The sequence below is a fragment of the Aplidium turbinatum genome, chromosome 9, assembly GCF_918807975.1.
Source record: "Aplidium turbinatum chromosome 9, kaAplTurb1.1, whole genome shotgun sequence".
Taxonomy (NCBI): domain Eukaryota; kingdom Metazoa; phylum Chordata; class Ascidiacea; order Aplousobranchia; family Polyclinidae; genus Aplidium; species Aplidium turbinatum.
Genome location: NC_137480.1, coordinates 15935120 through 16006765, shown reverse-complemented (window position 1 = coordinate 16006765; position 71646 = coordinate 15935120). Strand labels below are relative to the sequence as shown.

Sequence of the window (71646 nt, the reverse complement as noted above, 5' to 3'; positions counted from 1 at the left end):
TGTTTACAAGATCATATGCAAGAAATGCAGGGAAAGCTACGAAGTCAACATGATCCGCCCACTCCACTCCTGTCTGAGAAAACACCTTAGCTCAGACAAAAGTTCAGTCTTTGGTCACCAACAACAGTGCTTTGCCTATTTTGAATTTACAATCATGGCCAGAAAAAACAGTGCTGTACAGTTATGGCTCAAAGAGGCCATTTTCATAAGTAGACACTAGACAGACCCTAAAAATCAACAACCGTGCCGAAAGGGAAGAACTACATTACCTAATTTAAGTAATCTATTAATTAATCGATTCAACAAAATTTTACAGCATTAACGGCAAACAACACAGAAACTCCAACAGCCAACAGTCTCAAGCCAAACAAAAGAGCTGCATAACAGAACGACCCATTGACTTCAACACCATTTGTCATAGAACTTGACTAGGAAACTGTGCTCCGAAAACTAGTGCATTTTGCTATTATCACAGCAAACCATTCCAAAAATGAAGAATTTTGGTCAAAAAGTAAGCATTTTAAAACGATTAAAGCAATTTTTTGATAACGCATGCATCTTTATTGCTTGAAATCAGTTTTTACTCATTTTTGGCTTTTTGCGTATATATACTCAGGCCTTAAAACTCGTGTTTTTTTCCGGCAGCCATCGTGGCCTACCGAGAGCTCCTTCTCGGCGGCCAAATCTGCGTGCTTGGAGGCCAAAATACAAATAATTGTTTCAACTGCATTACCGAATACCGCTTTTCATAAAACCTGACCACTTATTCCGTTATGATGTCACCACTGAGGGTGTGAAGTCACTAACCCACAGCGTTCTCAACTATGAAGACAGGTGCTTCCCCTCGGATGTCAACTAATCTAGTTCTTCTTTTTAACAACGATTCAATGTCCGACAACATTGAATCGACGTAAAAACAACAATATTGCCAGCGGATGTAAATTAGCACTTCGGATTATCACTTTGTTAAAATTAACGTCGGGAGTTGCGCTGATGATCGCAGCTGGATATATTCAATACAATAGCAAATGTTCCCGTGCAATACAACAGTGGTGATTATGACGCGCTGACCTAATTCTGCGTCACTCTTTGATACTACATATTTTCAGCATTTAATCCACGATCATTCTATTGCGAAATTAAATAATGGGCTACAAGAAACCGGCGGCCAAACTTGGCCGACTGAAGAGGTGGCACCGGCGGTCATTTAAGCACTATTTAGCGGCCATGGCCGCGATGGCCGCCGGCTGCTTTAAGGCTTGTATACTTACAGTCCTCTAGACCAGTGGTTCTCAACGGGGGCGGTACCGCCCCCCCAGGGGGGCGTTTTGACTTTGCAGGGGGGCGGTATGATTATTTCGGATTAAGGGGGGCGTTTTGATTATTAGGGGCTTTCTGGTTTAACCTATCTACCGCCCAGCGTAACGATTTCTTCAAAGAGCTCATATCTTCGTGGTAGCATTTCCTACCTCATAGCCTACCTGGTGGAAAAGGGATTCAGCTGTGTTGTTCTGCTACATATCAATCAGCGAAACCCACTTGACATAAGTTATCCATAAAAGGTGATCTTCGAATGTTTCTCACTGGCTTTACACAGGATGGGAAGAAACTGGCACTTTCTCACCAAGCCCAAAGTTCAAACTGACTACCAGTAGGCCTGTAGCCTACTGTTTTCATGCTCGCAAATATATATTTGCTTTTCATCAAATATAGTTACTAGTCTCTAAAACCCTTACAGCCTGTTTCACCTTAAAAGGGGGGTCATCAAAAGGTCCTTATAATAGAAATAGAATTCTATTTCAATAAGGACCTTCTGATGATCCCCTTTTTAGGGTAAAACAGGCTGTAAGGGTTTTAGAGACTGGTAACTAGCCTATATTTGATGTAATTCGCTCTGCTTGGCTTTTTGCTGACATGGAGCACTTTTTGTAGTATTAATACTATTTATTGTTTTATATTTGCTTTTCGTAATTAATCGTTTTTGTTGGGGGGCGGTAAAATTTTGCCAGTTCATGAAGGGGGCGTTGGGCCAAAAAAGGTTGAGAAACACTGCTCTAGACCAAGGGTCTTAAACTCAAATTGCTCTGAGGGCCAAATGAACACTTGTAAATAGACTCGAGGGCCACACCACACAATAAGTCAATTGTCTCTTCGTTAGCTCAGTGGTTACGCGCTCCATTCAGTGGTTCGGCTCTCGGGGTGTGCACTTGAGCAACACATTTCAGAACTGCTCTCCATTCAGTGGCACTTAATGGATGGAATAATTCCCGACAACAACACTTCAACAATCGAAAAACTTTACTCTGCCAATCTCAGCAACTGGCCCTGCGTCAAAAGCCTCTACAAGTATGCGAAACTACCAGGAATAACCTATCAAGGCTTTGTTAGTCTGAGGGTAAAGATTCAAAACAAACCAATAAACAAAATAACACAGTGAAAACGCAATAAAAAAATACTGTACAGTAGTAAAAACACACCAAGAACGTTAGATCGCAAGAAAAATTAGTAAGAACAAAGAGATAGAAAAACACTGTACTAACGCAAAAAAACGAAAAAAAACAGAAAACACGTAAACGAAACGACGGACTTGGAGAGCTAAAATCTTGCAATCAACTTTTAAAAACCCTTGCTCTAGACAATGCAACACGATTTTTGCAAACTCTTTAAAGCTTCTTATCACTGATGCGTGAAAATGGGGCTTCTAACTTAGAATTTTTTATTAGAAAACTATCGTATGTATATGTTACAACTCCTGTACCTGGAAAAAGGCAGCGCACCAGACTACGGACACTTCAGTTTGGTTGCCGGTGCTGGTTTAGGATCGGCCGCCTTGGTTAGTGACGTCACAAAACTCTGTGACGTCATGCAAAAAAACGCAACTACTTGTAAGAAGGGTGCAAAAACGCGGAATAGAAGTAAAAGCGGAAAGCCTATTGATTTTTAAATATTTGTAGGCATTATTATTGATCTAGCGCTAACTTAAACTATTACTATTTTGTACCAATTCTCAGCAATTGAATTTTTACAATAAAAATACTTGCTTTATTATGTTATCTACAAAACGAGCAATCGTGGTTCAATATGATTGAGTCTGATGTCGTGGTTTGATCGTGGTTTGTGGTTTGAGTCTGATTGCAAATAAATAATAATAATATGAGTATAAGCCGCCCACAGTTTCATGTGATCGATGAATACTGCCTCCACCAAATATGCTGTAGCTTTCTCATTTCTCCTTGGATTCTAACAATTTTACTATCGTTGGATGGCATTATGATTCATCTACTCGAATAGATTAATTGCCAGTCTAAAGTAGGCATTACATTTATGTAGCGCTAACTAAAACTTTACTATTTTGTACCAATTCTCAGCAATTCATTTTTAACAATAAAAATACCAAACCAACACAAATTAAAAGAGTATGTCTTGGTTTATTCATATGTTAACTTTCACATTTATATCTAATCCACAAAACGAGCAATCGTTGTTCAAACGTAACCGCTCGACGAAGCTTTTTATCAAAACAATGCAAACACAAAGCGATCAGTTTCGAGTGTTCAATACAAGCCGCCCACAGTTTGATGCGATCGGTGAATAGTGCCTCCACCAAATATGCTGTAGCTTTCTCATTTCTGCTCGGATTTTAACAATATTCCTATCGTTGGATGGCATTATGCTTCATCTACCCGAATGGATTAATTGCCAATCTAAAGTAGGCATTATATTTATGTAGCGCTAACTTAAACTTTACTATTTTGTACCAATTCTCAGCAATTCAATTTTTACAATAAAAATACCAAACCAACACAAATTAAAAGAGTATGTCTTGTTTTATTAACCTAACAACTTTCACGTTTATATGTTATCTACAAAACGAGAAATCGTTGTTCAAACGTAACCGCTCGACGAAGCTTTTTTCCAATGCATTTTTCAAGGCGATTCGATCGTGGTTCAGTATAAGCCGCCCACAGTTTCATGTGATCGATGAATACTGCCTCCACCAAATATGCTGTAGCTTTCTCATTTCTGCTCGGATTCTAACAATTTTACTATCGTTGGATGGCATTATGCTTCATCTACTCGAATGGATTAATTGCCAATCTAAAGTAGGCATTACATTTATGTAGCGCTAACTTAAACTTTACTATTTTGTACCAATTCTCAGCAATTCATTTTTTACAATAAAAATACCAAACCAACACAAATTAAAAGAGTATGTTTTGGTTTATTCATATGTTAACTTTCACATTTATATCTAATCCACAAAACGAGCAATCGTTGTTCAAACGTAACCGCTCGACGAAGCTTTTTTCCAATGCATTTTTCAAGGCGATTCGATCGTGGTTCAGTATAAGCCGCCCACAGTTTCATGTGATCGATGAATACTGCCTCCACCAAATATGCTGTAGCTTTCTCATTTCTGCTCAGATTTTAACAATATTCCTATCGTTGGAAAGCATGATGCCTCACCTACCCGAATGGATTAATTGCCAGTCTAAAGTAGGCATTACATTTATGTAGCGCTAACTTAAACTTTACTATTTTGTACCAATTCTCAGCAATTCATTTTTTACAATAAAAATATCAAACCAACACAAATTAAAAGAGTATGTCTTGGTTTATTCAAATGTTAACTTTCACATTTATATCTAATCCACAAAACGAACAATCGTTGTTCAAACGTAACCGCTCGACGAAGCTTTTTTCCAATGCATTTTCAAGGCGATTCGATCGTGGTTCAGTATAAGCCGCCCACAGTTTCATGTGATCGATCAATACTGCCTCCACCAAATATGCTGTAGCTTTCTCATTTCTGCTCGGATTTTGACAATATTCCTATCGTTGGAAAGCATGATGCCTCACCTACCCGAATGGAATAATTGCCAGTCTAAAGTAGGCATTACATTTATGTAGCGCTAACTTAAACTTTACTATTTTGTACCAATTCTCAGCAATTCATTTTTTACAATAAAAATACCAAACCAACACAAATTAAAAGAGTAGCCTATGTCTTGCTTTATTCAAATGTTAACTTTCACATTTATATCTAATCCACAAAACGAGAAATCGTTGTTCAAACGTAGCCGCTCGATGAAGCTTTTTTGACAATTTTACTGACGTTGGAAAGCACGATACTGCATCTACCCGAATCAATTGGTTGCATGTCCATTGTCCAAGGCAGTAGCGTATTTAGGGGGGAGGATAAAGGGCGATGGCCTCCCCCTAATGATCAGGTAAAAAAATAAAATACAAATTTTGCAAAAAAAAAAAAGTTGTAGCGCAATAATTGCTTGGATGATTCATCCTAGCGCGGGGGGCGGGGTATACTTTTTGCAATGTAATTTATCAACAGTTTTTCTTCCTTTTCTTGACAATTGCATGGCACAAATTCACGCTAGATTCAATGAGCACTGCTCAGCTTTTAAAGTCAGCACATTTCTGCCTTCATTGATTCATGAAGATGAGGACTGCACTGGATAGATGCTACTTCAGATGTTTCTCATCAAGAACAAATCATTCCGTAAAATGGGTTGACATTGGCCATCAAGGGTGACTTTATACCAAACCAAAAAAAGGTTACTGGTTAACTTGAGCAACTTAAAATATTTCTGCAATATTTTGGTCATTTGCATAGGTTTGTAAATATCCTCTTTTGTGTGTTTTCAGAATTTTTTAAGAAAAATGTGAATTCAGTTGTTCACTCTGGAGGATCCAATATGGCCGCCAAATAACACCAAAAAATAACTTTGCAAACTTTTACCTGGCACGCCAGTGTCTGACCATACTGGGTATGCCAAGCATTGACAGAAAGTAGGTCTTAGCTCTAGGTTCAGTATTAATTATGTAATTTGGCTGCTGAGCATTTGCTTCTTTCACCTAGATGGCTATAGTCACCCCTTGACATGTAGAAAATATGGTGTGACTTTGGCCACTTTTGTATGATGTTAATCCACTTTTTGTCGTTTATTACAGGATTTTAGTTGTGTTAGTGATCCATTTTCATCAATTTTGGCTTGATGGAGTGCAGATTAATATTTCAAAAATTGACATGCCTATAGGAAATACAAACGGAAACCAGGTGCCAGGCCATATATTAGTGGTACATTTTCGTTCGATTAACTTGATATTTGATACGTAATCACGAGTGCTGATTGTTGAAAGTATTTTAAAAACTCTGAAAGGGGCCAGTGACACCCCTTTTTGGGGTTGGCAATGAGCATGTCTTGAAAAAAGATTACTGCTTATAGTTTTTTTAAAACACTGGAGTGAAAACCACTTATAGTTTTTTTTTTTTTTCTAACTCTACGCAAGGACCAAATGACTTCAAACTTGGTAACATGTAAGGGCTCTTGATAGCCCTCAATATGGGTTAATTAAAGTTTTCTCCCAGAACCATTGTAAAATTAAAGTAAGCGGTGTCTCATAACTGGACCAAAGTCACCCCATTCTACTTCTCGTATTAAGACAGGCGATGTTAAACTGCTTCAAGACGTAAAATTTGATGCTGTTAAGACTACTGATTTCTGCATCATTAACGGGTTTCTATTGTTTAATCTTGAAAAGTGGTGCTGCTGCGTTTGGCTAAATGTGTAGCCTACTATTTTTGCTTGACCAACTGAATCTTGACTTCAAAAACTGCGTAGGCCAAGCACATTGATCCAACATGTCTGGAATAATTAAAAATGTTCAAGCAAGATTCAATTAAAAGGAATTAGTAAACACTTTTTGCCTATTGCCTGCATATGGATATTGGTTTGGTTTGGTTTTGAATCTTTATCCTCGGACTGACAAAGCCTTGATAGGTTATTCCTGGTACTTGTTCGCATACTTGTAGAGGCACTTGACGCAGGGCCGGTTACCGAGATTGGCAGAGTGAAGTTTTCCGATTGTTGAAGTCTTGTTGCCGAGAAATTATTCCATTCACTAGGTGCCGCTGAATGGAGAGCAGTCCTGAAATGCGTTGCTCAAACGCACACCCCGAGAGTTGAACCAGCGCCGTGTGATCTTGAGCCCGGCGCGTAACCACTGAGCTATCGGGGCTGTTTGGAGTTCATGGTGTTGTCCAAATGTTATATCACTTTTGGAGTAATTGATGTTATAATAGTAAAGTTTAAATTAGCGTTAGATAAATGTACTGTATACCTTGGACCAGTGGCGTATTTAGAAATTTTGTTAGGGGGAGGCCAAGACATTGTGTCAGTCAGCCGCGCAGCGGCTGAATCGGCGGCTGGAGTCCAATGGGGGTCTGGGGGTAGTACACACGGGGTAGTCAACGGTAGTACACAGAAAGCTCAAACTTGATGAAAATGGCAGTTAATTGGTTTGAATTTATTCTACTTGGGTTGAAATTAGACTTGTTTGAGCCTTTAAATAGGGGTGGGGTATATCAAAATGTCATATGATGCGTCAGAACGGGGGGAGGGGGTTAGCTGAAACTGTCAGATAAGGGGAGAGAGGGTCCAAAATCAAGAGCGAATCCGCAGAAGTAAGTTACTGTTCCGATCAATGAACCAACAAAAGATATGAAACACTTCAGAACATAAACAATAAGTTAGTCCTCCCGACCTCGAATACCTTTTGAACATTCTCTGCGATTCGCAATGACAATTTACAGTTTAATGCGATGGCTGTGCTTGGCAAATATATCAATGACTGCATCATGCTCGAGTACAATATCCTTATTTAAATACATCTGAGCTAGACCATCCAAACGTGGCTCGGTCATGGTCGTGCGGTAATAATTTTTCAGGTACTTTAGTGAACTGAAACATCGCTCATTGGAGGCAGTTGTAACTGGAAGCGTAGCAAAGATTCGAAGTAATAATTTATGGATAATTGGATAAGTGCCGAGTTGTTCAGCCGCTTGATACGCATCCACAAGAGTCGCAGGTCGTTTATCCACAGAAACTGCAAGCCAATTCGCTCTCCATCTTCGCAATTCAATAGTAGCTGCAAAGCAATTGCTTGGTTCAACATCCAGCATTCCATGGTAGAAGTCGAAAATCTCGTCGATTGTGCAGTCCTCATCTTCATGAATCAATGAAGGCAGAAATGTGCTGACTTTAAAAGCTGAGCAGTGCTCATTGAATCTATCGTGAATTTGTGCCATGCAATTGTCAAGAAAAGGAAGAAAAACTGTTGATAAATTACACTGCAAAAAGTATACCCCGCCCCCCGCGCTAGGATGAATCATCCAAGCAATTATTGCGCTACAACTTTTTTTTTTGCAAAATTTGTATTTTATTTTTTTACCTGATCATTAGGGGGAGGCCATCGCCCTTTATCCTCCCCCCTAAATACGCTACTGCCTTGGACAATGGACATGCAACCAATTGATTCGGGTAGATGCAGTATCGTGCTTTCCAACGTCAGTAAAATTGTCAAAAAAGCTTCATCGAGCGGCTACGTTTGAACAACGATTTCTCGTTTTGTGGATTAGATATAAATGTGAAAGTTAACATTTGAATAAAGCAAGACATAGGCTACTCATTTAATTTGTGTTGGTTTGGTATTTTTATTGTAAAAAATGAATTGCTGAGAATTGGTACAAAATAGTAAAGTTTAAGTTAGCGCTACATAAATATAGTGCCTACTTTAGATTGGCAATTAATCCATTCGGGTAGATGAAGCATAATGCCATCCAACGATAGGAAAATTGTCAAAATCCGAGCAGAAATGAGAAAGCTACAGCATATTTGGTGGAGGCACTATCATCGATCGCATCAAACTGTGGGCGGCTTGTAATGAACACTCGAAACTGATCGCTTTGTGTTTGCATTGTTTTGGTAAAAAGCTTCGTCGAGCGGTTACGTTTGAACAACGATTTCTCGTTTTTTAGATAACATATAAACGTGAAAGTTGTTAGGTGAATAAAGCAAGACATACTCTTTTAATTTGTGTTGATTTGGTATTTTTATTGTAAAAAATGAATTGCTAAGAATTGGTACAAAATAGTAAAGTTTAAGTTGCGCTACATAAATGTAATGCCTACTTTAGACTGGCAATTAATCCATTCGGGTAGGTGAGGCATCATGCTTTCCAACGATAGGAATATTGTCAAAATCCGAGCAGAAATGAGAAAGCTACAGCATATTTGGTGGAGGCAGTATTGATCGATCACATGAAACTGTGGGCGGCTTATACTGAACCACGATCGAATCGCCTTGAAAATGCATTGGAAAAAAGCTTCGTCGAGCGGTTACGTTTGAACAACGATTGTTCGTTTTGTGGATTAGATATAAATGTGAAAGTTAACATATGAATAAACCAAGACATACTCTTTTAATTTGTGTTGGTTTGGTATTTTTATTGTAAAAAATGAATTGCTGAGAATTGGTACAAAATAGTAAAGTTTAAGTTAGCGCTACATAAATGTAATGCCTACTTTAGACTGGCAATTAATCCATTCGGGTAGGTGAGGCATCATGCTTTCCAACGATAGGAATATTGTTAAAATCCGAGCAGAAATGAGAAAGCTACAGCATATTTGGTGGAGGCAGTATTCATCGATCACATGAAACTGTGGGCGGCTTATACTGAACCACGATCGAATCGCCTTGAAAATGCATTGGAAAAAAGCTTCGTCGAGCGGTTACGTTTGAACAACGATTGCTCGTTTTGTGGATTAGATATAAATGTGAAAGTTAAAATATGAATAAACCAAGACATACTCTTTTAATTTGTGTTGGTTTGGTATTTTTATTGTAAAAAATGAATTGCTGAGAATTGGTACAAAATAGTAAAGTTTAAGTTAGCGCTACATAAATGTAATGCCTACTTTAGATTGGCAATTAATCTATTCGAGTAGATGAAGCATAATGCCATCCAACGATAGTAAAATTGTTAGAATCCGAGCAGAAATGAGAAAGCTACAGCATATTTGGTGGAGGCAGTATTCATCGATCACAGCAAACTGTGGGCGGTTTATACAGAACCACGATCGAATCGCCTTGAAAAATGCATTGGAAAAAAGCTTCGTCGAGCGGTTACGTTTGAACAACGATTTCTCGTTTTGTAGATAACATATAAACGTGAAAGTTGTTAGGTTAATAAAACAAGACATACTCTTTTAATTTGTGTTGGTTTGGTATTTTTATTGTAAAAATTGAATTGCTGAGAATTGGTACAAAATAGTAAAGTTTAAGTTAGCGCTACATAAATATAATGCCTACTTTAGATTGGCAATTAATCCATTCGGGTAGATGAAGCATAATGCCATCCAACGATAGGAAAATTGTTAAAATCCGAGCAGAAATGAGAAAGCTACAGCATATTTGGTGGAGGCACTATTCACCGATCGCATCAAACTGTGGGCGGCTTGTATTGAACACTCGAAACTGATCGCTTTGTGTTTGCATTGTTTTGATAAAAAGCTTCGTCGAGCGGTTACGTTTGAACAACGATTGCTCGCTTTGTGGATTAGATATAAATGTGAAAGTTGTTAGGTGAATAAAGCAAGACATACTCTTTTAATTTGTGTTGGTTTGGTATTTTTATTGTAAAAAATGAATTGCTGAAAATTGGTACAAAATAGTAAAGTTTAAGTTAGCGCTACATAAATGTAATGCCTACTTTAGACTGGCAATTAATCCATTCGAGTAGATGAATCATAATGCCATCCAACGATAGTAAAATTGTTAGAATCCAAGGAGAAATGAGAAAGCTACAGCATATTTGGTGGAGGCAGTATTCATCGATCACAGCAAACTGTGGGCGGCTTATACTGAACCACGATTGCTCGTTTTGTGGATAACATATAAACGTGAAAGTTGTTACGTTAATAAAGCAAGTATTTTTATTGTAAAAATTCAATTGCTGAGAATTGGTACAAAATAGTAACAGTTTAAGTTAGCGCTAGATCAATAATAATGCCTACAAATATTTAAAAATCAATAGGCTTTCCGCTTTTACTTCTATTCCGCGTTTTTGCACCCTTCCTACAAGTAGTTGCGTTTTTTTGCATGACGTCACAGATTTTTGTGACGTCACTAACCAAGGCGGCCGATCCTAAACCAGCACCTGGTTGCCAATATGTGTGTTGCGTTGTTGTATGCTTAGGCCAGACACGTAATGACAAATGCCTCTATCCAGTAATATTTCGGGGTGATGATAGACCTATATTAGTTTCAACTTCTTGTCAGTAGGCCTACATAAAAATCCTCATAAAACAGATACCGTACCTATAACAGGTAACGTACGGTACCTACTTCACGATGGGAGAGGAAGCACAGCAATATCTGCCAAAATATAACGCTTGGTGACGTTCTTCTCATTTCAAACAATACTAATGAAATCACAATCAATGAATTTGAAGTGTTACAACACAAATTTTTAAAAAAAATCTCCAGTATAGTAATGTAATAATACACAGAAACAGATTTAATGCTTGAGAAAAAAGATTAAACTTAAGACCAACAGTAGAAAATTCAAAACAGCTCATGCTATCAGAAACTCTAGCTTGTAACGCAAAATCTACATATTGGTTTGGTTTTCACACAAAAACTCAATCTTTTTCCAATACGGAAGATGTGCTTATTTCTGATATTCTTTACAAAAAAAAAAATTGACACCTAATATTCTGTTTCTAGCTATCAAAGTGTTAAAAACCTTCACAATACAGTAAGACTGCTACTTGGCAGATGCCACAAATCTGTTGAGCTTTCTAGGTGCACAAATGTCACACTTTCACCATAGCCTACTGAAATAACTAAATCAGTTGAAACGTGAATAACTTGATTGATTGTGGGAATCTCTATCCTTGGACTGAGAAAGCTTGTTTGAGAGCCCACTAAATAAACCATTGATTGATCCTATTTAAGTATGTTGGCCCTGATACCACCCAATCAAAAATCTAGTGGTAAACTTAAAATCTCAATGTGTCAATTTTGATCTTGTAGGCTACACCAAACCTGTGAACTGAACCTCGAATTGCTCGAAAACTGACCATTCAGTTGACCTCTTGCCCCTGCACTTTTTAAAAATTACAACAAGCGAGATCCAAGCGTTTTTTTCAAAACGCTGCAACTTGCATCATCAGCGCCCTCTCTTCGCAACAATTGATATTTACCACGTGACCACACAAAACGACCAAGCCAGGTTTTGCTGACGGAGGACAACACCCTGCCTGTCACAACCCATACTAACACTGCATTTCGACTAATGAGCGATGTGATAGCTAAACATTCAAAATGCTGAAACACTTTGTTCAATTGTGGTAAAGTATGCACACCAACAAACAACATTGAAAGTTGAGGTTCAGACAAAACGTTTCACAGCTAGTCTACAGTTTTATGCGAACGAATAATGGCGATTTGAGAGAGAACGCAAAGCGGCTGCTTCAGTCCTCGTGATGTTATGGAAATACAGTGCTGTGATTGGTTCATGCCGATCTTATTTAAATTATACTCCCTGAATTTATATTGTTCAAAGTGTCTGATCTGGAGTAAAAGTAAAAATATACAAGAAAATATTGTTAACAGAAAGAAAACATTACAACTACAGTAATACTGCATATTTTTTTAAATATTGAGTTACATTGGAGTAACAGTTAAAGTTTATCTCAATACATAAAATAAACAGGCTTGCACACAAGTTAGTATCTACTTTTTAAGCCCCGAAATTTTTGTGGCTTTGATGTCGAAACCAAATGAAACTCAAATTTGGCGGAAGGCCTGACCTATTTGGGTCCAAATAAAAAATTGACTTGGAAAATTGTAAAGAAAATGTGTTATAGTGTAGTTGTACTATCCAGTAAAGCATCAAATTATTTCTGTCTCTTCTTATAATTTTTTTAAAATTCTATTAAGGTGTTGCGACCATGGATGCTAACTGTTATCGAGTTAACAATGTTACGGTATTGCGACTGTGCCATATTTTAAACTGATTGTTCTGCTTTAGTATCAAGCACGTTATAAGGTCCGCGTTTTGTCGCTTCTACCTTATTCTAGACCTCTGCTATGTTGGCAATCGGCATATAGGCTATTGTTTGTTTTTCGTTGTGATGGTTAGAAATAAAAACAAAACTGAACTGAACTGCAAGACTAGGCTACAAGCCTACAATCAAGTTTGTTCCCAAATCAACACAGTTAAAAATACGCCCCTTTGCAAAAATCGAGTCATTTATTTGTTTCGATACGGCACCAAATTTGTTTATAGCCTAATGGTTAAACATGTCTCACAGTCAGATTACTGTATTTTCTCATATCTTAATGTTACGTCACATTGGGACCAATGGGCGATAAGTTACAATAACGCCTATGTCTTTTCTGAAGATCAAAGCTCATCACTAGCTCCAAATACTCAAGTGAACAATCGACTTGTTTTGCAAATTAGGAAATGCAAAATCAAGGACTGTCAGACAGTTTGGGTGTGCGCAAGCAAGGTAGCCTATTTCAACCACAACTCTCCATTTAATATTTTAGTGGCACTTAGTGGATAAATCATAGCCTAATCCACAAACAAAAATGCAACAATAAGCGAAGTTTCACTTTGTCAATCTTTCAATCAATCAATCAATGGTTTAGGCTATTTGCCAAAAACAGGAACAGCACATGGTCAAAATATGCAAGTTGTAGGCCTATAGCTTATACCGTAGTAAGCCTAATACACTACAAAAGTGGCACAAGTTTCCATACTGACAGGGAGACAACGAAACGACCATTCGGTCTACTATAGGGCCTAGTCAATTGCCACTCTACAAAAATCGTTTGCGTTTTGTCGCTTCTACCTTTTTCTAGACCTCTGCTATGTTTGGCACATAGGCTATTGTTTTTTCGTTGTGATGGTCAGAAATAAAAACAAACTGAACTGAACTGAAAAAGTGAAAAATGATATAGGCTAATTTTGTCATTCAAGACACAAAAAAAATGGACCGGTAACAGAAACATACAATGTTCGCGCGCTTTAAAATAAACCCTAAAACAGGAGTTTCCAGCCTTTTTGAGCCTACACCGTGGCCCCCTTTGAAACTTATGAAAAATCAATGGCCCTCCTATTTTTTTCAACCTTTTGAAAAAATTAAGAAACGTCATTTACATTAGGCTATAATTTAAAAAAAAACTTGTTTACACGGTAATCGGTAGGCTTACTGGTATTTTTATTAAATTTTTATTTATTTATTTTGTTATATAGTGTTGGAGGACTTAGAAATGATAAATTAATAAATTTTTCCATGGCCCTCTTGAAAATGGCTCATGACCCTCTAGGGGGCCATGGCCCCCAGGTTGGGAACCCCTGCACTAAAACATCATTAATTTTAGATAACGTTTAGGCCACACAAAATTACAAGAAATAAGCAGAGATTAGATTTCCACAACATAGCCTACAATTTACCATTCTCCATAGTTTTGTAAAATTAAGGTTTTCATCTCTTTTTTAAAACAACGAAATGATAAGTTTTTCAAGTTGCTTGGAACCTCTGACCAGATTATTGGTCCCAGTAGGCTACCAGTAAGCCTATGGATTTTTTTCATATTCTGTGTTTAATCTATTTATAAAATAGTTACAGTTAATCTATTTAATAAATATTTAATAAATTGTTTAATCTATTTAAAATATAGTTACAGCTGCGGTTGGATATCTTGTGCTATGATGATGAATAGATGAAACATTTGTGAATCAATCACAATAGCCTCGCCTACTTGGAGGGATAAGCTACTGATTCGTATAAACTTTCTAGCTTAGGCTACGGTACATATGTTTCTTTTTATTTCAATGTTGTATATGTCCGTTAATCAAGACGCACCTTTGTGCCTGCCGCACAACAACTACGGTAGGCCTACTTAAGAACGCAAAAGAACTTGGTTTAAGTGCGGGCTGCGGCACACTGGACAAACCACATGTGGAACACTGAGTGGCAAAATCACACCTCCACGCTCCGTGACTTCATACCCGACGTCGATCCCCGTCCACCAGGGATGTCCCTCGCAAGGCTTGCGTGGGTCAGGCTTAACCGCCTGCGAACTGGCGTCGGCCGCTTTCGTTTGGACATGCACAAGTGGGGCTTGGCTCCTTCATCAGAATGCGAGTGTGGTGCCACGGAACAGACCGCAGACCATGTCATCCACCACTGCCTAACCCACCGGCCTCCACACGGTGCGCATGGTCTGAGGGTCCTGGACGACGAGACTGCTGAGTGGCTGAAGATTTCCTGCCCTCCAATCTAGCCTGGAAAGATTGCTCATACGGGTATGGGATGGAATGGAAGACGTTTTTTCTATCTTTCATCCTGAGATTTTCTTCCATTCCATCTTAGAAACTTTCCATTCCATCTCAGAAATCTCTTCCATCTTCACATTTTGTGATCTCCACGTTGAATATGCCACAAATAAACCTAAAAACCATAGGTTAAATTTAAGCTAAAAATTTAATAGCAGTATTTCCCCAAGGATTACGTAACTTACCGTTTGAATTACTGTTTGAACGTAGGCTACCGTTCGAATTATTTCAGCAAGCAACGTAATATTTTGCGTGTCTTGATAAAGCGTTAGAAAGTTAATGATAGAATTGGGATGGAAGATTGTCTCCCATCCATCATCAAGATCTTTCATTCTTTTCCATCCTTGACATTTTCCATCTTCCATCCCAATATCTGTCTTCCATTTCATTTCATCTTCCATCTCATCCCATTTCCTGCCTTTAGTTTCAAGATGTTCGTTTTGAAAAATAAAGGGTTAGGCTACTGTGAGCATCTATTAGGCTACTATGATTTTCTAGTAGGGCAAAGTGGGGCGTGTTGTCACAGGGGCGTGTTGTCACAGCACGATTTCCATGTGATAACCCAAGCGTATAACTACGAGTTTTCAATGGAAGGCATAGTTTTCAGTTCTCTTTCGCACAAGCAGTGAAGATTAATAAATTTGTCACCACAGCAGAAATTATGAGGAGTGCCATTGAATTTTGGGCAAAGTCAGGTTTTATAACTAAACTAAAAAATGGTCTGGAAAACTAAGGTATGATCATAACTGATCAGGAAAGATACCATTTGTTTGCTTTAAGCCTGCTCTTTTCATCATATCAAACAGATAAGACATGCAAGTAGAGATGTACACATGGTTGTTGAAGCCACGTGATTTCATACCACGGGGCGTGTTGTCACAGCTGTGACTACATGCCCCATGGTGTGCATTTTTGATGTAAGAAACATAAAAAAATATTTTTGCTTATACAACGAGGTAATATGCGTATTTGTTAAAATACAACGCTTTTTTAGAAAAAAAAAAATTAATATTAGATAAATGATACACACATATATTCGATAGTGACACGTAATTTTCAAGATGACATTTTTATTGCTTTTGACAATGGGCATAAACTTTTTACCAATATGTTGTAAATTAATTTCTTTGCATTTCGCATATCTTTTTATTCGTTCAGCCTGTTTTAAAACTATTTTTTATTGGTTTCTGTGATATTTTAATCATAAAGCATGTGCAGAAATTTTGTGACAACACGCCCCAGGGTGGGGCGTGTTGTCACAGCCCATTTACTTGCATTAAACATGCATTTATGTAAAAACAAAATAATCTAGAAAAACTTTAGCTGTAGCTAAAAGAAGTCAAATGATACCTCTTTCAATTGCACTATCTAGCATCTCGATACCATTGGCACAGAACGAGATATATCCTGATTTGTAAAAATTGTGACAACACGCCCCACTTTGCCCTAATTATTCTGATAACTTTTTTTTTGCAATTTTATCAAGCGATCCATGACACTGTTACAGGCCTTTCCCCAACTTGATATACAATAGTCTACTGTTAGAGTGAGTAGGCTAAATCAAAGCATGATAAACAACTTTCACAGTTTCTGATCTACATAATGTCTGAGTTAAATCAAATATAGTTATTAGGCCTACTATCTGAAGCCTTTACAAATTGTTTCACCTAACGGATCATCAGAAGGTCTTATTCAAATAGAAAAATAAATTCTATTTGAATAAGACCTTCTGATGATCCGTTAGGTGAAACAATTTGTAAAGGCTTCAGATAGTAATAACTATATTTGATTTAATTCGCTCTGCTTTGCCTTTTTGCTTGGCATTGAGCACTTTTTGTAGTATTAATAGTTTTCATTGTTTTTAATGTCTGAGTTAAGTAATTTGTTATTAATGAAAACGCTGAGATATTTTATTTTATCTTTTTGTGTAGGCTAATGCATCTGTTTGTTACCAATGTTTTGAACTTTGTTATGTATTTTTTGTTTGTTATTAGCATGTAGGCTATTTTGTTTTTGAAAAATGCATTGATTATAATCTGTTAAGCTTCATTCAGTTGTAAACTTTTTACTTTTTTTATTTCAGTATTGATTTTGTGCTGCAAGTATTTTTTCACATTTGTCGCTCATTGTAAGATTGGTGTCATCTGCAAATAGCTTAACATTCATTTTTGTTGAATTTGGGAAGTCCTTTAGGTAAAGTAAAAAAGGGGACTGTGTGTTGTTGACGATCACTGATATAGCTTTTCAACGATTGTATTGGTAAGCCTTCAAAAAAATGGGTTGAGAAACCTATTCAAATATATATAGGCTAGGATGAAGGCAATCGGTAAAAATCCAGAAAGAAAATATCTCCAAAACGAAAATATCCTTGCAGAGAATGCCGATGTCATTTTTTACCGTGTTGTTGAAAATATCGTGAGAAGTGAAGTTATTTCATGATTAAATAACTTCAACATAAACAGCCTACCAAGTGGGTTATTGGATTTTCATCATGGTCGGTTTGTCCATTCTCTAATTGGTGAGACCTGGTGTTTGTTCTGCTAGCAGGAATTCCCAAAATGTTGCTCCCTCACGCCAGTCTTAGGCTTTCTGATGTATTTTTTCTTGATCAAAGTTAAACCTGTATTTATGAAATAAAACTTTCTACAATATTTTGAATAACGCGATAAAAAAGTAACATTTTTTGGGGATTTTTTTCTTTCTAGATGTTTTCACTACCATTATTTACAGCTATTTGTTTGTTTAGATCAGGAGTTTCTAACCTTTTTTACACCGTGGCCCCTTCAAATAACCAATGGCCCTCCTATTTTTTTCAACCTTTTGGAAAAATTAAGAAATGTCGTTTTAATTAAAAAATTTGTTTATATAGTAACCGGTAGTTAGAATGATAAATTACAACACACAATAAACATGATAGGCTAGTAGCCTACATTAATTAGTTATTAGCCTACATTTAGGCTATGCACTAATTGATGTGATGGTTAAGCTTGTTTTTGCTCTGACAATGTCTTAATTGCTGGTTTGGTGGTGGAAAGAGCAAACCGCATGTCATATTGATTGATTGAATTTTCATCCTCGGACTGGGAAAGCTTCTTGAAGAGCTTAATCCTGGCAGTTTCGCATAGGCTACTTGTAGAGGCTTTGAATCACTGACGCAGTCCCGGTCACCCAGATTGACAGAGTGAAGTTTCCGATTGTTGAAGTCTTATTGCCGGGGAATTATTCCATCCATTAGATGCCGCTGAATAGAGAGCAGTCTTTGACGTGCGTCGCTCAAGCGCACACCCCGAGAGTCGAACCAACGCCGCTTGATCTTGAAGCTTCTTCGTTCCAGAAGTACAACGCTAACCAACTGAGCTATCGGGGCGTACAGCAACCAATATTGAATATCCAACACACTGCGTTGCTTTGTCTTCAGAAGTAACATTGTTAAAAACTCACATTCACAACCATATGTTGATTGGAAAGGCAACAGCAATGGCATGACAATTTCATGAAGCTTAGGGTACGATTTGCTTAGTTTTGCCCAAAATGTGGTCAAACTATCTTTCTCAAAGCTCAATCGGGTTGCCGTCTCTTCTTGCAGTTGCAGGAGTTCCCTTTACGCACCATCGTTTGTGTTTGGAATATTAAGTTAGTAACAGGACAATGCAAAGGATCTTTTACTGCAATATAGTCCAGTCGTTGAAGCGAAAAAAAGGGCCGAACCTTGACTTAATTGGTGTAAAGCTGAAACTTTGCACATTGTTTCTGTTGATTATGTACATTGATCAAAAAAAAATCCCCGTGAAAATCTTTTGGTGAAAAAAAGTTATCCGCCTTTTTTTTTCAAATTGGCGGATAAATAAAGTTTGAATATATTTCCGAAGTATCGTCATACTACGGCTTCTTTAAAATATGATATTATCATTTTCACAATTAATAAGCAAGTAGGTAGGCTACTCAATAACAACTATATTTGACTTTAAACGAAGTGACATTAACAAAATATAATATAATAGCCTAGGTACGCTATAATGTATAATAGTTCCAAAAACGATAATTTTGTTCATTTATAGTCAGGTCAATATGTGGTTTGACCCCAAAAAATTCCTACAAAAGGTTTTCCAACGTTTTTTTTAGTATTTATCATCAAGAATAATATATTAAAAATCTAGAAGAATCAGAACACCGGAAAGTTGTCATTTTCAAGATGGCCGCCAAAACAGTATAATGCCAATAATTCACTTAATATTCATGCTAGAGCTCTAATTCTGGCGTCTATCCCTAGGTTTAAGGTGGTAAGGAATTCATTAAAACAATTCAAAATGAAATTAACTAATTAGTTTAATGGAAAGACTTATTAAGTTATATGAAACAAAACCAATAGTGAAACACTGGCACTACAAGAATCGCAAACCACTTATTAAGTTATTTACATTCAGTTGCTTAATAAGTCCTGGTCATCATCTTCATCCAGTAGGGGAGACTCGGGTAAGTTGGCCCAGCAAAATGAAAAATTGAATTTGTGAGCTAATAAAAAAAACATGTGTTAAAGCGAATGCTATTGAAGAGTAGAGAATTTATTACTCTAGAAGTGGACATATTCTTGCATCAAACCAACATTCTTAGGTATGTAATTTTTCAAGTTTTCCAAAAAAAATTAAAATGGACCATCTTGCCCGCCTGTGCAGGTAATTTGGCCCACCATGGAAGGTAAGTTGGCCACCTGGCCAACGTGTCCATCTCTCGGTATGATAAGCAGTGGAAAAGCTATCTTTCTTCTCAATTTTACTTTCTAATTATTGCTTGGTTTTATACAGGCTACAGGCATACATACATTGTATGCAGTCATGTACCGGTATGGTTTATAATATAATCTACTATTATAATGCAGTATTTTATCCCAGTAAACGTTTTTTGCATTACACCAAATAAACTTTGGATAATAATGAAGGCTGCATCAAATATCATGTAGCTGAAACGGCATGCTTTTATCTTTTATGTTTCTAACGATACTGATAGGTAGAACCTTGTTTGCAGTACAAACCCCCATTTTGCATGGGTACCAATATCGGAACACTTTTTATTGTATCTCCGAAGCGGGGTACGTTTTAGACCGTCGCTTGAGAAGTGGTTGCATATTTTTCTTTGACTCACACCATTCCTCAACATTTTTAACCCCTTTCATACACCTGCTGAGACATATTTTTGCGATTGGTTATCTTGATCTAGTTACTTACCAATATTCTATCATTACAATGTGGGTTAGGAATAAATTGTCGCAATCTGTGGGGAAGTGAATTATTGTTATTGATTGCTGATGTAAAGCCGCGATTTACTTACTTTGGATACTTGATGCTTCAATCTTGAAACAGTAAATCATCGTATTAATTAGTCCATTATCATTCTATATAATCCCTCATGAAGGCAAGTTGGCCATGGTGGCCAACGTACCCACCCACGAAGTGGGCCAACTTCCCTGCATGGCAACCATATTGTAAAAACTAAAATGTATGTCAAACTACCGAGCTTCTAACAACGGCTTCACCGTCAAAGTGAGCCTTAATAACTACCCTAGCGTTGCACTCACTAAATAATAACCTTTCTTATACAGTAAGAAAAAACTCACACGACATGTAAAAAATTCTAAAATCCAAAAATTTTAAAAATCACAATTTTTCATACAAAAATGGAGCTCACAAGTTTATACTGCTTGCCAGAGCCTCCGAACCTGGTAATAAGGTAGTTTAAACAGCATTTTCTCGGTATGTGTATGATACGTCACAATAACTATTGTACTTAAAAAATTATTTAGAGTGGGCCAACTTGCCCACTGGGCCAACTTACCTGAGTCTCCCCTAACGACTGATTGTAGCCTACGTATTGTCACAGGCAGTGCCGGTCTTTGGGGTGTGCAAACCGTGCGATCGCACAGGGCCCGAAAATTAGGGGCCGCGCAATTTACTCAGAAAATGCAGTAATTTTTGTCATTTCCAATAAAACATTCAAATATCTCAGCCAGGAATTACCAACAAGAAAACATAGAGACTCAGCTTTATTTCTGAAAAATGCCAAAGAAAACATGATCTTATCCTTTTGCTATGCCACCGGACAGCACCATTTTACAGTAATATTCATACCCAAATTTTTGTTGAACATGCTCTCAGAATGCACCAAATTCAAAGTAGTTTTTCGAAATTTTCTGAAGGGGTTCCCCCAGACTCCCCGCCTCTGGGTGTCGCCTTCAGAGAACACACCGTCAGGCTTCGCCCGCCGGCCGTCAAAACCCCCTCCTACCCTTTCAAAATACCTAGCTACGCTACTGAATTGGGTCATTGTCATTGGGGCCCGAAAAGCATATTCCGCACAGGGCCCAAAGTACCCTAAGACCGGCACTGGTCACAGGCATCAAGTTTCACTGTCCACATGCTGAGGCACGGGGTAGATTATTCTGCCTACAGCTACACCTGGCAGTGCTACAGGCAGTTGTGCAGTTGCAGTGGATAATTAATCTATAAGAGGGAATCTGGGTCCGAATTCATGTCCGACTCTGTTGTCACAAACTGACTGCCTTCCAGTTTCCAACCCCACCCGCAAGTTTCCATATCACTCTCCTGTCCTAGCCAGACCATCATGTGGTAGTAAACCCTTAGACAGCGAATGTTATGTATCGCAATGGGCGCACATAAAACACGATTACTATTATTATTATTGAGTGCGTCTATGCTTGGATAGCAGATGGAACATCATTTTTGATGAGCCTTGTCGCAGTTTTAATTATTTCTCTCTTTTGTGACTCTTCATTATCCTCATGCCTTGTTTTTAGGTAGCTTAATGAGATCGGAGGATTTCGGATGTCTTCTCTCTCATAGTGACAATGTCATGAAGGCCATGACCTTCAGCCATATAAATAGATTCACCGTATACTGTTTCTATAATTGGGTCTTCAGATATTTTGATCCATAAGGAAGGCAATCATCATTTGTTAAAAACTCTTTCATTTTAGATCTGAGGTCTGATGTCGTTAACTTTTCTTCGTCATTCTGTTCAAGATGGGAACACATCTTTAGAAATGCCTGGTCCTGTTCCTCATCCTTTTTCGGCCCAGATTTTCGACGTTTTACCTCAGGTACTCTGCCGCATTACAAAGTTACGTTAAATCCATATATAAAATTAACACTACAAGAATGATGGTATAAACCGTCTGCAGCATGCAAATCGCCACCGTAACATTCAATACGACCTTTCACGGCGAATGACCAATCGTCAGAACGTCTCTCACAACACTCTAATAGGCTATAGTCCTTGCAAAAACATCTGTTTTAACAAAACTAAAGCCAGGTCTGTCCGTGAGAACTCGAGTCCCACACAACAAACAATGAGTCTTACTGCCGAAATTGCCATCAAGAATTGGAACACTTCGTTTCCTCGTGACGCAGGACCCACTTTCCTCTCTGTTCTTCTTAAGCTGTATATCGATTGGGTTGGTGTAACGTTTAGGCCTACGACAGTCTATGTGTACTTTTCGACCAGCTGTCGCAACAGTGTTGTCCCCTCTACTAGCACTGGCAGCATTAATCCCATCAGCACCCTTTTGACGCAGCATACTGGAGGCTTCAGAAGCTTGAATTTCCTTGTCACAGATCGTAATTTCTTTGCAGGCATTTTCCCTGAACCCTTTTCCGTGTATCCGTAAACTTCCTCCAGCAATCACGGTGGACCAAAACTTTGCCAAATGAAATAATTGCAGTATGAAACCTACTTTTAAATGAGCACCAACACTAACTTCATAAAAATTGAATAATTCAGTATTTGTACATCCGCCATTTTGAAAAAAATGGCGGAATTTCGAAAATAGCGGATAACTTTTTTTCACCAAAAAATTTTCACGGGGATTTTTTTTTGGTCATTGTACACAATGAACAGAACCAATGTGCAAAATTTCAGCTTTACACCAATTAAGTCAAGGTAAAACCCTTCAACGACTGGACTAATAGTGTAGTAGCTTGATCTGGTATGTGAAGAAAATACTTGCTCAATTCTTGCATCAAATCTCCCAGGTGGGCATTTTTATTAAATTTTAATTTATTTATTTTGTTATATAATGTTGGGGTGGACTTAGAGATAATAAATTTAAAAAAATATTATTTTTCAAATTTTTCCATGGCCCTGTGGCAGGAAACAGCTTAATCCGTTTTCGGGATTTTGCTCTATTTATGTAACACAAACCTAAGTTGTTTCTGGCAGAAGACAAAGGTCGACTTGTCTTCGCTGAGCACCCCATTGCCAAAAATGACAAAAAAAAAGATTTTTGTAGTGGTATCCATCTTGAACTCTGAGCGTTGCGCGAATTTTGGAAATGAAGAGGATGTCCGATCAAGCTCAAACTTTCAGGAATGTCGTTTTATGACTATTCGCAAGAAAGAAAGTTTGCAGCAATGAATCGGAGAAAAAGTCCAAATTTCGACCCACCCTAATGTGTAGCCATGTAATTCTACTTCACGCTATCACAACGAACGTTAATAGTTAAACCTTCAAATTCTGAAGTCAACTGCCTTTTTGCTTGCTTATGTTGTTCTAATTAACGCATGCGATTAGAAAATGTTGAGAGCTGCATCTTCGTTAATTAAAAACTAGATGCGATTATCCAACAAACAAATACGTATAAACAATATAGGTTGACATTTTATTCGAAACATAACACAAAAGCTACTCAGATACAGTAGATAGACACGGAACCTGCCGAAGAATGTACAAAATTACAAATACTAGGCTATCACTGACCAACAAAATAGAGTCACCGACGTATGAAAAAACAATGCACAGTGTCACTCTGCGTATAACGATATCTGGTATCGCATACAAACACAAAAATATACTATCTGGTCTGTTATCAATTGACTATGTTTACTATAAACCATATATTTTTCACACTGGTGACATTTTAACAGCGAGAGTATCAGAATGCGTTTAAGTTTACCGAGTCTTACTATAGAGTAAGATCAGATCTAGGAGCTCAAAAGATTATTACGGTTGTTCACAAAGCACTTCATTAGGTCATGTCATTTTTACTCTGAAAGTACTGCTTTTGCAGCATATGTAAACTCAAATAGTGATTTTTGTTGGTTTTTTTTGTTTGTTGGTTCAGGGGCTTTTAATTTTTGAGTTCAAGTTCGGTAAAAAACAGAGAACTCATTGCATTCATAAAACTGGGTAATATGTTGATTGCAATCTCATTACGATTATACGTAAGTGGGCCACAAACTCACAAAGTGCCGGTAGATATGAGCCGGAAGCCCGGAACTGCTAATTTGTAACAGAACAACAAATCAATCAGGATGAAATTCACCTATTTAGTAGGAACTCTGAAAACAGGGTGAAAATATTTTCGGTCTACTGCATGGCCGTTTCTACTACCAGTAGGCTACTGGGAAAACTGGCCGGGAGAGCGTTTTGCAGAGCAAGAAGTTGACATTGATCAAAAATTATTGGTCCAATTGGCAAAAAAATAGTCAAACTAAATTAACTAAAAGTGTGAAATCTGTTTTTGACGATCGCGTAGCCTACGCGACCTTGATACAAATGAACTAACCAGGCCACCTAATTCAAGTAGTCCAAAAGTACTCAGTGATGACACCAACAGTTGCTTACTTACAAAAGTAAAAAGTACACAATAACGAAGTACTTGAGGGTTTAAAACAATAACGAAATGATCTGCAACCCCCAAGCAGTAACAAACAAACATTTAAGTTTCTTGAATTCAAGATTCTTACGACATTTTACAATCAAATTATTTTTCTATGAATATGTTGAAAGTATGAATTTTAATTTGAAACTGATACGGGTTAGGATAAAAGTTACAAAAAAGCACTTAAAACATCTTACAAAGTGTATTCTCAATACTTTCGAGTGGAGATATCGCAAAATAACAAATATAATATATAATTTTGTTCGACCGATAGTCCCATTACTTTGCCAATGATGGCAATCCCTCGTCTTCGAGGATGATGGTCTTTGCAACAACAACAAAAAAAACTTTGCCAATACAAAATCACTGATCACAAGCACCACAAAGAGATGAAGTTCACAAAAGATCGTATTAAAACCAGAAAACGGTCATTGTCGTCATATACTATGCACTCGCCGCCATCACGTTGCTGTTAAGTTAGTAGGCTACAGCATTGTAGTCGCTAATCAGACTTTAGGTTGAGTAAAAAAAAATCAAAATACATCCCGAGCTCATTGTTACTAATGTAAAATTAGAATAAAAAATTATAGCCTTAACTTGATTAGTATGTGTAATTGTGTATACTGGTGTTGATTTGTGACAATGATGGAACGTGCAACGGGTGAAGAACTAAGATTCTGGAATCAATCTATCGTCAATATGGAGTGTGTGAAGCAACCCCTCTCTCCTGTTACCACTCGAGATCGCTTTAATGAAGCACGAGTGACTACCGACTTCAAAATGTGTTTCTGTCCCCTCATCTGTGAACGCTCCCTACAAGAAAGCAGAATGCTGTAAGTGGGCATGTTATTATGGTTTTAAAATTGAAAAGCGAAATGTATTTATCAAATAACGTAAAGCAAGCGTGGCTCCAAGTTCCAACTAATTAAGAGAAGAGAATTGTCAGCTGCATAGCCGACTGGTGAGAGCCCTGGAACGGCAACCGAAAGAGAGCCAGTTTGATACCGCTCAAGGGCATGCGGCTGTGTCTTTGACAGGACACTTAAAGGCATGCCTGAAGGTGGACACGAAGATTGGCTTCCTTGCCTTCCCGTCCACTTACTCTAAATCTTCAACCACCAGGTCTAAGCCTGGATACGACAAACAAACAAACAAAAAACAGAAGAGAAGACACAGCTCTCATTAAGTGAAGTTTTGGCATTCACGAGAGTCGAAGGGCCGGTTTCTTTCACTCGGCCGCATTTCTTTCAACAATTGCGTCCACCCGAACTATTATTCCCTGAGGCGGCGTCGTCGACTAACAGCTTGAGCTGGGAGTCGAACCAGAATCGAATGATTGGAAAGCAAGCGTCATATCCTTTGCGCCATTCTACTGCTTCATTCAACGTTTATAAAATACGCTTGTTACTTTATGTCAGCAAGGCGGTACTTTGTCAAATATGTACAATTGTACATCGAAACAGGACTTCGTGCCAGAAGTAACGCCAACATGACTTTCGTTGTTATTCATAGCAGTCAGTTGGATGAAGTTTGAAACGCAAGTAATTTTAGCTGTGACAAAGTATCGAATCAACAGTTTCGATTCGTTTAAAGCCGATTAGTTTGACAAGTAATCGCTCAATAAACTATTGGGTCGATGAAAATAGGTTTAAGAATATGTCGAGTTACGACATAACGCTACGTACATAACTATGTCAAAGGCGCAATTTCACGTCAAGCCCATGGTGATCAAACTAGTTGTAAAACAAGACCGAATGCATATCCCACTGATATTGCGCACATGCTTGATTTCGAACAACATACCTATCTTACCTTAAAAATTAGCGTTGTAAACGGAAGAGGAGTTTCTTGTTTACGTATAATCCGAACATCAATGTATTATACTTAGGGTCTGCTACTATTCGGTGAGTCCGATTCGGTGAGTTCCTAACCTCCAACCCCTAACCCCTAACCCTAAAACGGCAATGATAATTAGGCTACGGTACCCAATAATTAAAAAAAAAAAATTGAAAAAATCCCCCGTTAAGGGATCGGACTCACCGAATCGGACTCACCGAAACGGGCCATTCCGTTATACTTATGTGGTTCACTGGGGCTTATATTTAATGACGTCAGTGAAAGTTAATCAAGAAGTGACAACTTACCGCGGTTTCTAACTTTTCTCCATTGCACCAAACGTCCATCGTATCTTTTTCTGAAAATGAAACATTGATTGGACTCTCGTTAAGCTGAACACCCTCACTTATTTTTGGTAGGTAAGAACACTTTTTAAACTGATACAATGCCAGCAAATATTAAAAAAATCGAACTTCATACGATCCTTACTTATGGCACTTGCAATGATGTTTTACTTGTTGCACAGTTAAACAAATTGTATAATGTGTATAACTGTATATAGCATACATACTCTGATACTTCAAAACAATTAAAAAAAGGGTAGGGAACAGACGAATAAAAAAGAACTAAATGACGAATAAAATCTTACCTAAAACAATCCTGGTTTCTTGTCCGCCTAAGGAGAGAGCCCACGCTTTGCTTGTCTTGCTTTTGTTTTCTATGAATTTCTTGAGACTTTTTCCGTCAACACTTAAAGTGTATTCGTAAGCAAAGCCACTGCTGGCGTCTATGTGAATGGTAGCTGCAAAAGCATCAAAAGTGAATGTATACATTTATACAAACTAACTTAATATGTGGATATACGTTTGTAGGACCAACATTATAACAGATAAGAATGTATATATAACTTCATTTACAAATAACGTTTTTCAGTAAAAAAATTTACAGCGGCTTGTTGCATATTTCAGGACTCTATGAGTGAGTGCAATTTTTTGAATTTTATATTTATTAGCCTACTGTAGTTATTTTGCAATTGTACAGTACCTCGAATTTTTTGTTTCCCAATCTCAATATCTTCTTTTCCTACTAATTTAAACATCCAATCATTTCTACGGATCTCCTGCATATAAACATGAATCTATGAAGTAACCTTTTCTATTTTGGCACATTTGCGGTGGTTGACAATTTTGAATGGTCAAGCGTATGGAAAAACAATCGGGTCTCGGTATTCACCTGACTGTTGAGAGATGCTCAGAAAAAAGTTCATGCAGTTAGCACAAATTCTGGAAATTTTTTGTTGTTTAATCTAAGACACGACAAACTTAATTGAAAAAGAAATCGTAGCCTAGTGATAAAGGGTGATAACAACTCTAGAAATATGTAAATAACACTCAGCTTTGGCCAATTTTCTGGAGTGGAATTATATGGAGATATGCTTACTTTAAGACCATCTCAAAGAAAATAATACGCAGTCAGAGAAATATTTTGAATATTAGTGTCTATATTCTAGGTAGTATTTCAAATGAAAATAATATTGAATATCAAATGCAGATGCCTGAAAAGGACGATGAAAGTAATGAAACAATTAATGAAAAAGTCCATCACCTTTTCATCTACATAAATTACTCGCTTTCCAGTTGTAGTTCCGTGCTCAAATTCAACTTTGTGAACCCCGTCACTGAGCGCAACATCCCATGTGGCCACCAAATCCGGAATTGAGTGTCTTCGTTTCAGTTTGTCCTTAGACATTGTAGTTGAGCTGTGAGGCTTCACATATATAAGAGCGTTTCAAAGGCTACGCTAAAAAGCAACCTAAGTGCAAATCTAAACAAGCAGCGAAAAACGATCACAAAAAAATTGTTTCAAATAAAAGTAAACCGCAGCAAAATTCCCTTTGTTGATAAGGCAACGAATTCTTTTTTGCTTTTGCAATGAGGAAAGATATAACATTATTGCATTAAAATGTGTGCTGCTTTAGCTTAACATTGTGCTTACATGCAAGATAAACGGTAAAAGGCTGTTTTCGTGCTATCAAAGTGAGCATAACCAAAGTAAGCTTTCTACTCATGATGCAAATATCAAAGTTCTTCAATATAAGTTTTATTCAAGTTCGACAACTACATTGCTTTTAGACGATTCAAAGTGGCTAATTTACAAACCACTCTTATATTCAAGATCTAATGCACACAAGTGCTTTGGTAAACTCGAAGACGCATTTAACATTTTCGTTTTCAAAAACATTTTCTGGGAAAGGCTTTTTTTATACTATCCAAACTTGATTAAATGTTGAAAAATAAAATGCAACATTTTTAAGCAAATATTTTTTAACGTTTTGGTTACGGTACATCTGGCCTTCAACATATGGTATACTGCAGGGCTGTAGAGTCGGAAGGATTTAGGCGTGTCCGGAGTCGTTGAAAAAAGGACTCCGATTGGATGCAAAACGATTAACAGCAAAATTTTTGTTTGCAATCTTTTTTCAAAATATTGTTTCTTGATCTCCGTATGGAGCTTTACAACTTCACCAGAAAATACAGGGTGACCCAAAAAGATTCGTACCCATGAAAATTTCAATTGTGACTTTGATTGAAAAGCTATTTATTTCAAATTACAACCACACATTATTCAGTCACTGACCAGAGTTTTAGCTTTTTCTGTCAATTTTTAGTCAATTTATGGCTTTCCCAAGATGTGTTCCAAATGTGAAAAAATCAAATGAAACATGGGTACGCATCTTTTTGGGTTACCCTGTAGAAAAGTTTGTTCTTGATGGTTTTTATGAAAGTTGCCGTTTAATTTCGATCATAACAAGTGAAAATAAATTGAAAAAAAGGTAAAAATTCAAAAAAATCTTGCAATCCTCTAAATCTGGCAACACTTAAGGCGGAGTAAGCCCGGTATAAATCAAGAAGTCGGAGTCGTACATTTTTCGCCTGACTCCACAGCCTTGGTATACATGAGTTCTTTTTCCTACAAAATTCAAGATGAAATGTGAGCAATCGCTTAATACAAACTACAAACAGGACAACACGAATACAAAACTAAACATCAAATATGATTTAAACAACAACAACAACAACATTAAACATGTGAAATTATGAAACATCAAAAAAATGTTCATGACTCTTTTTAAATTCGTTCTGTTAAAGTCAAGCAAGAAGAAAACGTTAGGATAAGAGTCAAACAGAAAAATACAGAACAATTTATTTACTAGAATTGGTGGCAAATATCGCGAAAGGAGAAAGAACACATTCAATTATAAGAAAAGGTTGTGGCGATAAGCAGTCAGTATAATCGAAAGAAAGAAATAATCAACAATAACCGAGTAATAACTCTTCAATGATTAGGCCTAACCTAATGCATCAAAATACATGTGCGTTGGACTGGAAATATATATTGTGAAAATTTGAAGAGACGGGGCAGTTTTACAGTACTGTACAACCAATATTTTGTTTTAAGACATTTCAGCCAACTGAGCCAATACAATGCGAATAATAGGAAGTTTATTATCATGATAGCAATTTTTTGGTAGCTCACATAGTTTTCTTCAATACACAAGCCACTGCAAAAACCACTTCGAATTGATCATCAGTTCATTTTGCACTGCGACATGACTTAAAAATTCAATGGTAAACGCAAATTTGAAATAAATAGACGTATACACCATTGGGAAAATGTAAAAAACATCCTCTATGAACCCGGTCACTTTCCGGTTCCTTGAATGACCCATTCCTTTTGACACAACGGACATCGATTGTTTTGCTCAACCCATAACGACATACAGCAGTTGTGGAACGAGTGATTGCATTCCCCCCACACGACTACACATCCATCTTGTTTGTTGTCATTTTGGCAACGGAGGCAAGCATCTGCACAAGAGACGTATCTTCAATACACTTTATAAGTGGGTTTTGTTAACAATTTAATCAAAGCATTTTCTTAATACGTTTACTGCTGTTTCCACTTGAAACTATAACTATTGTTTATTTATCCTACTGCACCATTTTAATTATTAACATTACTACATTGCATTATTATTATTATATTACAACTAAGATAATTTACTAATCACATCCAAGGGCAACTTTTTTACAGCTTCCTGAACACTTAAAACCAATGTGGTACGATCACAGCTGTGGACATTTCGGACATATAAGAAAATTAAGACATTCTGGAGATATAGCATGAAGCAACTTTTTTGAAAATTTAATGTTGACTGGGATGGTACAATGTAAACGAATAAAAGGACGACAAAACATTGAAATATTTTGACAATATCAAGCAAATTACGGTAATAAAAAGTATGCCAGAAGTACTAGCAAAAACAAAAAACAGAGCAAAATGGAGGGAGTTCATATGGGAGGCCACAGCTGATCAAACATGATTAATCTGTTGAAGTGGTATGATGTTTAGAGCCGTTGCATGGATTTTTAACGTTACTTTTACTAATTACAGTATTATAAATATGTGCTAAAAGAAAAGTGTAATACAACACTTGAAATCAATTGAGCTATATTTAATTTATTGCAAGGTATATAAACACCAGGCCGCAAAAGTGGTGACGGAACGACCTCCGGCCAAACTCCAGCCACTTTTTTCAACTCCGGCACGAAACCGGAGGTGTATGTGCATTGTGCAAGCTGTGTGGGTGGCTGTTAGTCAGTTCATGACTATGGATATATCTTTTTTTTATCATTGTAGTAGTCTACTGCAGCAATGCAAGAATAGGCTGCACAGTGCACAAGTTAACTGTAGCATTGGTCACCCGTAGCGGCCAAGAAAAAAATCTTTATATATCTAAAAAAATTGTTACAATTCTTTTTCAAAGAAGGTGTTAACCTAGCATCACCAACACAAAATATTTAGCAGTACAATGTGTTGCAAATTTGCAATATTGAGCTATAAAAGGTCACTTGATAGTATTTTTTGTTTCATTTTCTTTGCAAACATTCATTGTACTCTTCCAAAGTCATGTACTTTCCAAAAATCTTTGTTGTGCATATGCAACATAGGGCACTATGGGGAATGTAAGGGTGAAAAAGGGCCAAGGAAGTCAATCAAAAATCTTCAGTATCTTATGAACAATATACTACATCGGGTGGATAGAAAACATTGCCAACTTTGAAATCTACTCAAAGTTCATTCCTGTGTCGATCCTTTCAAAGGACACTAAACATTTCCATGAGGCACCTTTTTAAAGCGCTTGGTGAGAGTGGTCTACAACCGCATGGTTGGAACATTCATTATATAAAGTAGATGTTAACAAAGGAGGCCAGAACCTCCGGCCGGAGTTGCAATTTTATGGCCGGAACATCTGTTTTTTTATTGCTACAAATAGTTGCCCTGCTACCAATCAACAATCATGCTCCATTACCCATAACTTGTACTCTACATATAGCACAGATATCACATTCCACATCCCAGTTCCACACTGCCACTGCATTCCATTTTTTAAGTGTAAAAAGTTGATCTCCTTGGCTATCTCCACTGGGTAATGAGTCTTCTGCTTTAGACATATCTCATTAATAAATTCACTTAAGCAAATTTTATGCCTGAAAAAAGTAATCTAGATGAGTAAGTTATCACCGCTGATTAAAAAGATATAGCCAATAGAAGATAGTTTTTGATATTCACATTTCACACCCTACAAAACACATGTATACAATAGCAAGCTATATACATAAACAACTTTAATCAGTTATTTACTAAAAATTGGTAAAATATTTAAACCCTGCATAATTGTTCTACTAAAAGTTGGCAATTTTTTAGCAACAGTATAAATAAGTTCCACATAGAATTGCTCTCATGCATTATTTTTCACAATAAATTTTTACATGAATTTGAAAATTTCTCCAAATAATATTAACATATAACACTTGAAAAGCAAGAATTTTATGCAACATAAACCCATCACAAATCTGCATTATTTCATGATAACTTGTGTGTTTACAAGTTAATTCACAGAAATCTGACAGCCAAGAAATATTTTAGAGCTAATGAATAATAAGCATACCATTTTGATAACCATGTTGTCATACAGTACATATGACAATGATTCAGTGTCCACATATTTAAAAGACTGCAAGCAAAATAATGGCAGTGTAAACACATGCAAGAAAATCAATTCAATAATTTGCAAAATAAATCCTTGCAGGAATGCAGCATTTTAATTTTTCAAGCCCACTTATAAGTAACTGAGTGGAACAAGCATAAAGTAAACTAACAACCTTTACTGGTTTTGGTCAAATATGATTTGCTGCAAAAACAATGCAATGAATTTCCCATCAAAAAGTGCTCATTAGGTGTCATATTGTGTCACTGTGTTGGATATAGAAATGACACATTATTAAACAAAACTGTACAAACCAGGCACAATTGTGGCAATTCAGGACTGAGCATACCAAATTTTTTACAACATCTTAATCTTCTGACTTAACAAATCAAACAATAGCTATTTGGTGTTAAAAACTTGGCAAGTGTTTTAAATTATCAGAAACTAATTTAACTTTTTATTGTTCATTGCACCAGTACATATAAATCTAACTACACCACCAAATTGGTGCCGTATTGCAGCAAGTAACCTTCATAACATATTTAATCGGAATGGCCCGATTCGGTGAGTCTGATTCGGTGAGTTCCCTATTCGGTGAGAGCCTTTTTCGGTGAGAGCCCTATTCGGTGAGTTTTTTTTTTAAATTATTGCGCGCCGTAGCCTAATTATCATTGCCGTTATAGGGTTAGGGGATAGGAGTTAAGGGTTAGGGCAGTGATTCCCAAACTGTGTGCCGCGGCACACTAGTGTGCCGCCACAAATTTTTAAGTGTGCCGTGAATCTTTTTGGAATTTTGGAAAAGAACTGTATAAATATTTAAAATAAGCCATGCAGACAAGCATATGCGACTTAAAAGCGCTCTAACTGCTTCAATAGATGATAAATAAACAGATGTGATGATGAAACCAACTATGGCATTGCCGATAGAGTAGGGTAACTGCCACGTCATGATTGGGCTGCTAAAAAATACATTCATTACGGGTTTATTGCTTCAGGACCCGAAGATAACCAACAACTTTTCTGCATTATCTGCAATAAAGCCTTATCTAATGAGTCGCTTGTTCCCACTAAGCTTAGCAGACATTTGGAGAAGAATCATCCAACATTGAGGGCTAAACCAAAAGGATATTTTGCGAACCTGAAGTCCCAAACAAGCAGGCAAAGATCAAGAATACTACCTCAAGCTGCAGGAAAAAGGATTGATTGCAAGTTACAAAGTGGCTCACTTGTTGGCGAAACACAAAAAAGCACACACGGATGCAGAAACAGTAATTGGACCGGCATTAGCCGTTGTTGTTGAAGAAATGTTTGGTACCGTAGTGCTTCTCCCAAAAAAGTTAGAGTTCCGTTGTCAAATAACATAGCCTACTGTAACTTAATTTCACGAACGATAGAAGAGCTATCCTCAGGTTTAATGGATCAAGTTTGCAAACACTTTGTTGCTACACACAACGAGCTGTCTGTGCTATGATCTTTACAAGTTCACAAATCTACTGACAGAACTGGGAAATCTCATTTGCTGGCTTTTATTCTCTTCATTAACACTGAAACATTGGTAAATGATAAAATGAATGTTTGTTTTGCAAAGAATTGAGGGACACAATCAAAGAAGACATATTCAAATTGGCAGATGAAAATATTTTGCTTTCTGAGTTGAAATGCAGTAGCTGCTTGAGCGTTTGTACTGATTGTTGTCCTACGATGCGGGGAGAAATAAAAGTCTCGAAGAAAGTCTTTGATTCGTTTTCCGCTCTTAATGAATCACCTCATAAACAAGAAATTCTTCCGCAAATTGTGAGCACATTGTCTGGACTTCAGCTTGCACTGCAACATTACTTCCCACCATTTGGAAGGAATGAAGCAATCTTTCTGCAGAAGCAGAAGAACAGCTCATTGATTTACGAAACGACCTGTTTTTTCAAACGCTGTTTTCACAAAAAAAACTTGGATGAGTTTTGGCTGTCTGCTTCCAAATCCTATTCCATGATCAGTGCAAAAGCAATCGAAACTATATTGCCATTTGCATATTCAATCTTCATGGCCATGTGAACATGGCTTTTCTGTTTTGACTGAAATTAAAAGCTGTAAACGAGAGAGACTGCTTAAAAATAACGATGAAATGCGGGTATGTTTGTCAACAATGCAACCTCATTTCAGTCGTATGTGTTGGTATAAACAAGCACATCCATCGCATTAAAACGTAAGAATAATTTTTTAAGGCAACTTTTCTTTTTTTGTCAGTGTGCCGCAAGCGTTTCATAATTTTTCTAGTGTGCCACAAGCTGAAAAAGTTTGGGAACCCCTGGGTTAGGGGATGGGGGTTAGGGGATAGGAGTTAGGGGATAGGGGTTAGGGGATGGGGGTTTTGGGGGTTGGGTTATTTTTGGGATTTTGGGGTTTTTTGGGGGTTTGGGGTTTTTTGGGGTTTGGGTTTTTTTGGGGGTTTGGAGTTTTTTGGGGGGTTGGGGTTTTTTGGGGGGTTGGGGTTTTTGGGGGGTTGGGGTTAGGGGTTTTAATTAGGCTACGGTACTCAATAATTTTCAAAAAAAAATTCAAAAAAATCACCGAATAGAGCTCTCACCGAAAAAGGCTCTCACCGAATCGGACTCACCGAATCAGACTCACCGAATAGTAGCAGACCCATATTTAATGCATCAAATCCAGTGGAAAATGTGTGATATTTCAGTCATCAAATAGAAATAACTGAATGCTATACGACCAATTACATCAGTGCTAAAGATAACAAATTAACTACTGCATCACATTCATATAAAAACCTCCAAAATATGTAACAGCAATATTTTCATTTTAAAATACTCAAGTCACAAACTAAAAATAGCACTAAGAGAATCAGGAAACATTATGAACTGCAAAATAACACACAAGTGACAATACGCAATGTTAAATTTTTTGAAAAACATCAATTTGTTGTTTAACTTCAGTAATAACATAAATTACTTTCTATGCTTAATATATACTGTATACTGTTGCAAGTACGTACCGGTACTCATTATAGAATAAAATCAAACTTTTTTTTAATGTTATAGCCTACCAAAATGCTTGAAACTTGTATGTACAATCTGAGTGCCCAATTAAATATATACTGTATAATACAGACACTAGACAGTCCAGAAAGGACACAATCCCTTCCTTCACCAAAATATATTTGAAATTACAATTCATCTCTAATGGTGTTTTCTGTTGGAGTAGGCGGTATTGGAACTGGAATAGGATCTGGAGCTTGTGTTGGGTCCATAGCTGGCATCGAGCCAAACGCCTCTTCATCTTCTTCAGAAAACCAAGTCCTGTAGACTTTGATAGGATCAACTTCCCAGTGCTTATGAAAAGACACAGGCTGCAAGTTGCCCAAATAGCCATTGGAGTAATCGGCAGGACGAGCTTGGTGGAATCTAGGCGAGTGGGTTACTGGAATCCCAACTAGGTAAGAAAAGCATTGCCCAAGAAACATGTCATCCGGCGTATCAATTTGCGGGCATTCACAGTTGTTTTTTACCCAAGCATTAATTGCATCCCGACTCATCACCATTCCACCTCCGCCAGTAATATAACTATAACCTTGTCCAGAATTCAGACCATAGCCATAACGCTCTCCTAAGACAATAGGAAGATTTGAGTTGTAGCAGTTAAGCAAGTTGACAAGCTGAGATAAACCAATTATAGAATCATCATCTGCAATGACAAGCCATGGAAATTCTTTAAGCTTTTCATTATTATAAGCATCTTTAATAATTGCTTCCATTTTACCACAATGTCCCCTTGCTGTGTTTGGAACTCCACAGTCAATGGTAGGTATTGTAGAATCAGTAACATTGCTGTAATATATGATGTTAGTAGGATATTGTCCCCATGTCTCTTTGACAACTTGCAACCGAGTCTTGTGAAACATTTGAGTAGTTTTTACACTGATTAATATATTATCGAGACCAATTTTATTTCCACAATCAGGAATTTTGTAATCAATCCATGTTACACAATCTGTACTGTCCTTAGCACCACAGATTTTTTTAGCACAAGTCATTTTAATGCTGTGCTTGTCATTCAGCTGCATAGCTACTTCGTGCTGAATATCAATTTGAAAATCTTTCATCTGATTCTGATCCCATTCATCTCCAATTTTTTTCACAAGAGAGTTACTTAGTATCCATCCAGCATGAAAGTCGGGAAATTGAAATGATTTCACTTTCCCGTCATGGAAGGCAAAATGATGAATTATAGTTATTTCATTGTCAAAAAGGCATCTGCCAAGATATAAGTTTTTGTCAGAATCATAGTTGGGGAGCACATCAGACATTAGTCCTTTAACATCTACGTTAGTACCATCTTCTATAAACATAATCCATTTATACTGCTCAGCATATTTTCTTTCGATATCAGGCATCAAAGGCAAAATTGCCCATGCAGCTTCAATGGGCCATTCACGATGAAGCAATAATACCTTTGCATTCAAATTAAAATTTTCTATTTGTGTTTCCAAATTGACTTTTTTCGCATTTGCCAAGCGATTGTGATATTCATTAGCTTGGCTTCGAATTATAACCAGCAATGAAGAAGTTTCTTCAGCTACTACACTGCTTGCCAAAAAATAAAGGAGCAAAATACAAATCATCATCAACAATGTAAAACAAAAGTATACAGTAAAACCAAAACAAACATTTATAAAAACCTGAAATAAAAAACATATAGGCTATAAGAAATACAATGACATGGCTCATGCAATACAGCAGTCTTCGTGTAACATTAAGCTCACCTCAGGACAAGATGATTTTAGGCTTATTATTAAATGGTTGTCCTTATAAATCAAAGAAAGAATTTTCTAAGTGGTGGAATTGTGCAAACCTTAAAGCAGCTGGCGGCCATGGCCGCTAAGTAGTGCTTGAATGACCGCCAGTGCTACCTCCTGAGTCGGCCAAGTTTGGCCGCCGGTTTCGTCTAGCCAATTATCAAATTTCGGAATAGAATGATTGTGGATTAAATGTCGAAAATATGTAGTATCAATGAGTGACGTAGAATTCGTAGAATTAGGTCAGCGCGTCATAATCACCACTGTTGTATTGTGCTGGAATATTTGCTTTTGTATATACGGAATATATCCAGCTGCGATCACTAGCGCTGTAAGTCTTGTTTGTAATTGCGACGTTTATTTTAACAAAATGTTAATCCGAAGTGCTAATTTACATCGGCTGGCCATATTGTCGTTTTTATGTTGATTCAATGTGGTCGGACATTGAATCGCTGTTAAAAAGGAGAACTAGGTTAGTTGACATCCGAGGGTAAAACACGTGTCTTCAGAGTTGAAAAATGTTCCCGCTGTGGGTAGGGATGGGCAAAATAGAATAATTAGCTATTCTAGAATATTCTAGAATACTGAAACCGAATATAGAATACAGATATCTATTCTAGAATAATTGACCGTTTTTACCATCAACACATTTTAATGATTTTACAAAAACAATGAACATCACAAAATTGCTTAATGCAGTGTAACAAATTTAGGCTTTTTAAATGTTCACCAGTCAAACATGATCTCATCTTGGTGGCAGTTAGTGTTGGGCGATATATCGAATTAAAATTTACGATACAATATCTTTTCAATATCGATATTTATTTCAATTTTGTCCGATGTTTTAACTATCACAGCCCTAACTCGTAACTGCAAACCCTTACAAAAACGTTGCCGAGGCCAAACGGCAAAAGTTAAATTGCTTCGGCAATTGCTTTGAACGTTTATTACGAAAAAAATTGTACCAAAATATGTAAAACGAAAAATATACTAGAGTAGTCCATCACGACCGCATTGTTTGATTTGTTGTGATGTAATAATACTAAAAGTAGCGATAAAGCGAGCAACGCGATACGCACGCTGTTACGGTAATTCACGTTAAATAACTCACGGGGAGGAAAAGTAAGTTAATTTTGGGTTGATTCAACGTTTGAGTCAGCACAAATCGATTTAATTTTCCCAGCGGGTTATATTGCGTAACAACAATGCCCAAAAAGAAATTTACGTTTGTTTTACATCAATTCGACATCTAGCGACGTTGAATTATCATATAATAACGTTAATTGCTCAACCAGGTACCGGTAACAAATTAAAGCTCCCTGCGAGAAGATTGCCTCGATTTACGTATGCACTTACAATTACATAGTTTCGGCACATTTGGGATACTGCTAGCAACACAAAGTCTATTTGATAAAGAAGTAGATGTCAGAATCGGAATCATCAGATGCTGTATCGGAGGATGAGGTTGTCGCGTCATCACTGGAATCAGACACATCAAGAGGCTCATCGTTTGGCTGTAAATCTATACCGTCTTTGCCGTTCGCAATGAAGCGTCCACGTTTTGCGGCTTTCGTGCTTTGATACCCATCCACACGCCTCTTTCGCAGAGCTCCATCAGGGTATTGACTAAGGAACAAATCTATGGCTGTGTCATAACGACTGGCAGGAATTTCTAACCCTAACCTTACAAGCGCTCGTGTGGCCTCTGCATTTTTATTGCTGACGCTAATTTCAAAGACTGAGAAACTCTTTTCGTAATTAGAACAAAAGTATCGAAATATCGAGTATTTTTTCAAATATCGTATCGTTTTGTTTTTTTCAATGTCGCCCAACACTAGTGGCAGTTCAACCTGCACTTGAAAAACATCTCTCTGAAGAAGCAGATGTGGCAGTTACACAAAATTATTGCGCTTGACAAGAAAGATCTCTTTAATGCGAACAACGAAAATCGTACGTTTTTCCTATGCCGGATTGCACTAAATCGATAAACAATTCTACTTTCGCTGCAGCGAATTTGTTGCGACCAGACGGAGTGGTACGGAGTCGATCGTTAAAGCGGTTTCAATTATCTGATTTCATATGCATTTTGAAACCGGTTAGGCTTCACAACCGGTTATTCTATATTCGGTATTCTATTTTGCCCATCCCTAGCTGTGGGTTAGTGACTTCACACCCTCAATGGTGACATCATAACGGAATAAATTGTCAGGTTTTATGAAAGGCGGTATGTAGTTGAAACAATATACTGAGCAACAAACAGTTGAAACAATTCAGTGTCGTGAGATGGTTCCGCAATACCGGATTACAATCCCAATAAAGCAGTTATTGCGTGGTACAACGATTCTATGGCAAAACGTTGGCCAGAGTTCAACAACGCTAAGTGATCATTTTAGCATTGTTGCACGATTAATTTTATTTACTCGTGCTATCGTTATTTGTATTTTGTCCTGCAAGCACGCAGATTTGGCCGCCGAGAAGGAGCTCTCGGTAGGCCACGATCGCTGCCGGAACAAAACACGAGTTTTAAGGCCTGATTGTGCTAGGGTGTCATTTCGCTATAGTGGCATCTGTTGCAAAGTCTCAATTTTAAACTAAGTTACAAGTCGATTTTAACAATAATGACACTTTTTCAGAGGGTCCTTTAGGTGTCACTATAGGCGAGTTCCGAGTTCAGCTGCACCATCTCAATAAAATTTCTACAAATGTGACTATATTAAACAAAGCATTAACCTAGGGATGGTAGAAGTAGTCCCTGCATTAACCAATTTAAAAAGTGCACTTTTTCTGTCCCCATGGAGTTTCCAGGGCCTTTACATTTAGCCTAGGTCTAGGCTTATTAAGTGCCTATTTTATTAGCACAAGCTTTTGACATACACAGTTACACACTTTAACTCTACACTTCACAATATTGATGATCATTAGGGCCACAAAAGTCAATAAAGTTAAAAAATGTTAAGGACCTCGTCTGTCCACGAATCAAAGAATAAAGTTGTTTTCAGCACTTATGGGACTGTTTCGTCAAAATAAAGTCAAAACTTGTCAAATTATGGCTTTTGACAAACTTTTTGTGTTTCTTGAGAGTAAGTTTTGTCAAAATCCTCATAGAAGCATTGTAAATCAGGAACTGCGACACAATTAACCCATAAAAGCAGGAAATATATCACAATGCCTACTTGGATCCGCAGTAACTTTTATCGCAAATTGTCCATTGTTTATTTACTGTTACGTATTTAAATAATTCTTATAAAACACTTCCTCTTCACAAACGTGGTCTTTTCGAAAATCAACAATTTGGATTTTAGCAATAGCTTACTGACATTCTATAGTATAAAAATGCCTAAATCGTCTTCAGCAAAAGTTAGACAGATTTGTTGAGATTTTCCTGGGGAATTTAATGCCACTCCCGGGGGTGATTTAAGGTGCAATTTTTGCGAGTTAATAGTGAAGTGCGAGAAAATGTATTTTGTTGAAAGCCACAGGAAAAGTAAGCGCCATCAAGCTGGATTGGAGCGAAAAGAAACATCGCAATCCAGGCAAACTTTTATTGAACAGTGAACACGTTTGGGTCTGAAATCGACAAAATATTATGTTTGAGTAACTGGTATCAATTCAAGGAAGAACTGTGGCCTCTACAAGCAAGCAATTTCGTTAGGTCAAAATAAAGTCAAAATTTGATAAAAATTAAGTCAAAAAAAAATTTTTAGGTCAAAATAAAAAGGCAGTGGCTATTTGACTGGCGCCGGTCTTTGAATCTGAAACACTGCTTGACCGGTCATGACGTCACTATATAGGCACTTCTTTCTTTTTCTCTTTCAAAGCAAAAGACGAGAAGAGTGCCTATATAAGTTCTAAATTCGACTATTATGTTCAACTGATTGGGTGGCACGTAGGACAGGGTTGCAAGTCGATATTGAAAAAAGTAGGGGATAAATCGATATCGATAGTCAAACAAAAAAGTAGAGAAATATCCGATTTCGATAGCCTCCCAAAAAAGTAGAGAAATATCCGATTTCGATAGCTTCCCAAAAAAGTAGAGAAATATCCGATTTCAATAGCCTCCCAAAAAAGTAGAGAATGAAGGATAGGCTATTTGATATTAAACGCAATTAAAAAAAATACAAATCAAGTATCTGATTTTATACTGCCTACCAGCGTTCCCTTTCTGCTCAATCATGCATAACTTCAAACAAAATGCTTATTCTTTTAACTCCGCTTGATCGGTATTGTTCCAGTATCATTTTTCTGGCATGAGCGTCAAAACATGCTATGATATCTTTGTTTGTCGTATGTTATCAAGTATAATTAAAGGCTTGAAAAAAGTCGCAAAACAATCGAATAAAGAATATCGATTCAGTCAAAAAAAGTAAAGAAAAATCCATAAACAATATTGGCGGAAAAAAGAAAAGACTTGGACGTAATCGATATTGAAAAAGTAGAGAATAGCGCTATCGAATAGCGATTTGGAACCGATACTTGCAACCCTGACGTAGGATACGTCTCCGGTTGGTGTTCCAGAGGGAATGAGTTCGATACTATGCGGAAGCATATTTTTTTTTTAAGTTTTAACTAAATTTTGACCCGAAGTGACTCAATCGTTAGGCTGCTGCATTTTTGTGGTCAATTTTTAATTTCAGAAGCCGACAGCCCAATTTTTTATGTCTTTTCAACTATGAGTAATAAAGTCAGAGTTTTTTAATTTTCTTGAATTTGAGAATTTCTCTGGGTAATTTTTTGTTTGTCATAAGAGGATGTGACCGTGTTTGCCGAACGACGCATTACATTTTTACGCAAACACGTTCACATCCTCTTATGACAAACGGAAAATTATCCAGAGAAATTCTCAAATTCAAGAAAATTAAAAAACTCTGACTTTGTTACTCATAGTTTGTCGTTCGGTCACGCATTACATTTTTATTTACATTAAATTCGACTATCACATGAACATAATAGTCAAATTTAGAACTTATATAGGCACTCTTCTCGTCTTTTGCTTTGAAAGAGAAAAAGAAAGAAGTGCCTATATATAGTGACGTCATGACCGGTCAAATAGTGTTTCAGATTCAAAGACCGGCGCCGGTCAAATAGCCACTGCCAAATAAAAATGGCCCTAATGATCATATAAAGAAGCTAAAGTTCTGCGTAGAATTTACACCAGTTTAAATTTTTGATAACTTATCAAAACCAATTAATGGTTAGTTTGTTAAGATAATAACAGATCATGTTTGAAATATGCAAGCTGTCCTATACACTGCAGAAGTGGCACAGGTTCCTATCAAACATTTTTGATGGCTTGACAACTCGGTAAGTTAGAAACGGTCTTTGCAACCAATGACAACCAAAATAAACTGCTTCATGAACCTCCTCTATAATCAATGAAAAACAAAGTTTGAAAAATCAACAACGCATCACGATAGCGAATTGGTTTTTGTAATTTGTTTGTTTTGTTTTGACAATGTTTTTACCATTTTCATGCGTGGGAAAACAAAAACCGGAAAAATAAAAGTGTGAATTGTTGAATTTGCTTTGAGCTGACGAATAAATAAAATCAATCATCCGAATCATGACGATGATTCGAATAAACATCGGTGCATGATGTCGCAAAAATTTACGACCAAGAAATTTAGAATTTCAGGTTAGATTTTAGGATAATAGTATAATAAAAATAGCAATTATGATCAGACAACCTCTCTTCCAAAATTTACACAAACAGTTGTTCATAAATCTCGCCACCACACAGTTTATTGTAAATGTTCACACATAAAGACCTGCAATACCGCCTAATGCCATTAAGGTGTTGGGACCTTGCCATATTTTAAACTGATTGATTGTTTGTTTGGCGTATCCAGGCTTTCACCCGGTGAATGAAGATTTAGAGTAAGTGGACGGGAAGGCAAGGAAGCCAATCTTCGTGTCCACCTTCAGGCATGCCTTAAAGTGTCCTGCCACAGACACAGCCGCATGCTCTTGAGCGGTGTCAAATCGGTGCCCTCTCGATTGCCGTTTCAGTGTTCTCACCACTCGGCTATGCAGCCGCCAAACTGATTGATTGAATCTGAATAATTCAAATAATATGTTCAAATAATAAATAGTGTACATTCCTGAACCCATCAGTTATCGATTCCTGTTTTAAAACTACACCACTGTCGTTGCTGCAAAACACTGTATACAATTTTTTGCATTATAAGCTCACCGTACGTTTATTAAATGCTCGTGTTTTTGTTTTTTTGTATTGGTTATGAGGTTCAGTCGTCCCCAGTGCTGTATTCGAGGGTATACGGCGGTATACGTAGTATACTCTCTGCTTTTTCGAGCAACTATAGTCAGTGTTGGGCGCGATAACTCATTTTTCAGTTAAGCGATATCGATAATCGATAAACGAAAAATGCCTAAAGCGATAACGATAAACAATAAATCAAAAAAAAGTTAAGCGATAACGATAAACGATAAAATTATCGCCGATAATGTCCGATAACGATATTTTTTTTTGATTAGCGCTGCCCCAATAGCCCCATCCTATGCAGCACAAACTGTTTTCATCAACATGACGAAAAATCGAACATAATATACTGTAAAGGGACAAAACTTTTTGTAGGTTATGCATGAATAGAATCGCGGCAGTGGGTATCGAACCTTCAACCTCTTGATCCAGAATCAAACCACTAAGGTAACCGCCGTGCTTATAATTATTCCTTCAGATATCAGTTGGATGCTTTTATCAATTGAGTTACACTGCCGCTCACGTGCAGTGGGCAAAATAATAAAATCAAATAAAAATACCATAAAAAATTCCAAACTTTGTATTTTGCTTTCTGCTTAAAGGGCTGTTTACAGCAAAGTCGCCTGTGCGCTTACATTTTAATTGTAAAATTCACTCGCGATTGCCGATTGAAGCAAAACAACAAGAGAATTGTTGCATGTGCAGGGGTTCTACGTTTTCATTTTGGAATAAATGTTTATTCCCCTGAAGACAGCAGATACGCTGCTGGCGTAACAAAGCTTTTACGTCATAATGATTTTACGTCGTAATGCAACGTTTGGCTAAAACGGAGAAAATTGAGCCAGCAATCGCTATAGAACAGAATCTTGGTCAAAACTGCGGTTGGGTCATTGCGTAGAAAACGATTCATCAACCACGTTTGCTTAAAACAAGTAAGCTTCCCAAAAAACGCAAACAATATGGGAGAATTCTATTTTGTAGAAAGTTAAAAACAATAGAAATTCATCACGGGTCCCTACATATGCATTTCATTGCATTGCAATTTTGCAACTATAAAAATTATTGTGTTGTCAGGGCCGACGCTGCAGGGGGGGGGCGTGCACCCTCCCCTGACAACGAACTGTGCACACACACATCAGGCACTGAAGAAGAACTGGTTTCAATTTTAGTTTCATTAACTAGGTAGCTAGTAAAAATATATTACCTTTCGTGGCAGGGGCGCGGGAAGTAAGGGTGCTCAAGGGGCTTCATCCCCCCCTAGAGCTAATTCAGCCCCCCCTGGAATTTTTGGTAATTGCTTCAGCCTCCCCTAGAAAATTCTGACAATTTAAGGTAGGCCTACATAGGCTAACATATTTTCAAAAAATTATTCGAGCAATAATTGCTACGATGAATCGAGTTCCCATTAGGCTACGTGTGATCGCGCTCATCATTCGCAATAAAGAGTCGTCAATTACAGGGAGCTATACCTCGCAGTAGCGGTTCCAGCCAGTGGCGTAGCCAGAAAAAAATTTGGGGGGGGGGCCAAATATTTGATGAAATGATGAGAACGACAAAGTGTTTGATTATGTACCAACGGTCCATCGCTACCTGATGTGCATTGGCGTATCCTGGTGGGTTGAGCAAGGGAAGCAATGAAAGTGGTAGGGGGTTAGAGCGTGCCGAAGGCACGCTTATTCTAGGGGGGTCCAGGGGCATGCTCCCCCGGAAAATTTTTGCAAATTTACACTCAAATAATGGATTATAGCGCTTTCTGAAAACACTTTTAGGGTAATATTTGAATGAAATTTATTAGCGGAAAAACAGCTATTAACTTATTAAAGGTAGCTCTTACACACAAACGGGCAAAAACTGCGGCTAAAATCAGAGAACACCAAAAACTCAGCTATACAAAAACTCAATAACTACACAAAAACCCAACAGAGTAAGCCATTCTGAAATTGATCCACAAATTAGATAAAAGAAATGTAAATCGCGTAAATTTTGCGCGATTTACAATTTGCAAAATGTATTGGTGTCTTTCTGTGTGTCTAAAATCAATCCTTGGGGGTGTTAATAGCCAGATGTCTTGGTAAACGTTATAAATTTCTACAAATTTTATTAAATTTTCAACAAAGGGCTCAACTTCGGAGTCCAGTCTTTGAAAATTTGGGGTGGGGCATGGCCCCTTTCGCCCCCCCCCTGGCTACGCCTATGGTTCCAGCCACCCTCCTTACTAATACTAACACGGCGATCCATCATTTATTGGACGTCATTCTGCAATATTCACTTTACACATACAGCATATAACAGCAAGAGATCTGGTTGTTATAACGGAGTGCGGGTCAAACTTAAAGCGTTATGCCCTGGATCGTTATACATTCACTGCAGTAGCTTAATCAATAATCATGCTTTCGATTTGATTTTGCAAAAGGTTGTAAAGGAGGTGAGGCTTATTGCCGATGCCTTAAACTTCGTTCAAGGTGTTGCAGTTGTAATTCGTGAATCGTCTAAACGTAAATCTTTATTCATGCCGTTTTTTCATGTCATGTCCGATGAAGTTGCCGGCAATTCGCTGGGTTTGTGTCCTACTCGTTGGTGCGTTCGTGCTTCTGCCCTCGCTCGTGTTATTAAGTGCTACCCTACCCTGTTGCAATGTCTGACCGGCATTACAGAAGATAGTGCAATGAAAGGAGACGCATGTGCAAAGATATTCGGCTTGGTAAAACAAGCACGCACGATGCGACTTTATTTTGCGATTACCTGCAGAGGTGAAGTTTTTCCGCCTGCAGAAGCCGTCGCAAGACAGCTCCAAAACAAGATCTCTGCTTCTTCAGCTTTGGATCCAACACCATTTTCCGCAAACGGATCAAAAATCTCAGCATAGATAAATCCGTTTCCAAGCTTGTGGAAGCAGCGAACGTCTTTGCGTCTGCCAATAACTTAAAGACACCAAAGGGTCCCCGAGTGAGCAAAACTCCAGCAAAATTTCGAAACACAGAGGAATTGGATGCTTTGTCGTCTGCGGGGGAATAAATGGAAGCCCTTGGTTTGGTTCAAGCTGAGCTTGATTGAAGATTCGACCAGGTGGATCTGTTTACAGCAACCAACAGAGAGAAGGCCCTTCTGAGCTGTGCAAACGGTGAGGAAGGATCTGATACTGAGATCAACTTACCCGATGCCATTAGAAAATATCGTCTAAAAACGGAACTTGCATTGCTCAGCGATGTTGTAAGTGAAAAAACCGCAAACTCCGGTCAAAAGGTAACTGCTGAGATAATATCGCAACTAAACCCTCGAACACTAGATCTTTTCATAGAAACGTGAAAATTCGTGGAGCTCTGCCTTTGCTTCCCGGTTTCAGCTGCATCATCAGAACGTTCTTTTTCTGCTCTAAGACGCCTGAAAACGTGGTTGAGAAGCTCAATGACACAATAAAAAGTTACTCTTCTTGCGTTGATGCATGTCCACCAAAACATTTTCAACAATGTCGATGTCAAAAAACTCATGACACAGTTCATAGGGAAAAACCTGAGCAAAAAGCAATCTTCGGAAGCGTGTGAGAACTCATTTCTACAAACTGTCGTTTTCATACCACTTTCTAATTCGTTTTCATTTTAATTTTCTGAACAGCTGCTTTGTTGTTGCCGTTCTTCGTTTCTTACAAGTTACAATGTGTGTGCTTTGGCGTCGTTTTTCACACAGAAGGTACCTATAAAACTTACTACCTACCAGTTTTAAACGTTCTCCCACATAAGGGGGGTCTGGGGAGCGAAGCTCCCCCAGAAGCTCACAATACTACGGCAGCTTCAGCCCCCCCTAGAGAAAAATAGTTCCCGCGCCACCAAAAGCGTAGCCAGAAATTTTGAAAGGGGGGGTTTTGACGACCTAGCGGCGGGGGGTCTGAGGGGCCTCCCCCAGAATATTTTGAAAAATTTCTTTGAATTTGGTGCATTCTGAGAGCATTTTCAACAAAAATGTGGTTACGGATATTCCTGTAAAATGGTGGTGTCTGGTGGCATAGCAAAAGGATAAGATCATGTTTTCTTCGGCATTTTTCGGAAATAAAGCTAAGTCTCTATGTTTTCTTGTTGCTAATTCCTGGCTGAGATGTTTGGTATTGGCAAAACTTGCTCTTTTAATGCAATTTTGTTTGAAATTAGGCAATTTTTTTTTAGACTCAAAGCATCATTCTCAATATCGTGACGTCACACGCGTGCCAAAGGGGGGTTGTAACCCCCAACCCCCCCCCCCCCCCTTGGCTACGCCACTGCGCGCCACTGTTTCGTGGTCTTTCCACTTGTGTGTTGATCCGAAATAAAATTTATCGGCGATAATCAAATATTGCCTTTGGCGATAACGATAACTGAAAAAATAATTAAGCGATATCGATAAAAAATTATCGCCGATAATGCCCATCACTGACCAGTGAGTAGTGACTACAGCATACTCTCTGGATTTCCAAAAATAAACGATTTGTACCTCTCGTCCAATTTTGATGTTGATAATAATTCATGTTATGGTAGAATAAAGATTAGCATTTTGCAAGTTGTGTAACTTATTATATTTATCATTTTGGCAAACCTGACATTATACCCTGTGCTTTTTTTTACGAATACAGCACTGGTCGTCTCCGCATGGCTTCATCAACCTCCAGTTGCTTTAGGTAGGCTATGTGAAGCTAACTGATTCTTTCAACTAAAAATTCATCTATTTTAAACTGTTAGGTTTGGTCTTCTTCTTTCTTTTGAGACTAGATCAAATTTCAGGGCAGGTGGTGGAGAGCCAGGTGAGTGTAGCTTCGTCCAGCGTTGCTCTACCATGCGTAACTGCGTTTCATTTGGTGCCTTGTAGATGGGGCATTCGAGAACGACATGGTCAGCAGTTTGTTCCTCCGCGCCGCATTCGCAGTATTTGATGTACCGTAGGCTACTTGCTAAAACAAATCATAAAATAAAGAACAATAATTTTTTGATGGTTTTTAGGAAGACATTAACTTAATATCCAAATTACTAGAAGTATAAATTCAAATTTGGGCACTGACGTCAAATTCTGCTGAACTTAAATTCAAGTTCATCTCTGCTACAGCTCTGCAAGGCTGCAGCATGTTAGTCTACGGACTTTTCAAAACTTATTCATGCAAGACAAAAACACAATTGCGTTTATGACGAAACGTATTTTAATTTTTCAAAACAATCCTCTCAGTCGCATATTCATTTTCAAAAAGCTTATTTCCTGAAGGAAGATATATTTCAGAAATGATTGTTGAAGGAGTAAATTTTCAATTTGCTGGTTGTCACTCTGCGTTTCGTGTGAATGTAGCAGATTTTGGATATGCCAGGAGCGACAAAATTACTTTTATTAATGATCTTCTTCTCGGCCGCATTGGGAGAGAAGACTTGTTACGAAAAGCGGAAACTCGTCAAGAAAATAACGTCATTCAAAGTACTTTTAGTTCGTACGGAAATCCAGTTCAACACAATCAAAGTCAGCATGAAGTGCAATTGAAAGAAGCTGCGTGTACGCTCCAAGGCGTGTTTGTAGGAACCCTAGACTCCGAGAAAGATGCCGAAGAAAATGAATCTGACGTTTACATGATACCAATTCCTTCAGCTTGCAAAAATGCAACAAACGTAGAAAAGACAAAACGAGTTCCTGGCTGTGTTGTGGATTCCATGTATGATCAGTTACAGAAAAAAGATAAAGACGTCTTGAAAGGAGAACTTCATTGCTACAGGTATGGATCTCGATTATTGTTGCCTCAAACTTTAAATTCAGCAAGAGCTGCAATGAAAAGTTTAAATTCTTCGCAAAGTTTAATTTCCGAAAATTTTTCCAACTCACCTCCTAAATCTACCAAAAAAGTATCTGTTGAAGAGACTTGGGCAAAACGTACAAGTTTTTTGAAAAAGTCTACTACGGAGCAAAGATCTTGTGCAGTGGAGCCTGGAACAGTAAAACGATTGCGTGAGAAATTTATGAGAGAAGAAAAATCTTCAAACTTTAAATATCCAGAGACAAAAACCAGTCATAGACAACACGATAACACTTTCAAAGTTTTAAAAAAATCCAAAAAAGTTAATTTTACGATTGAAAACCCAGCAGAGGTTTCACGCAAACCCATCTTAACGAAACCTATTGTAGCATCTGGCAAATTAAATCTTGGCTTGGAATGTCAAAAAGACTTTTGTAACGGTCGGGGAAAACAAAACCTATCTCCAAAGGCAAATGAGTTTTGTTATCCTGAAGACGAAACGGAATCTAATGTATATGAAGAGCTACTTCTGCAAAGTGAAAATTCTGCCGAGCACAGACTGACTGCTCCAGCTATGTCTACAGGATACTCTCCAAAAAATCAATACTACGAAAGTGATGACTACGACCAATCATCTACAGACTCCATTGAATGTTGCACAACTTGGGTGAGAGCTGATGATTGCTCAAGTTGCCAGACGATTCAACGGCCTGTTGAGAAAAAGCGTTCCTTTCATCAAATGCCATCAAATAAAATTCCTGAAGACAGTGATCAATCATACTCTTCTTCAAACAAAAGTAAATTTTATTCAAAATCTAGGAACTTCAAGCCCCATGCTAACTGTGGCTGCAATTGCTCTCTCTCGGACAGCTCTTTTAGTTCAAACAATGAGACAGGTTTATGTGTGCAAATTGGTTCCGAACAGCGTTACCGACCGACAGCACCTCAAAGCAGCAGAGAGTCGTGGAAGTCTTGCAACTCCAAGAAAGTTGGAAAGCGAAATGCCTATGACTTGGAAAACTTCGGAAAGCACAGTAAACTTGGAAGTACGAAAACAAATAGGAACGCTAGACAGGCACGCCACCCATCAGATTGCCTGAAGTAAGTTCCGTACAGTTTTTTTTAAAGTAGCTAATTTACATACTCACAAAGCCATGCTGTTTTTATTCGATTTAAGAGCTCCCTAGACAAGCACTTTATCTGGTCCAAATAAAGTGGTTGTCTGGGTCTAAGCGTTATTTTAATTAGTGGGTTGCTGATCTTGGTTTCAGAAGTTCTTTTTTTATGAATCAGCTTTGGGCAAAATATATTGGTTTGCATTTGAAGAAAATTAAAGTTGTATCTATTTTCAGTGCCGAGAAAGCCTTTTATAAGCGCAACACGAGAGACCAAAAACCAACGACTTCTCCTGCTCAAAAAGAAGATCTCTTGTGTCCATTCACAGACAGCTCCTCTTCAGATGATTATAAAAATAATAGTGGAAAAAAGAAAATTGAGTTTATAAGTAAACCTAGACCTACTAAATCCACGAATCGAAGAAAGAAAAGGGGATCTGAGGAAGGTCTGTTGGTAACAGAAAATTTTGAGTAGCCTACGGTAAAAGTAGGCTACTAATTATTAAGTTTGCGAAAGTGTTAGGCCGACTGCTTTTAAAATAATATTTTTGCAGAAGTAGGCCTCTGATGGCAACGTGAACCAAAGCCTATTTGCAGTTTAGGCAACTCTCATCTTACAAAATCATGTTGAGTCTGCATGGTTACGAAGTTACAAATGTTGCAATCACGTTGTTTTACGTGCTTGGTCACTCCAAAGCACTTTATCTCCGTAGCCACTGAAGTATTCCTCTGTTACGTAATTGGTTTTGAATTTTGTAAGATTATCTCGTCACAACATTGGCACATGCATAACATAAAAGCAAAATTATCAACATAAGGGTCCTGGGTTTTGTCGATGAAAAAATGGCTTCTTGTGGTGGATGAAAATGATTTCAATCGTATCAAAGACAACATAAAATTTGTTCACATTCAGCAAAAGTATAAACACTAAACAGTAACATTTATGTAAGTAACGCGGTGGTAACGTTGCCAAGGCACCATCATAGCCCACTCAATTAGGTTTTGTATGCTTCACGACGTTGTAGCCTAATGACTTTCTTACGTCTGAGCCTTCGTAGGCTACAATTCTTTTCAGGATCCGTAGAGCGTTCGCCAGAATTGTCACAATACACAATAAGTTAACGGCAAAACTCATATTTGGTGCCTTTTGGGGAGTTAAAAAAGGATATAAGGTTATACCACGGCTTAGCTACATACATGTAATCATAATTAAGCAACACAACTGTTGTACATTTTAAGACAGATTCACTGTTGGACTTCAACGCATTGAAGGAGGAGAACCGCACCTGGAACTCTCTGAGGCGAGCATCAGAACGACGCAAAGACCGCATCGAAAGCGATGACAGCGATCGATCCAACTCGCCGCCAAACATTCGCAGACAAGCATATGATGAGAGAGTACGGCGATATGTAAAAGTGCCGCCTCCTATAAAACCGCAAGGCAGTATAACCAAACTTACTAAAACGATAAATCCGCCGGGAAACAATCATAATCAAACCCAATCTCGATCCACCGAAAACCGGTCAAGCAATCGCAACAGTAGAAACAAAACCTTTCCTTCGCAATCAAAAACCAAGAAAATAACAACTTCCAGAAAGCCACGTGCCCTTGACGACGAACAGCGCAGCAATTCACAAAAGAAACAGCCACAGGACAAATACGCCTTTTCTTCGAATGATGACAAGCAAGGTATGACGTTTGTTTGTTGGTTTGCAACTTAACTGAGACTGCCGCACTATACAATTATACATGTTGCCTCATGAGCTTCCTATATGTGTAAAAAGCAAACAATTCATGCAATGCAGACTACGTGTAAATGTAGACACCGATGACTGGACTCTAGCGGACCTAGAGAAAAATAAGTTTTCTCTGGTCCACACGAGCGCTGCAAATTAGAACAGCTTGGGGTCTTTTATGCCACACGCCAAGTGGGCTATATATTGATAACTTCACAATGTAGATTTTAACAACCTGTTTTAGTGTGATGGTGCGAGTTCGATGTGGTAATAGCGGATTGCACTAGCTTTCGAAACACAGTTCCCTAGTCAAGCCAAACAAAAGAGCCGCATAAAAGAACGAATCACTGACTTCTACACCATTCGTCATAGCACATGACTGGGGAACTGTGTTCCGAAAGCAAGTGCAATCCACTGTTACCACAACGAACTCGCAGCATCAGGCTAAAACAGGTCGTTAAAATCTACATTGTGAAGTAAGCAACGATCATGCTACTAAAAGCTAAACTCAATCAATTGCATGTATTGATAGACACATATGTAAATTCACGGCTGTAATCAAATTAAAAATTCAATTTTCACACAATGTGAAGTCAGGGGTGTGAAGTTATACCAACGGTGTTATTAAAAATCCTTTATTTAATTTGGATGCTCCAAGTTTTTATAGCTGTTTGATTTCAGGTAATGACTCTACTGTACTTTTTGCCTACCGGTACTGCATTTTTGTCTTTAAAGTTACTGTGGTTGCGCCATCAATGCACACTTGCACAGCTCTTTACTTCTTCAGCTCCACCTCCCAGAGGCAGACAAAGTCGTAAGCAATTTACCAAGCACAAGCTAGAAGTAACGATTCCGAAGAAATCCGATTTACCAACAGAGAAGAAGCCTCAAGTGCAAATCATTCGCAGAAAAGAGCCGAGCCTAGAAGCCATACAATGCGCAAAGCAGTGTCCGCGACCGATGTGCCGCAAGGAATGGGAAATGGACAATATTACGGATCGTTTGGCATACGGAGATCCGGTTTCGCCACCCAGTAGTTTACAAAAACACAAATCGAGACGAAAGAAGAGGTTGTGATTGTGTTTCTACTTCACACAAACCGCATGTGCTGAAAATTTATATTTTTACTATTTAACGATGGTACTCAAAGAGATGGCAATTTTATGTTTCGCAATACAATTGCTATACATTGGATGTACAGCACAGACATGTTTGTTTTCTCAAGGCGGAAGTTGGTTAATAATTAGGTGTCGGCTTTCTTTTTGTACGTGATGTCAGGAAAACAGCAGGCCTTTGCATAAAAACTAAACTCAGGCAAAGTGCTTCCGTGAAAAGTTATCATTTAACTGAAAGCATTGCACAGACATTGATATTATTTTTGCAATGTAGCTAGGATGCTCTTCTTCAACAATAAAAAAGTAAAGTTAGGACTCATCTCTAACGCCATGCTACACATAAAAAAGAAATTGCAAATGCTCAGCAGGTGATTGTCCTGAATCTGACTGAGTTACCGAGACATAACATTCGTCAGGGTAGGATGAAGACTGAAGATGCTCAGATAAACCAGTTCGTTCCCGGTATCTGTAAACCCGATTTTGAGGGGAATATGCACGATTCTGTTGGGCAACATGACAGCTTACGACTGCACTGCTTTGCTGGTTTCCAACTGCAAGTGTTCACTGCAAATATACTACGAGTGAAAAAGTAATTTTTTTTTACCAAAACTTTGCGAAAAACTTTACATCAAAGTGCACAAGAATAACTTCACAATGAGAAAAATGATCAGTTGCCAAGCGTCGTAACCCTAACAAAGCAAAGGAATAACTTCAAGAAGTTTACAAATTGTGGGTATTATAGGTAAATTGTAGGTTGCACTAATTAGTAACCCACAATATGATCAAAATGAAGGCAAACAAAAAATCGTGAAACACCCTAATGTTTGGTTGAAGACGCAATGAAAAGCACTAAAACAGCAAATTTTCAACACTTTGACATGATGTGGCAAAGCAACCAACAGTAGCAGTGCTATATTTCAATCGTTCGTTCAAAAAAAGGGTTACTTTTTCATCAACCTTTACAAATGTTTTCCATAGCATGGCATCCTATCCACACTCCATGGCATGGCATCCAGAATATATGATCATTCCGTAGCGTGTCAAAAGCACCTGCTCTTTTCTTTCACAAAGAAAAACCTTGACTTGCATCCACTGCGGATTTTTCGCGGCATTCTCTTCACATTTTTTCGAAGGTCATTTCATGGTCACAGAGAACGCAGGTCTTCTTCCATAAATCCTCATCATCACCACACTGGATCTCTGCTCCATACACGTGGTCGTGACCGGTTGTCTTCACCTCGTACAAGCTGCTACGAACCTACACAAGATAAAAACAAGACTTTGGAAACCGTGATGCTCGCAATTATCTAGTAGTACAAAAAGACAATTGATGATATGAAAAATACAAAACGTAACGCTCACAAATGACGTCAAAATTGATTCCTATTGGATTACAATTCGTCGCAATGCTTAAGGAGCCAAGGTTTGTAAATTTGAAGGCTTTCTGTTGTAATACGCATGACTTCAGGAGGATTTTCCTGCAAGAGCACACCCAGCTTTTTCGAACCTCTTGTCGCAACTTCTTCATTTTCTTATTAAACTTTTTCCGCTTCAACTCTTCTTTTTTCGTTTCTCTTGATTCTCGCTCTTTCTCTAAAGCTTCCGGAGTACCCCAAATTTCGAGTGCCCTTTCTTCAACCTACAAATTAAATGTCAAGTTGGAGTTTTTTTGCAATGGCCAAGACCACGATGAAAGAAGAAAGTACACTTACATGCAAAGTACACTTAGCCTATCAGCCAGTATCTGACCTGCACTTGCAAATATAGCTTCATATCGCCCCAACGATTGTTCCTAGGATTTTTTCGAATAACACACTTTAAAAGTGGCTCTCGTGCGGTTAAGTCTGACTCGCTTAGCAGGTAGGTTTCCTAACAAAAACAATATTTCATCGTTTACAGTATAATCGGAAACCAATAAAATATTTACAATGCCACATATTAATGAACACAAGTTAAACAATAGATGCTTTTAATACTACAAAAAGTGCTCAATGCCAACCAAAAAGCCAAGCAGAGCGAATGTAATCAAATATAGTCTCTAAACCCTTGACAGCCTGTTTCACCCTGAAGGAGGATCATCAGAAGGATTCTTTTTGAATAAGGACCTTCTGATGATCCTCCTTTAGGGTGAAACAGGCTGTCAAGTGTCAAGGGTTTAGAGACTAATAACTATATTTGATTGAACACAAGTTACGTATAACTTGACCGTTTAAGCGTTATGTACGCTACAACGAGCAAAATTGCACACCATATATTTAAAAGTTGAATAAAAGTCACAAACAACCTTTGCTTGTGTTTTCGTAATAACTGTATGCTTTTCTTCCGAATCTCGGCATTTGTCACAAACGCTGTAATTGTAAGTGGTGAGCAAATAAGAGTCCATAAACGGCTGGTCGCATTCCAGACAATTAGAAAGCTCGCCAGCTATGACTGGAGCTGGTTCTTCGACTCGTTTCACTTTTTGCGGTGCGGAGCCATCAGATTCCTCTTCCTCAATTAGAAATCCTCCACCAGTATCTACAACCCTGAGAATGGTGACGATTTTAAGCGACTGTTTATTGGTTAATTTAACAGTTTATTAAGCGCCAACTTTACGCACAAAAAACTGCGAGATCAAACGCTAGTTCGACTCTCAGGGTATACGCTTGAACAACACAATAAAGAACTGCTCTCCATTCAGCGGCACCTAGTGAATGGTCACTTCACAAACAACACTTCGACAATCGGAAACTTCACTCTGCTTATCTCGGTGACCGGTCAGTGATTCAAAGCTTCTGCAAGAATGCGAAACGGCCAGGAATAATATAGTCTATCAGAGGCTTTCTCAGTCCGAGGATAAAGATTTAAAATCAACCAATCAACTGAAATGCACCACTCGGCATGTCGACAAATCCTGTGATGTGTTTAAAACCGTTTCAGTTTACCGATGAATGTTCAACAACTTCAAGAATTCGGCTACCTGCGAAGTCCAACAGTTTTTTTATTTCCGCCGTGAAGTTGCTCACTGGCAAGTCGGGATTGGCGGAGTAGCAGAGCTTTTTGTCGATTTCTTTCAGATCTCGCCTTTTCTGCAGCAGTTAGACTTTGCTTTGATGAAGTAGCATCTTCGTTTTTGGCCATCAATTTACTTTTTTGGCAATGTTCCCCATCAGAGGATGAGAGATCGTAGCAACTTTCAGTATCACCAGCTTTGCTCATAACGTTGCTTTGTGTTACTTCAATTGAAGTGGACTCTTGGATTAAAGAGTGGCTTTCAGACATTTAATTATTCTTAATATCACAAAATTTTAAGGTAAGGTAACTTATATCTAAAAGCATCCAAGATGTTTCAAAATACAAAAAATTCTTAATGCGATAATTCTGAACATACAAATTGCCTTCAAAAAGTTCGTTATTTTCGCGCGCAAGTGTTCAGCTGGTTTCAAGAACATAAAGGCAGTGAAGTACCAGCACGCATTGATAAAAAAAATAGTTGTGAAAATCGACAGGCTATTGCATATACATGGCATGATACATCATATCAACACAAATTTATGATATTATCAGTTATCACCGAGATACAAACGACCAAATGACGTCCAAGAAAATTTAAAAGATTAAATTGACAAAGTGGCTATAGCAAGTTCAAAATGCTGATACGTTTAAAAGCCATTTTTTTGCCAAAATCGGTAGTATCAGGACTAGCCTATGATTGTATAATATATCATATATAATAATATAAACTATAGCTCACATCAAATCGATGCATATTTGCTAATGTAGTTATTCTTGTAACATGAAAACACACAGAAATACAACATGCGACAAGTTGGGCCGTAACATTCATTTGTGAAATAGATCTTTCGACTAAAGCATTTTTTTTCTGCATATTGCAATCCTCTTGACATACGTGTGTCCTGTGTACGCAAGGAGGATTCAGAACTAATCTTACTTGTTGGAGGCCTACATTGAACTTGGTATCGGTATCTTGTTAATTTTTACGATTTGTTACCATACAGGAACAAACAACTGAATTGTACCATACAATTACAGACTTTGAATTGTCGTAGTGGCAGAAACAATACAACGAATACATGTAACCATAATCTAATTCTAACCAAAGACAATATTGCTTGGTACGTGCGATTTTGGATAAGTTTCCTTAAAACGTTTTGAGTTTTCTTAAGACGTCAGTGTGAGCAAACAAACAAAATACAACATATTTTTCTAATCATACAAAATAATTCACACTTTGTGACGCGCCCAACAATAACTATGTAGCATTGTTAAACATTTTATGCGTGCATTTTGCTATCCATAATTCCAAAAAAAGTAGAAAAGTTCAATTTAATTATGATAACAATATAATAACTTTGTAGTGGTAAGCCACTGTGCATTCAGTAACTTGCAATGGTGAGCAGTGTTTCCATTTTGTTAATAAAATGCTTGCCATGAAGACTAGGCCAGTCAACTTGATGCCAATCACCTCGCAACACAGAGTACTTCGAGCTCTCCAAAGAAAATCGGCTTTCCTTAATCTGAATGTCAGATTTCACTGATCCTTTGGTATACTGGATGTAGACTTCATAATCAAAACTGCTATCCAAGGCGACATTGCATACAATCGCAACAGCTTTGTCTCCTGTTGGAGAAGACACAGTTAAAGTTCCTCTGTTTTTCAAATCACTTGATCGACCTTGGCTACAATGTGAAGACATAGACAATAACGTCCAACCAATAATACGAGCCAACGACTGTACAGCAAACAACTGATGTGAGGAGATTAAGGAGATGAAATAGTTGTAAATATCTTCAGAGTCAATTGAAAGAGACAGTATTTTTCCTTCTTTTTGCAATGCCCGCACTTCATTTGTCATGGCAGTGAGCTGAACGATGGATCGATGGCATGTTTCAAAACCGGAGCTGGAAATGGCAACGCGAACACTAGATTCATACATGTCATTGACTATCGACCAATGAGCTTGTATATCCGGGTCATGAAACTGCCTTGTTAATGAATCAATGACTTGACTCAGTCGTTTTCGAATTTCATAATGCCTAGCCATTTTGATAAGGCATTCAGCAAGGGGAAGTCGTTCTCGCTGGTATCTTGCTTGTAACTGACGATCAGGACAAGCTTGAGTTGCAGCTTGTCTCATTCTATGTTTTAATCCAAAGACAGCTGATGTTGGATGTGGGGGCGAGACATTTAACTTCTGAGCATGATATGTTTGTAACAGTTGCAAAAGAGCATGCTTCAGGCAGTAGTAATCTACATCCACTTCCACTGGATTGCTATGATTAGAGGCCTTTCTGGAGTACACAAGTTTAACAACCAGTTTAGTGTCAAAAAATACATTTGTGGAAATAGTGTCACCAACAACAACAAATGGAGTGATCAACCCAGAACTTTTACACTGTATCGCTTCTTTGGTTAAAAGCATAAAAAGTTCTCTACAAAACAGCACATTTTGAGCATTGCATAACTTTCGGTGCCATAACGGCTCACTTTCATTCGAATGAGATTTTTCAACAAGGTCAAAGTATGTGAGCGAACAAGAATGATCCAGTGTACGTTTTGCAGCGTTTCTATCTGATTGTGTGTTTATGATTGAAATAAAAATTGATGCATGACCAAGCAAACTTGGGCTTACAGTAACGCTAATGGAAGATTTTAACACTGAAGGAGGTGATAGAAAATTTTTGTCATCTCCATTATCACTATCATTAGAAGAGTTTTTAATCACATCAAATGCACCATTTTGCCAAAACTCAGAGCCAGCAGTTTTGTAACTTAAGTCTCCAATGATTTTGTCACCAACTCGACGTACACGCCACAGTTGTCTCAATTTCAGTAATTCAGAATGAAAGTTGGTTGATGTAGATTCCTCATTCCAAGCTCTGCTTAGTCGATCAGATCCATTGAGAAGGATTTTAGAAGCAGCCCATAAACATTTTTTTTTGGTTAAGACTTGTATCACAGGCTTCCCCTGTTCTGTCTCTTTAGGAGTAACATCATACATCAAATATCTGTTCGATTCCACATTTTCAGCAGCATTTTCTTTGGATGAGGTTGGTTTGTTTTGTGCAATGGACATAACGTCCACTAATACATTCATTTCTATTAGGGCACGTTGCAAATGACTTCTAATTCCTTCCCACGGCCATTGTTTCATCTGAAATGCTTGTGATTCTTCTTCCGCAGTATCAGCTTGTGAGTTATCTTCATCCACATTTAAAAAATCTATTCTATTGGCTAAATCCGTTAAATTTTCTGCTATAGTAAGTGGCTTCAAAAAGGTTTCTTTTCCATCATACGCTATTTCTTGAATTTTGTTTTCAGACAGTGATTGAACAGATATTTTCACATTTGTTGGTAAAGCCATGATCACCAAATGAATATTCAACTTCAGGTAGATGTATTTAACCTATCAAATGACAGAATAATATCTTCATATAGCTAGCCCACAAATACCTGCTGAGAAATGTTAAATCTTAGTCGTGGAGTTACTGCTAGGTGCATAGCTGAGTAGTAAAACCCTGGCTCAGCATTTCAAAGGCCGTCTATTCGACACCGCTCAAGAGCATGTGGCTATGTCTTTGGAAAGACACTTAAAGGCATGCCTAGAGTTGAACACGAAAACTGGCTTCCTTGCCTTCCCGCCAAGGAAGATATTCTTTCAACTGGGCATAAGCCTAGGTACAATTTAAAAAAAGTTGTGGAGTTACTAATGTTACATGTAATAAAACAAAATGTACAGAAAATTTTTTGTAATGTATCCAACAACAAACAACGCATCAAGCATTCAAGCAGTACCTTAAAAATAAATTAAATCTGCCCTAAGATCATATTAGCTTGATTGTAACTTGTAGCAATGTAACATGCCTGTCATCACAATGTAACATGATTGTAGCAATGTAACATGCCTACCATCACAAGCATAAATGGGGTCTTGAAGAAAGGCAGTGATATTAAAACTGAGTGCTGCTGAGTTACCATCCAAACAATAAAAAACATTTTGCTTGAAATGTTAAATCAAACAATGACTCTTCGAAAGAGGGAGATTAATCAATAATCACCATACCAGATTGCTTGACATTTGCTTTACATGTGACAGTGGAAGCTTTCAAATTTGTTTTGTTTCAGTAAAGTTCTATCAGAAACAATTTAAGTTTGTGGTACAGACAAATCCGATTAATTGCATAGTGAATTTGCCAAGCCTTTTTATGTGATTAAACAAATTGTGTGAAGACGAAATTCACTTCATGTGTGGACCTAGTTATGCATAATATGCACTGTTCCATTTACATCATGTACAAATTGAAACAAAAACATACAAATAACCATTAACTCAATATTGTATGGTAATTAATATGGACTTATTGGTCTGATGCAAATAAATAAATATATAAAAAAAAATTGTCACTTAATACATCCTGGAAAAGATTCAACAACAAAAGAACTTGCCAGCACTGAACAGCATTTATTTTTCAATTATGCTAAAAACTGTGCAACTTCTGTTTGCTCAATCAATCATCAGTTTATTTGTCATACAAAACAACACAAACATGAAAAGAATAAAAATTATGTCACAAGCTGTTGTGCCATATGACGAGGAGAGAGCGAAAAGACCAGGTAGACACCGAGTCAACAGCCATCTCACAAATTATGCATGCTATCATACTTTCTGTTTTAAGCGAACAGACATTCTATGTTTGAACTTTTAATAATACAGTTGTGGCATGAAGCAGCTAAATCTATTGTCAGGATTTTGCTTTACTTTGGTACCACAAACTAAAGTTGTTTCTGACAGAATACAAGGGTAGACTTGCCTTAGCAAAGTAATCCAACATTAGAAGCTCCCACTCTTGCAAGTAACAGGCAACGTCTAGCAATGGGTATGAGTACTACTGTAGTCACCCTCCCTTGCACAGGTAACACTTTATGACTATCTAAATTATGATACGAGCACTGTTTTATCAGTAGCTTACAGATTCATTATAAATACTTTCTGGTAACGTATACAAGGCTACCATTGGTCGTTGGACCACTCGGCATGCGGCAACTTAGCAAGACAGCAAGTACATTTCAACTGCCGGTACTGTCCAAGTCAGCAAATACGATTTTCACCTAGCATCGGACTCACTTAGTGATCCTTTGCTAAACTGAATTTGCTGACGTGTGACATGCCAAGTTTCAGTTTCATCATTTAGACCTACCAACTTTCAGCCACTTGCCGAAATGTTGCTAGCTTAGTTGTCACATGCTCCACTGCCATGTGCTTAGTTTACAACTGCTAACTTGTCGGAGACTGACCGTAGGCTACTTAATAAATTTCAGGCCGGATTTACTTGGGTCTAGGACGAGATGCATAACCTAATTATTACTCAATGCCAGGGTTGAGAAAAACCCGGGTTTTTTTAAAAAAGCCCAACCCGCCCGGGTTTTTTTAAAAAAACCCGGGTTTTTTTGGTTTTTTTTAAAAAAGATGCAAAAAAAGGTAGATTCATGCTTATTTCACCTCAAAACTACTTTTTACGAATGAAGTGCCTTTCACTCACAGTACAATGCTTGCATAACTCAATAAAATAATGCACTAAGGCTGTTGTTGCTTGAATGTTGCATCATCCATTAATTTCAAGATCAAGTTGGATGTTGCATATCCACTGATTTCTATACCAAGTTGATGCTACCGTAGTAGAAATGACATTATTGCATCATTTGCTTTAGATTTGAAGGCAAGGAGCATTTATGCCATCATGTTTAAATATTTTTTATCATTTATAAATATATTATATATAGTAATGGATGAGCAATTGAGCGATTGCGTGGCCAATGGCCATTTAGGCAAATGCTCTGAAACAGCCAAGCGTTAGAATCCAGAATCTGCGGTCCACGACATTAAGGCGCGAACAAAACGGCGCAGACAAAACGGCGCCAAAGTCAACGTAACAAGCTTAGAACCTTTTCCTCATTTTGTTAACATGTTTTGGTCAATTCCTCTTTGTCATGAGTTGCCAAGGGTGGTGGGGGGGGACTTGTATACCAGCTCCAAAAACCCTTATTCACACATAAACTTTCGTTATGGTTGCAGAGTATTATCGTTCTATAAATTGAACTTGTTGTGTTGACTTTGGCGCCGTTATGTCTGCGCCGTTTTGCCTCTGCGCCATTTTGTCTCTGTGCCGTTTTGTCTCGCGCCGTTTTGTTTGCGCCTTAATGTCCTGCTTTGCAGAGTCTGTAATTGGTAAATGGCCTCCTAAATTGCATTTCACATCATATATACAGACTACTGTAGAGTAGTACTTTCACCAGTTTAACTATAAGGCCTTCTTGCATAAATGAGTTTTAGTGTAGTATACACAAAGGGGTATTACTTGATTTTTGTGTACTGTACAATATCCACTGCGTTTTCAGTTTTATTCTTGGAAAGTTACTTCACAATCACATCCTTAAGTCCTAATTTAAAGTTTGTTTTAAGTGCCTTGTAGTGTTTTTGTTCAGTTTTTCAATTTTCTAGTAAAAACTGGACAAATATGATGCTCTGGGTTTTTTTATGGGTTTTTTTGGGTTTTTTTAAGTGGGTTTTTTTGAAAAAACCCACCCGGGTTTTTTTGGGTCGGGTAAAGTACCGACAACCCTGCTCAATGCCTGAGTTTTTTTTTTCGCTGAGACTTTTCGGCCATTTGTTCGAAATGACTTGAAAAAAATGCATTTTTTATTTATTTCAGTCATTTGTGGTCATATATAGTCAATTGACTATATATTTTTTCGGACATTTTGACCGAATTGACTATTTTTTTCGGACATTTTGCTAAAAAATCGGTCAATGACCGATAAATGACCGAAAAAAAAAACCCAGCTCAATGCTCTTGTTCTTAAGGTTCACAAATGTAAGAATTCTATTCTACATCCAACATTTAAAGGAAAAAAAGTAAAAACTGACTATGAAAATAATGTAAGGTTGCCAGATGTTTTCAAACTTTCCAGCCCAATCGCTAGTCTAGTGTAAAGTAGCCCATCGTGGCAAGTGATGCAACCAGTGTTGGGCGCGATAGCTCATTTTTCAGTAAAGCGATAACGATAATCGATAAACGAAAAATGCCTAAAGCGATAATGATAAACAATAAATCAAAAAAAAGTTAAGCGATAACGATAAACTTATCGCCGATAATGTCCGATAACGATATTTTTTTTTCTTGATTAGCGCTGCCCCATCCCATGCAGCACGAACTGTTTTCATCAACATGACGAAAAATCGAACATAATACACTGTAAAGAGACAAAACTTTTGTAAGTTATGCATGAATAGAATCGCAACAGCGGCAGTGGATATCGAATCTTCAACCTCTTGATCCAGAATCAAACCACTGAGGTAACTGCCGTGCTTTTAATTATACTGTACCTTCAGATACCAGTTGGATGCTTTTATCAATTGAGTTACACTGCCGCTTACGTGCAGTAAGCAAAATAAATAAATCAAATGAAAACACCATAAAAAATTCCAAACTTTGTATTTTGCTTTCTGCTAGAGCTGTTTACAGCAAAGTCAGCAATAATTGAAAAAATTCCAAAAAATGCAAAATGCTTGAAATTTTATCAGTATTCTTAAGCGTTATTGGTAGTAAAAATGTGCATACTGTGAAATCCATCAAGCTTGTCAAATTAGTCGTGTTTGTTTTAGAACAATAACATAATTAGCCTATCGTAATTTACTGATAATTTCAGATAATTTTTTTTTGTTTTCTTTGTAAACACTATCATTAAATCAATGACAGACATGAGCGCCGATCCCTATAGGACAGTGGGGACATGTCCCCACCATCTTTTTACATGTCCCCACCATCTTTTTAAATTATTTTTTATAACGTACCGGTTGGCTTCTTGGAAATTCAAGCATCTGTAGCCTACCTGAATCTTTATTCTGAAGAGTCTTTGCCTCAGGCGGCATCAAAACTGAAACCAATCAGTCCCAACAAGATGGCTCACACGTGCAGCTGCTGTAAAAGCAGTGCTTGATAACTATAAGTCAGTATTGGAAGTCTTGGAAGTAGCCGCAAGTCAATTTCACTCAAATGTGGCAACAGCTACTAGTTGGCTTTTGAAATCTTTTTCCCGTGGGTCGAGTGTGATTAGGTTATTAGCGGCAGTGTCTGCATTCAGTGTCTGGAGCGTTTTAACAAAAGCATTGCAAGATTGCACGGTGACTGTGGCTGGCATGCTTAAAGGTGCTGAACTTTGTATTGCTAAACTCCGCCATTTACGCAGTGAAGAAGAATTTCATCGTGTCTTTGAAAATGCTGAAAGGCTTGAGTTATTGAATCTGTCACGTCCCAAAAAGATCCCAAATCGTCTCCAGCATGAACATGGCCATGGTCAGTGGTCACAGCGGTAAACCATAATCTTTTCGTGGGAAAATTGTAACATAAGATTCCCAGATCCGTTTGTCTGCATGCAATGACCGAAAAGAAACACTCTTCAGGAAACGTCTATTTGAGAATTGTATTTCTGTAAAAATAGCCTCAAAGCTGTCGAAAATGGAGTGCAACGCGATACACCACTAAAAACTTGTCACTACAATACAAACTATATACTTAGATAAAAGACGGAAATTTTGTCCAGCTTATTCAAGCAATAAGCAAAACAGTTAAATATGCGACCAACTTCCAAGTAACAATTTTAAGAATGAGAGAATAAATTTCAATATCTCAAACTCACGTAAACAGTTACTGTGACGTAATAGTGAAACATTGTCAAGCAATTCAAACAGGTGTTCAAAGGTGATGATGCAATGTTTCATCAGGTCTTACGAACGATGGTGCAATATTTGGACATTTTCTAGCAATTTCCATGACGTAAGATGCCAGCTAGGTTAAGTAGACCATAACGGCTTTTATATGACGTTTGATTTGGTGAAAATTGTCTGTAACAGTCAGTGCCGGATTAACCATTAGGCAAAGTAGGCACGTGCCTACAGGCCAGTCAAAAATCCAGGCCACTTTAAAATCAATCGAAATTTAGTCATGTTTTCAAAATAATTATTTTCTAAATTAATAAGTAGCCTATTTATCTTAATAGCTCTGTTTTTCCAGATGAATTAAAGGATGCAAAAATTGTTAAAAAAAGACGAATTGAAACATGTTGCCACTTCCTTTTTGATGTTGAAGTAGCATTTAGAATGTAGGCATACTTGTCTGTAATGGCTACGAATTCCTCGAGAGAACGCTCGTTTTCACAACTGAAACGAATTAAAGACGTTAAACGATCAACAATGTGTCAACAACGTCTTGGCACACTGACACTTTTGTGTATTGAAAGCGATCTACTTCGTAAGATTGACCTCCAAAAACTAGTTAACGCGTTTTCAATCGCAAAAACGCGCAAAGTTGTTATTTAGTTAGGCATATGACTAAGTTTTTACACCTACCCTGTGTTATAGACAGTTGTAACAACGATCTTTGTGACAATGATTTGGCAAGACTGATAATTCAAATTTTTTAGTTGGCAACCCTGATTTTCAGGCCACTTATAAAATGTGCCTACAGGCCAGCAAACCCTTAATCCGGCACTGGCCATGGTCAACTTCCTCAACTTCAAACACCTGAGACGAAATATCGGTCAGAGTATTTTGCAGTCATTCACAGCGCGCAGCAAAATCTTACTGACTATTTCAAGTTAACCAATCTTGAGCACTACAATATTTCTGCATTCTACAAAAATCTCCGTTTAGTGAAAAGCTACGATCACATGTGGTAGACGATTATCCTGAGGTCTTTGATACAAAGTCCCTTGCACAAGAGCTATGCTTCTTTCGAAACCAGTTTAATGGAAAGTCGGTGGAAGATATTCGAATGATATTCAAGAAGATGCCATCCGCCGTTTGGCAAATGTTTCCACAAGTGGAACTTTTTGTGCGACTTTTGCTCATTTCACCAGCCAGCTCGTGTTCAGCTGAACGGTCATTTTCAACTTTGCGACGTATCAAAACTTGGTTATGATCTACCATCACACAGAAACGGCTAAATCATGCAATGGTCTGCCATGTGCACAACACAGTTTTGAATTCGATCAACATCCATGGCCTCTACGAGGACTTCGTTTTTAAATCGCTGGAGACTCGTTGCCGAGTGTTTGGACGTCTACTGTCCAATGCTGACACTGACAATTAAAATATATTTGTCTGGCCGCCGAGCTCAGTTGTTACGCGCCCGGCTCAAGTTCGACTCTCGGGGTGTGCTCTTGAGCAACGCATTATCATGACTGCTCTCCATTCAGCGGCACCTAGTGAATGAAATAATTCCCCGGCAACAACACTTCAACAATTTGAAAACTTCACTCTGCCAATCTCGGTAACTGGCCCTGTGTCAAGAGCCTCTACAAGTATGCGAAACTGCCAGGAATAACCTATCAAGGCTTTGTCAGTTCGAGGATAAAGATTCAAAACCAACCAACCAAATACACATTTTACAGTATACATCGCATTAGACTTGTACCTACTGTATTTGTTTGTTTGTCAGAACAGACCCCCAATCTTTCTAGCTCGCTTCGCTCGTCGCTCCTTCCTACCTTTCCTAGTAAATGTCCCCACCAATTTTATAGAATGATCGGCGCCCATGATGACAGAACGCTTAGTTGTTGAGATAAGAATTACAATATAGTTATAAGCACTGTATTAGTGGAAATAAAAATATTTGATTGAGGTAGGCTTGTTCCAGACAATTGTTCACCTAATCAAACGTCATATAAAAACCGTTCAGGTCTACTGAATCTTAGCGTATTACGTCATGGAATTTTTCCTAAAAAATGAGCCAAAATTGCACCATCGTTCGTAAGACTTGTGTCAAACCTGTTTAAACATGAAACATTGCATCACCAATTTTGAACACCTGTTAGAATTGCGTGACAATGTCTTTCATTATTGCGTCACAGTTACTGTTTACGTGAGTTTGAGATATCGCAAATTATTCTAGTCATTTTAAAATTGTTGCTAGAAGAGGTTGGTCGCATGTTTAACTGTTTTGCTTAGTGCTTGTCAGCTGGACGAAAATTTCCATCTTTTATCCAAGTAATCTGTTCTGTAGTGACAAGTTTTTAGTGGTGTATCGCGTTGCACTCCATTTTCGACAGCTTTGAGGCTATTTTTACAGAAATACAATTCTCGAATAGACGTTTCCTGAAGAGTGTTTCTTTTCGGTCATTACATACAGACGAACGGATCTGGGAATCTTATGTTACAATTTTCCCACGAAGAGATTATGGTTTACCGCTTTGACCAAGGCTATGTCGCATAGGTAAATGAGAAAGGTTATAGCCTACTGTATTTAGCATAATTTTACCACGCAACTCGATGCGCCTATTGTCATGCAAAACTACTACACGATGCAAAAAATGTGATGTCGGTCTGCATGTCAAATGCTTCAAGCAATATCATATTCCGCAATGACTTGTTTCAGTGATGTTGTGTTACTTTGCTAATTCTCATCTTCATATTTTTTGAACTTTCATTTTAATAAAATGCTCGATGACAATTAATGACATGACAAGACATTGAACATTGAACAAGACATTTCCCATTTATCACTTTGAGCGATAAGTAAAACGTAATAACGCTTACGCATTACGCACAAGAAACTTGTGAAATTTGACTGTTATTGTGTGTTGATCCGAAATAAAAATTGTCGGCGATTATCGGCAAAAATCAAATATTGCCTTTGGCGATAACGATAAACGATAACTGAAAAAAGAATTGAGCGATAACGATAGGCGATAAAAATTTATCGCCGATAATTATCGCCGGTAAATTATCGTCGATAATGCCCATCGCTGGATGCAACAACCCCAAAACATGATAAATTCGTGCAAAGTAGCCTATAGTCAAAATCGAAAAAAATTGGTCAAAATGGAACAACACTAATAAAAAAAAAACGCCTCTGCTAAAATTTTTCCGCGACTCCAAAACAAAACTTGCCTAATTCCGCGAGAAAAATCAGTAAAGTGGCTTACATTTTGACTTAGGCTACACAGAAACTGAAATAGTTTAGGGACTAGGGTAGATCTTCCTTTTGCTAACCCTAAGAACATGGTAACCCAAGGGCGCGGGAAGTAGGGGTGCTCAAGGGGCTGCAGCCCCCCTAGAACAAACTCAGCCCCCCCTGGAATTTTCAATAATTGCTTCAGCCCCCCCTAGAAAATTCTGACAATTTAAGGTGGGCCTAAATCATATAATATTGCTACGATGAATCGAGTTCTTGTCACGTGTGGTCGCGTTCATCATTTGCAATAAAGAGTCGTCAATCATAGGGAGCTATAATATAGGCTACCTCGCAGTAGCGGTACTAGCCACCCTCCCTACTAACACGGCGGTCCATCGTTTATTGGACATCATTCTGCAATATCTACATTTCATGCTGTAGGCTACTTCTGAACATTACAATAATTTATGATATTGCTTTGTCATGTCTGACCAACATGACAGAAGATAGTGCAATGAGAAGAGACGCACATGCAAACATATTCGGCTTGGTAAAACAAGCACGCACTATGCGGTTTATTTTGCGATTACCTGCAGCGGTGAAGTTTTTCAGCCTGCAGAAGCCATCGCAAGACAGCTCCAAAACAAGATCTTTGCTTCTTCAGCTTTGGAATCAATCACCATTTTTCGCGAACGGATCAGAAATCTCAGAAAAGATGATTTCGTTTCCAAGCTTATGGAAGCAGCGAACGTCTTTGCGTCTGCTAATAACCTAAAGACGCCAAAAGATCCCCGAGTGAGCAAAACTCCAGCAAGATTTCAAACACAGAGGAATCGGATGCTTTGTCGTCTGCGGGAGAAGGAGCTTGGAAACGGCAATACATCAAAGCCCTTGATTTGGTTCAAGCTGAGCTTGATCGAAGATTCGGCCAGGCGGATCTGCTTACAGCGGCCAACAGAGAAAAGGCCCTTTTGAGCTGTGTAAACGGTGAAAGATCTGATACAGAGATCAGCTTACCCGATGCCATCGCCTAAAAACGAAACTTACTTTGCTCAGCGATGTTGTAAGTGAAAAAACCGCAAACACCGTTCGAAAGGTTGCTGAGCTATTATCGCAAATAAACCCTCAAACACTAGATCTTTTCAAAGAAACGCGAAAATTCGTGCTCTGCTTTTACCTCTGGGTTTCAGCTGCATCATCACAACGTTCTTTTTCTGCTCTAAGACGCCTGAAAACGTGGTTGAGAAGCTCAATGACACAAAAAAAGACTCACGGTAGGCTACTCATCTTGCGTTAATGCATGTTCACCAAAACATTTTGGACACTGTCGATGTCAAAGAACTCATGACACAGTTCATAGACAAAACGACATCTGAGCGAAAACAATCTTCGGAAGCGTGTGAGAGCTCATTTCCACAAAATGTCGATTTCATATAAGTTTTTAATTTGTTCGATTTTAATGTGTGTGTTTTGGCGTCATTTATCTTATACAGGAGGCGCCAAGATGGCCACTACCAGTTTTTATAAATGTACTCGCACACAAGGGGGGTCTGGGGGGCGAAGTCCCCCAGAAGCTGACAACACTACGACAGCTTCAGCCCCCCCCCCCCCCCTAGAGAAAAATAGTTCCCGCGCCACTGTGGTAACCCCAGGACGAGGTAAAGTACAAGAAACATGACTTGAGCGTAATTTTGTTTTAAGTAAGGAAGGGCTGCGCAGAACTCCAACCTCATTTTTTCGTTTCAGGACTTAGAACCCATTGGCAAAACATGGTCAGGACGATTGAGTGAAACATATGAGATACAGCAGGATAAAGGTCAAGATAATTTGTTTAATTTGAATAGTGACACTGACATTTCATAAAGAAAAAACACTTTTTTTTTCATTTCAGCTTATAATTGCGTTGTTTTGTCGACGTAAAATCTCTATTGGATAAAGGTTTTGGAAGCTAACTGTTATCGAGTTAACAATGAGTTATTAAGGTGTTGCGACCGTGCCATATTTTGAACTGATTGTCCTGCTTTAGCTTTGGTATCATGCACGCTATAACGTCCGTGTTTTGTCGCTTCTATCTTTTTTCAGACCTTTGTTATGTTTGGCATATAGGCAGGGCCTCCAAGAGCCCTGCCGGGCCCCCCAGCGCAACATGTCGCGTGATATCTCACAAATCACAAGCAAAATTTGCGGTGCGCGTTAATCCACAAGGCCAATGCATACATGGTGTTCCGCACAGTGTTTTTATTTTAAAATCAGACCTATTTAAAAATACTACAAAGAATACATTAGGTTTAAGTATTACCACTCCACTATTTCACAAAGAATGCAGTATTGTAGTGGTGTTTATGACTTTAAATTCACAGATACACACTAGTTATACAAAGATAAAAGGCTGTGGCTATAGTTACACTATGTAGTGTAAATATAGCCTCAATAGCGTTGCCAGATAAGGAATTCTGCTTTAATTTGAGGAAAAGTTTATAGCTGTTGAAAACAAAAACTTGTATTTTGGAAAAAATGTTTAGTCATGGAATGGTCAAAGATCAAAACCCTAACCTTATTCCTAACTCTAACCCTTACCTTACCCCTTCCTAACTTTAATCCTAACTCTGGCAACACCTGATTGTAACCATGGCAAAAAGTGGGTAAAAATAGCCACTTTGAAGATAAAAATGGCAACACTATCCGGCATGGCTGACATACAAGTAGCATTGCATATGTGTGCATACACCTTTACATTAACATACCGTACAATATCATTTCTGACCTTAAAATCAGCAGAGACTAGGAGACCAAACTTGGATGAATGCATTGCTATTGTTCATGACATTAAGAAATACCAACTTTATTTCAGGATCAATAGGCAGCTTCTTATTTTTACTCCTTTAGTTTTCTTTGCTTGTTTGAGTGAAACTGCATTCACGCATGATTGTGGGTCGGTCACTTTCTCTTCATTTCTACAGCAAGTGGTCAGGAGAAACCAAAGTTGAATATATTTCTATTTTTAAGTTCTATCAATATAAATGCACCTACATCTATCACTATACTATGTATAGTGATAGATGTAGGGTGAAATAGGGTGAAATGGAGAAAAGGGATTAAAACAATTGCTGCGCGGAAACAATCGGCCACCCCCACTAGTGGGGAACAAACCGACGATGGATTATGATGATGATGATGTATCGAGACCTTTACAAATACCCTGCA

General features: G+C 37.9%; 6 protein-coding genes across 7 annotated transcripts; 1 reads left to right on the top strand and 5 right to left on the bottom strand.

Annotated features, from left to right (window-relative positions):
- Positions 1 to 23862: 23862 nt before the first annotated feature.
- LOC145777352 (fas apoptotic inhibitory molecule 1-like) lies at positions 23863 to 30362 on the bottom strand. The gene is made up of 5 exons (XM_082588713.1): positions 28325 to 30362; positions 27764 to 27839; positions 27369 to 27521; positions 27028 to 27077; positions 23863 to 25696 (listed from the first exon to the last, which is right to left on the bottom strand). The coding sequence occupies exons 1-5, from the start codon at positions 28466 to 28468 to the stop codon at positions 25553 to 25555; spliced, it is 567 nt and encodes a 188-aa protein (XP_082444839.1). The 5' UTR covers positions 28469 to 30362; the 3' UTR covers positions 23863 to 25552.
- Positions 28543 to 32267, bottom strand: LOC145777353 (RING-box protein 2-like). Its single transcript, XM_082588714.1, has 2 exons — positions 32094 to 32267; positions 28543 to 30588 (listed from the first exon to the last, which is right to left on the bottom strand). The coding sequence occupies exons 1-2, from the start codon at positions 32233 to 32235 to the stop codon at positions 30422 to 30424; spliced, it is 309 nt and encodes a 102-aa protein (XP_082444840.1). The 5' UTR covers positions 32236 to 32267; the 3' UTR covers positions 28543 to 30421.
- A 4-nt stretch (positions 32268 to 32271) lies between these two features.
- LOC145777351 (beta-1,3-glucosyltransferase-like) lies at positions 32272 to 37436 on the bottom strand. Its single transcript, XM_082588712.1, has one exon. It carries the CDS (start codon positions 37399 to 37401, stop codon positions 35944 to 35946), a length of 1458 nt encoding a protein of 485 aa, XP_082444838.1. The 5' UTR covers positions 37402 to 37436; the 3' UTR covers positions 32272 to 35943.
- Positions 37437 to 49008: 11572 nt separating this feature from the next.
- On the top strand, positions 49009 to 53569 carry LOC145776977 (uncharacterized). The gene is made up of 4 exons (XM_082588231.1): positions 49009 to 50624; positions 50876 to 51084; positions 51882 to 52328; positions 53163 to 53569. The coding sequence occupies exons 1-4, from the start codon at positions 49027 to 49029 to the stop codon at positions 53450 to 53452; spliced, it is 2544 nt and encodes an 847-aa protein (XP_082444357.1). The 5' UTR covers positions 49009 to 49026; the 3' UTR covers positions 53453 to 53569.
- LOC145776979 (DNA repair protein complementing XP-A cells homolog) lies at positions 53348 to 57821 on the bottom strand. Of its 2 annotated transcripts, XR_014290299.1 has the most exons (6): positions 56450 to 57821; positions 55775 to 56015; positions 55240 to 55359; positions 54998 to 55129; positions 54541 to 54748; positions 53348 to 54054 (listed from the first exon to the last, which is right to left on the bottom strand). XR_014290299.1 is itself a non-coding variant. In XM_082588233.1 (5 exons), the coding sequence occupies exons 1-5, from the start codon at positions 56749 to 56751 to the stop codon at positions 54608 to 54610; spliced, it is 936 nt and encodes a 311-aa protein (XP_082444359.1). In that variant the 5' UTR covers positions 56752 to 57821; the 3' UTR covers positions 54070 to 54607. The 2 variants fall into 2 exon arrangements, 1 of the variants encoding a protein (XP_082444359.1); XM_082588233.1 differs by lacking the exon at positions 53348 to 54054 and having other exon boundaries at positions 54070 to 54748.
- Positions 57822 to 57854: 33 nt separating this feature from the next.
- On the bottom strand, positions 57855 to 59908 carry LOC145776978 (mediator of RNA polymerase II transcription subunit 17-like). The gene has a single exon (XM_082588232.1). The coding sequence runs from the start codon at positions 59853 to 59855 to the stop codon at positions 57867 to 57869; it is 1989 nt and encodes a 662-aa protein (XP_082444358.1). The 5' UTR covers positions 59856 to 59908; the 3' UTR covers positions 57855 to 57866.
- Between the last annotated feature and the right edge of the window lie 11738 nt (positions 59909 to 71646).

What these genes read in the sequence shown, in the direction of transcription:
- LOC145777352 (XM_082588713.1), bottom strand. Translation starts at nt 28,468, where the DNA reads ATGTCTAAGGACAAACTGAAACGAAGACACTCAATTCCGGATTTGGTG. An exon ending in TAATTTATGTAGATGAAAAG is followed by an intron (nt 27,840 to 28,324) that starts GTGATGGACTTT and finishes GTTTATATGCAG; the next exon opens with GAGATCCGTAGAAATGATTG. An exon ending in TGGGAAACAAAAAATTCGAG is followed by an intron (nt 27,522 to 27,763) that starts GTACTGTACAAT and finishes ATGCTTTTGCAG; the next exon opens with CTACCATTCACATAGACGCC.
- LOC145777353 (XM_082588714.1), bottom strand. Translation starts at nt 32,235, where the DNA reads ATGTCTAAAGCAGAAGACTCATTACCCAGTGGAGATAGCCAAGGAGAT. An exon ending in ATGTAGAGTACAAGTTATGG is followed by an intron (nt 30,589 to 32,093) that starts GTAATGGAGCAT and finishes TCTCTTGTGCAG; the next exon opens with ATGCTTGCCTCCGTTGCCAA.
- LOC145777351 (XM_082588712.1), bottom strand. Translation starts at nt 37,401, where the DNA reads ATGATGATTTGTATTTTGCTCCTTTATTTTTTGGCAAGCAGTGTAGTA.
- LOC145776977 (XM_082588231.1), top strand. Translation starts at nt 49,027, where the DNA reads ATGATTGTTGAAGGAGTAAATTTTCAATTTGCTGGTTGTCACTCTGCG. An exon ending in CACCCATCAGATTGCCTGAA is followed by an intron (nt 50,625 to 50,875) that starts GTAAGTTCCGTA and finishes ATCTATTTTCAG; the next exon opens with TGCCGAGAAAGCCTTTTATA. An exon ending in TTCGAATGATGACAAGCAAG is followed by an intron (nt 52,329 to 53,162) that starts GTATGACGTTTG and finishes TTACTTCTTCAG; the next exon opens with CTCCACCTCCCAGAGGCAGA.
- LOC145776979 (XM_082588233.1), bottom strand. Translation starts at nt 56,751, where the DNA reads ATGTCTGAAAGCCACTCTTTAATCCAAGAGTCCACTTCAATTGAAGTA. An exon ending in AGCTATATTTGCAAGTGCAG is followed by an intron (nt 55,130 to 55,239) that starts GTCAGATACTGG and finishes TTTAATTTGTAG; the next exon opens with GTTGAAGAAAGGGCACTCGA. An exon ending in TGAAGAAGTTGCGACAAGAG is followed by an intron (nt 54,749 to 54,997) that starts GTTCGAAAAAGC and finishes TATCTTGTGTAG; the next exon opens with GTTCGTAGCAGCTTGTACGA.
- LOC145776978 (XM_082588232.1), bottom strand. Translation starts at nt 59,855, where the DNA reads ATGGCTTTACCAACAAATGTGAAAATATCTGTTCAATCACTGTCTGAA.